This window comes from Schistocerca piceifrons, chromosome 9 (assembly GCF_021461385.2).
Source record: "Schistocerca piceifrons isolate TAMUIC-IGC-003096 chromosome 9, iqSchPice1.1, whole genome shotgun sequence".
Lineage (NCBI taxonomy): Eukaryota > Metazoa > Arthropoda > Insecta > Orthoptera > Acrididae > Schistocerca > Schistocerca piceifrons.
Window position 1 is genome coordinate 26508859 of NC_060146.1, and position 72089 is coordinate 26580947.

Below are 72089 nucleotides of genomic sequence, written 5' to 3' on the forward strand. Positions count from 1 at the left end.
AAAGAGAAACTGGTAACACATGCTCATTATAGACGCAAAAGACACCAGAGAGATAAAGATATCACATTGTGCCCCACTGCACAATGCACTTCGATCATTTGATCTCATAATCACCACAGTGGCCTCAAAGGAGTAATGTGCTGTAATTGTAAAACAGTGTATCATTTTAAGTGTGCAAATGGTTATCCTGAACAAAACAGAAACTGGTCCTGCTCAAATTGCTGGAAAACCAAATACACGAAGAGGTAAATGATAATTACTGCAAAGAGGAAGTTCACAATTTCTTATTAGAAGCAGTACATGTTTGAAACTACAAAACTAATGTCTTGAGCAAAAATATGATAATGTGAACCTCTAGTGTGTGGTGATGTGGTATTAGATAATTGGATTCATGAAAACATAAAGGTACATGTAAACATTGTCAAAAATGTCAGAAATCTTTGAGAAGTGACACTGTGTACTTGGCGTGTGGAAACAGATTTCACTTTCAATGTGGAAAACTAGAGCCCTCATTGAAAGGAGAGGAGAAAATCAGGAAGAAATGGAACTGTGATGGCTGTAGATTCAAAACTAATATTCTTATAATAAGAAGCAGAGAAATGCCTGGGCATTGTGATGCTGCAGTGAATGAAACTTACACATTCAGATTGAAGCCAAATGCATGAAACACAAAAATTTCTTTGTCTGGAAATAATGACAAAATTACAGCTGTAAATGGAATTGATGCATTTTTATTACCTGATAAGAACAGGAAAAAATTCTTGCACTGTCTCCCAAAACTTGATGTGTGATGCCTGCTGTTAAATATTGAAGTAAACACACAAGTGCTCCAAATTCTACAGAAAAAAAGGAAAATGAGAAGAGAGGCTCAAGAAACATTGAGGCAAAATCACTACTCCTGATAATATACTCTGATAGCTTTGGAAGACGAACAGTTACAAAAATTAAGCCCTTGTCAGTGCCAGAAAACACTCAAACTGAAGGCCCTCTGAAACCCAGTGCGAGATTTTACTAAATCCTCTCTGGTGCAGAAAACTGCAGGACTCTATTAACAAATTACTTTGCAGTTCTCACGGGTGGCTCCAATGATGTGTATCATGCAGCAGCATCATATTAACATATACAAACACTATATTTAATATAACTGTCATGTGTAAATAGTGACATAACTTATACTAATATGCGTTTTGAATCAATATGCTAAAAATTTAAGAAAGTCACACTTATTTATATTAGGGATTGTATTGCTCGTAATATTGCCCATCCTTCAATATTTGTAACTTTGCCACTGCAATCTCTATAGGGAAGCTTACCACATTGTTCCAGATGGAAAATTTTGCTGTCAGATTGTATACGACGGAGCTTTTGGATAAGTGCTACAAGGATTGTGGCACCTACATTTATTCGAACAGCCAAGCAGCACTGAAATCTCTGTCGGCTCCTGCATTGAGATCAAAGATCATTGCAGAATGCTGTGAAGCCCTTGTGAGACACGGGGAAGGTAACTGAGTAAACCAGCTGTGGGGCACTGGTCACTCACGAACTAGTGGCATGGGACAAACTGATAGGCTAGCCAGGACAGGCTTGACAATTTATTGGACCAAAACCTTTCCTGAACTTCCATATTGGGATGGTAAAACCAATAAGTAATACAACATGTTGCTTTTGTCAGCCAGTTTCTGTTGAAGATATATGGAATTTGTTGTGGGACATTGTGGAATATTTCCACTTTAACCATTACAGTGTCATGAAGTTCTGATAGGTAGCAGCATTAGACGTAGTGTTCAAAATGGTGTTTGTAACGGAAGTGTGTTTCAAACAGAGAGTTGTCACTGAGTTTCTATTGATGGTAAACAAGAGCATCACAGCTATTCGCAGGCCCTTGCAGAATGTATACAGAGACCTGGCATTGAAGCAGTAAACAAAAGCACGGTGAGCTATTGGGAGAGGCATCTGTTGTCATTGCAACAAATTCACTCAAACTTGTACGATCTCTACACGGCAATCGGCCAAATGTAGCTGTGACTCCTGCAATGTAAGAATGTGCAGACACTCTCACCTGATGTGATTGACAGATCACAATCAAAAACCTTACTGCACAACTGGACATTTTTGTTGGCAGTGCCAGACACACTCATCCACCAGTTGGGGTATTCAAAGGCGTATGACCACCGGGTTCCTTGCAGCCTGACAGAAGATCGTAAAGGGCGATGAAGCACCATCTGTGTGGAACAGCTTCCACCTCAGGAGGCTGATAGTGATAATTTTTTGTCAAAGATCATCACAAGCGATGAAACATAGGTTCAACACTTCAAACTGGAAACAAAATGGCAGTCCACCGAGTCCTGCCATATGATCTCTTCTCCGAAGAAAAAGTCGAGGTCGCACCCCAGCTGGTAAACGTGTGGCAATAGTCTCCTGGGACTCTGATGGGGTCATTCTGTATTATATCCTCTATCACTGTGCAATAATCAGCTCTCAAGAGTATTGTGTCATCCTAAGAAAGGGGTATGAGTCATGCTTGGGTAGCTCAGTTGGTAGAGCACTTGCCCGCGAAAGGAAAAGGTCCCGAGTTTGAGTCTCGATCCGGCACACAGTTTTAATCCGCCAGGAAGTTGCATATCAGCACACACTCCGCTGTAGAGTGCAAATTGCATTCTAGAATTTCAGCATGTTCACCACCACAAAAATGCAAAATCACTTCTCGTTCTACATGACAATGCAACACCTCACACAAGTCTGTGCACCCACCCTCACAAAACTTCCTCATTCATCCTATGCCCCAGATCTCACAACTTCTGACTTCCACCCGTTTCGTCCAACGAAGGATGCACTCTGCGTGAAGCAGTACACAGATGATGGGGAGGATATTGATACAGTAAGACATTGGCTGCGACATCAACTAGTAGAGTGGTACCACACAGGCACACAGGCCATCCCAGTAAGGTGGCGTATGTCAGACACACTGAACGGAGATTATGTCGAAGAATAGTGTTTTGTAGCAAAAAGACTGGGGAATAATATGGTGTGTTGCAATCCTAATTAAATCAATCTGCTTTCAGAAAAAAAGGCTGTATTATTTATTGGATGGTGGTCATACACAGCCAGATCAAGAGGCAGCACGTAGAATACTGGATTATGATCCAAAAAGAAAAACATTGCAAACTAATGATGCCAAGTCCATCTTTCGAGAGAAACTCTGTAATCCTGAACGTGAGTAGTGGGCAGATTAAACTTGGGATAGGACTTTTGACTGGCCGTAGGAAATTTAAGAAACATCTACACACATTGAGTACAGATGAAGAAGCCCCTAAATGTAGACTATGTGGTGAGGAGGATTAAACTGCACCCATCTAAACCTTCCATCCAAAGTACTATAGTGCAAAAGATAAATAAAAATTGTATCTGATAAGGAACTACTAAAGGGTTTCTTACTACCCTTTAAGAGTAGTGGTTAGTGTTACTAGAATTACAGGTAGTGAAACCACAAAATAAACTCAGTTTTGGTGCAGGAAATGGTGGGTTAAGAACACTGTTGTTTCTGTGTCCATGTGCTAGTCAAATCAAGAGCTTGCCACAAGAGACATGATCAGAGCCTAGGAAGGTTTACCATACTTAATGTGGCAAATAATACATCAGCCTGCTCTAGTAAGCCCAACCACATGTCTCAACACTCAAAACCAGATGTGGGCAACATGTACAGCTCGCCAAGTGTGAAATATATTGGTCTCGGTCAAAACAAATAGCATCAAAATACAGTATAAATAATATCCTAAAAATAAACAAGCAAACGAGGCCCAGTGTAACATTGTACCTCCGTTCAGCATAAAGGATGTATCACTAAAATGAGTGGAGTATGACTGACATTCGACTGCAGTTTTTCGATTTGGTTGTGGTAACAATCATGTGTAACTTAGCCCGATGTCTATATTAGGTTGAAAGATGATAATTTGGTTGAGAGTTGGTGAAGCCAATGGATGTTAATGCCAAATAAAGGTTGTGGTGAAAGACTGATCTGTAGTGTAGCTTAATGTTTACATTTGTGCCATATCTTTTATTTTCACATTTGCAATTTCAGCAGCATAACAGTTGTACCATAACATTTTAGTTGGTTGCGCAAATTTTGTTACATACAGATGTGCAAAACTATAAAACATACAGGCTACTTAATGCCTCTTACTGCAATTCACAATGGTTATGAAAGAAAGCTGACCACCTGTGCTACACTTTCAGACTTAAGTAATGCATTTTATTCTGTATCATATGAGTTTATAGCAAAAAAAAAGCTAGAATTAAACATAAGTGTGGCCACTTCCAGTGCTATTATTTTCACAGTGCAAGAGAACTTCCTCAACTGTCACAAGTCTAGACAGTGTTGGTGCTGACAAACTCTTTTATTTTATTTTATTTTATTTTATTTCTGAGTAGAGTGCTGTAATGGGACATCGTTCTCTAGCATTACTTTTCCTCAACAATAGTTAATGATACCAGTAACATTTTTCAAATTTTGGACAGGTCAATATTATCTCAGTTTCTTTTCTGAAAACTTTCATGCAATTTTATATACAGTATGCTATATTTCAAGCTAAATTTTATGAAAAGGAATTACTTTATAAAATATTTTAGTTTTGATGTTATAATCAATAAGTACTAGTTCTGAATGTATAGTTAAAATGTTTTTAGAAATATTTGAAATTGTGAATTATTGGCACACTTAAAATTTCTGTTATTAATTATGCAATCCTGTACCATTTACCATATCATTTCTGGATTCATTTATAAAATAATAATAAAAATTAATAGAAATTCATTTGTTAAGAAAAATATGTGAGAGTCTTAAGCATGCCACTGATATGATTGGATGTATTTTTTGTGAATAATGTAAAATTTGGCTTTGTTAATGTGAAAAATCAAAATACTGTATGATATACTAAAATGTGAGAAAATATATTTGTGTAAAAGAAAAAGCTGTAACAATTTTCAGATTTATTTAGTTCAAACCAACCATGAGGGCCTGATGTGACATTTTTCAACTACAAGAATCTGACCCTTAGTCAAGAAGAACTGGAGTCAACTCAACATGACGACCTAAGTAAACTGGAAAGTTTATTGTAATCTTCGCTCCTCTCAAATCTTCATAAAAGACACTGTGTAATGTGGACTATAGATGGAAGTAGTTAGGAGGGGATAGATTACAGTCCTCTGTTCCTTACAGTTCTCTGTTCCTTACATTTCCTGTTTGCAGGGGCTCTTTGCTCAGTGACTAAATTGCGGAACATATGATACTTGCCCAGCCAAGTTCTCTTTAAACATAGAAATGGCTGCACTAGTTTGCGAATGAGTTTGTCCACAGCTACCATAGTAAGATTTGTGGCTTCAGTGTTGACATTAGCCATCATTGCTTAGAACACTGCACCTTTGTCAAATAATGCAGCTTGTCAGAATGAGGTTTTCACTCTGCAGTGGAGTGTGCACTGATATGAAACTTCCTGGCAGATTAAAACTGTGTTCCGGACCGAGACTCGAACTCGGGACCTTCGCCTTTCACGGGCAAGTGCTCTACCAACTGAGCTACCCAAGCACGACTCACGCCCCGTCCTCATAGCTTTACTTCTGCCTCAGGAGTGCTAGCTGAGTTGGAAGAGCACTTGCCCACAAAAGGCAAAGGTCCCGAGTTCGAGTCTCGGTCCGGCACACAGTTTTAATCTGCCAGGAAGTTTCAATGCAGCTTGTGTTTCTGACTGCTGGCAGCAGATTATGGCTGAACATATTTATACAAGTTGCTCATCACCATAAAATCTATGAAAGATCAAATATACCTGTGCACACAGACCCGCAAAAAATGAATGGAAACTAATTAAATAGCCACATATGAACTATAACGCTGGAAGTAAGTAAACACACCTTGCATGATGGACAATCGTAGGACATCCATGACATGTTGTGTCTGTAGTGGCCACAGTATATGGGAGACGATTCAAAAGGGATATCACATCCCACTCACCTTCAATGAATGTAATGCTTTCTTTCTTAATATTCAGCAATGTGCCAAGATACCATTGCTCCCTCTCTTAATCATAAGGCTCTCTCAAAGAGCAAGTTCCTTATTTGATGGAGCAGGACCTGAATGTACCTTCAACTCTATGATTCACTTTTGCATAGGAATAACAGTGTTTAGCAGTTTTATGGAGTGCCTCCAAAGAAAGGTATTAGTGGTACAATGTTAATGTTGTCTCAAGGTGGCAACACGGTGCTTGATTGTTTATGTTTACCTCCACTTCTCAGATGTTTTTGTTTTGTTGCTTATCCTCTGCACATGTTAGTGGCATTTGCTACTGAGTATAAGCTATTACATACTGTACTTAAATAAACTATATCCAAATAGACTTATTATCGAACTTCATTTGCTGTGCCTGATTACAAGTTACGGGCCCAGGAGCATAAGTCTGTTTTTCAATGTAGTGACAGAGTTTTTGGTCATATCATGAGCAATAACAACTTTGATGTTACCAGCATAGTGTAGGCATGCCACAATGGAACAGCTTACACATCAGTGTTGGAAGTTGTCTGGATGGGAGAATTGGGCCATGGGGATATTCCAAATGGAAGTGATAGAGAAAAAGTCTTTAGGTATTGTCATTGGCATGCCTTTTAAGTCTTTGATGGAGAAACAAGAAGAGGAAAAAAGATGGCTGGAAAAGGACACAAAATTAAAGGAACTTATCGAGACACAGATGGATGTAGCACCACTGACTCAACTACTTTTGTGTACATCAGCTGTTGTATCAAATAAACTGGAGACTGTGTATGGAAAAAGAGTAGATGGTGAGCATTCACCTCCTTCAGCAAAAGTTCTTCTTGCCCCAATTTGGTGATCACTCAGTGGTTATAGTTATGCCAAAAATGAGGAACCAACACTAAATTGAAGCAAGTGGGTGAATCATTTTCAGAGAAAATGATAATATCTGACGTGTTGAGGTCATTGACAGACAGATATAAACATTTCTGTTCAGCATGGGAGTCTGTCCCCTTTGAGAAGTAAACAGTTAATGAGTTAACTTCAAGACTGCTCATTGCACAAGAGACAAACAATAAGTCTGATCAGCCAGAGGTAGCTTTTGCAAATGTAAGCAGACACCAGAAAATTATCTGTTATGCTTGTGGTAAGGAGGGCTAGTTTGCAAACAACTGTAAAAATAAAGCAAAGAGAAAAACCAGAAGCTGCAGGTAATGTAAGAAAAGAGGAAATTTGAAGTCAGATTGCAGGTTGTTGAAGTCCAAGGAAGGCAAAAAGGCTCAGGATGTAAATGCTTTTATGCATATGAGTCAAGGAGCTGACCTGGAAGATTATTGGTTCATGAATACAGGTGCTAGTAAACAAATTATTTAAGAAACTGGACAGCATGTGAAACTCAATGAAAGTTACTGTGGGTGACGGTAAACTTCTTGATGTCACTGGATATGGTACTATGGAATTGTATACATGGAATGGGGTTAAATTTATTAAAACAGTACCTAGTGGAGTGGTTTTCGTGCCTGAACTGAAATTCAATCTGTTCTTACTAGGAACTATGTTTAGTGTGAAACAAGGAACAATGTGAATTCTTGAACAGTAAAGGTGAAGTTTGTGCATTACCCAAACATATCAATAGAATGCATCATATGTTTCTTTACATCAATGGAACGCAATCAGAACTGTCAATAATTACTTTAATGTGTGCAGATAAAATGCACTCTGTGGTTGAAAGCACTTACACTCTTGGCTTTTCACCAATCAATACTGATAGTAGTCTGGTAAATTTGTCTAAATGTGTTGAAAACTTGAGTTTTTGCCATAAAACATTGTGTCATCAGAAAAGTATGCATATGAGAGTGTTATTGTTGCATATAGGAGTGGACTTCTCTGACAACTTTGTCACTTGTGAAGAATGTTTTGGAAGTAAACAGCATTGCTTGCATTCCCTATCAGTTCATCAAGAGCTAATGCCCTGCATGAATTGGTAAATGCAGAGATCTGCAGACCTATGGAGACGCATTCACTAGGAGGAGTGTGATATTTTTTTGCTTTTGAAGGATGACTACTCAGGTCATTGCAAAATGGATCGTGTTAAAGGTTTGATCAGGAATTTTACTGCGAAAGCTGAGAGAGAACTGGTCTAAAAATTAAAGTTCTAAGAAGTGATAATAGATTAAAGTTTCTGAATATGGATTTAGACAAAATTTTGATTTTAATTGGCACAACCTATCAAAGAAGCACCACAGCAAAATAGAAGAGCTGAAAGGGAAATACACACCTTAGGTGAAACTGCTTGTTCAGTGATTTCAAGAATGCCCAGACATTTCTGGACTGACAGATTAAAGCTGTATGCCGGACCGAGACTCGAAGTTGGGACCTTTGCGTTTCGAGAACAAGTGCTCTACCATCTGAGCTACCCAAGCATGACTCATGTCCTATCCTCACAGCTTTACTTCCGCCAGTACCTGTGAGGGCAGGATGTGAGTCGTGCTTGGGTAGCTCAGATGGTGCTGGCACGGTAGCCCAGCGTGTTCGGTCAGAGGGCTGCGCGCTCTCTGTAATAAAAACAATGAGGCAAGGAATCAATGATCAACTTGAACAGATGTCTTGTGACGTCCGCCCAGAACAAACGCAATGAACTATATCGAACAAAATGAATTTAAAAGAAAAAGATGGTAGAGAACTTGCCCACAAAGGCGAAGGTCCCAGTTCGAGTCTCGGTCTGGCACACAGTTTTAATCTACCAGGAAGTTTCATATCAGCACACACTCCGCTGCAGAGTAAAAATCTCATTCTGGATTTCTGGAATGAACTAATTAATGCAGCAGCTTACATACTAAACTCAACTGCTCCAAGCCCTGTCAGAGGTAAATCTCTCTTTAAAGCCTTTTATGGCAGAGAATTACCCTTAGAAGATTTGAGGTTTGCATGCCTGTCCTTGTACGCAAAGAAATGACATTGAAACTTGACCCCAAAAACAAGATAGATTTATTTATGGGTTATGATAACGATTTTCCAGAAAGAAATTTGCGGTGCACAGATTTGTAGTTTTCTTGCCATCAGCAATATCTGAAAGGGAGAAAGAAACTGATGTTCTTGTAATAGAATCACATACTACTTGTTGTGATGAAGAGAACAAGATAAAAGTTTCAGAATCAGAGGGGCAAAATGGAGAAACAAGGATTGAAGTTGTGGAAGAAAAGTCAGGTTAAAGAAAAACAAGAAATCAGTGAAGAAAGAGCCCTTTTCTTTCTGTATACATAGGAAAATGTAGATGATGAGGATGAGAGGACATACAGTCTGAGACCCAGTAGAAATAATCAATGCCCGAATTACATAGAGGATTTTGAGTTGGAACTGTTGACAGCAGTGAAGGATGACCCTAGGACCTACACTGAAGCAATGTGTTGTAGTGATGCTGAAAATTTGGAAGGTGCCATAGTAACACAACTATACACCATGGAATAAAATGATACATAGGATTATGAATGTAAACCAAATGATTGTAAAGTTATTGACACACAGTGGGTTTTTAGGTGGAAATGAGAAAAGAAAAGTAATGATTTTACTTGCAAAGCTCATATTGTAGCTTAAAGTTTCCAACAAAGATTTACTTATTCAGAAATATACAGTTGAGTAGCAAAATTAACTCGAGTGAGGTTTCTTCTGGTCTTTTGTAACGAGAATGACTATCCCATCTATCAGCTGGATATTCGTATTGCTTTTTCTCTATGGAGAGAGAGCTGGTGACTTATGTTAAATAACTTACTGGATGTTGCAATAAAATGAACGGTAAAGTTTGTACAGTTAAAAAGGCTTTATGTGGTTTAAAGGACTCCCCAAAAATTTTGAGTGTTAAATTCCACACATAATAACTGGCTTTTGATTTGTAAGAAGTGATTTAGAGTACTGCTTTATATGTGTTGTTGTTGTGGTCTTCAGTCCTGAGACTGGTTTGATGCAGCTCTCCATGCTTCTTCATCTCCCAGTACCTACTGCAACCTACATCCTTCTCAATCTGCTTAGTGTATTCATCTCTTGGTCTCCTCCTACAATTTTTACCCTCCACGCTGCCCTCCAATACTAAATTGGTGATCCCTTGATGTCTCAGAACATGTCCTACCAACCGATCCCTTCTTCTGGTCAAGTTGTGCTACAAACTTCTCTTCTCCCCAATCCTATTCAATACTTCCTCATTAGTTATGTGATCTACCCATCTAATCTTCAGAATTCTTCTGTAGCACCACATTTCAAAAGCTTCTATTCTCTTCTTGTCCAAACTATTTACCGTCCATGTTTCACTTCCATACATGGCTACACTCCATACAAATAATTTCAGAAATGACTTCCCGACACTTAAATCTATACTCGATGTTAACAAATTTCTCTTCTTCAGAAACGCTTTCCTTGCCATTGCCAGTCTACATTTTATATCCTCTCTACTTCGACCATCATCAGATACTTTGCTCCCACTGCTTTATATATAAATACAGAAAATAGCAATAAAACATACTTGTTTGCATTAATGATCTGATGGTAGCTTTAACTCCTCATAGTGGAATTGATGATTTAAAGCTGTTTTTAAGTGATAACTTCAAAATAAAGGATTTAGGTCTGAATAGATACTATTTGGAAATATTGTTCAAAATTTAATGAAGGGTACTATTACTAGGTAGTTAGGTGATTAGTGTTTAATGTCCCGTCGACAATGAGGTCATTAGCAACGGAGCGCAAGCTCGGGTTAGGGAAGGATCGGGAAGGAAATCGGCTGTGCCCTTTCAAAGGAACCATCCTGGCATTTGCCTGAAACGATTTAGGGAAATCACGGGAAACCTAAATCAGGATGGTTGGAGACAGGCTTGAACCGTCGTCCTCCTGAATGCAAGTCCAGTGTGCTAACCACTGCGCCACCTCGCTCGGTAGGTACTATTACTAATTGCAAACATACCTATCTTGAAAAATTATTGAAAGTTTTTGATATGTTTGAATGTAACTCTGTTTCAACTCCCATGTAGGAAAATTCTGTTGCAGTGTGTTAAAAAGAGAAAAATCTGAGAATGAAGACACTGAGAAAAAATGTAAAAAATTAATAGGGTCACTGATGTATGTAACATTAGGTTCCAGACCAGCTTCCCATAGCTATTGTTGTGTTGTAAAAAATTCAATAAACCTTTAATATGTAAGGGGATATTTCAGATTTTCCAGGAGAATCTTCATGAGTATTAGTGACACTTCCATTTTTTATGCATGTAACTGGTCAGGATAAACTTTCTTTTTCCTGATTATCCTGCTGTCACAGTAAAAGATAAGCTTCTGTAATGCTTAATTAAATTTAGTGATAATTGTGGTCCTATTGTGGGGCGGCGGATAAGTTTGAACATTTACTGTTGTATCCTTGTTTGAATGTTGTAACATTTCCTGGCCGATGCACCAATTGTGGGGCGGCGGATGAGTTTGTAGAAAAATAATTAAATGAATTATGTTTGCTGTATAAACGCTTGCATGTAGAATCAGTTTCTGGCTTTTAGAATGTTGTTAATGCTGTCTTTCGCCGTTCTCAACACTGGCTCTCGATTTACTTCTTGGCACCCAGAAAGTGATTTAATAAAACACGGAGCCAGTAACTAGAGATCCTAGTGCCCACTTCAATTGAGATACCCTTATAGCTGCAGCTCATAGCTCTGAGGAATTAGGAGATTGTCCGGGATTTCTAATCAAAAACGGTTTTCCAAAATAGTTGAGTATATTCTGAAATTCACTGATAAAAAACACAAGTATCCCTACAACCTAACTAACAGAGCAGTTCAGAGTCTAATGCGCTGATGCAACTATAAATGTCCGAATTAACTGTTAAAAAGAATGCTTGCCATAATTTGATGAAAATATTTCATCAAACGCCACGCTAAATATTTGGTAGAATGTCTGTCCCGCGACGGCACGTGAAAATACGATAATACGCACACTGAAGCTAGATAATGAAGATCATTCCAGAATTAACACTTCACATGAAATGTTTTCATGGTTCCGCGTATCTCTAGTAACTTAATACGGCACCCGAGGCTGTTTGTAGCAGATACACTGATGCGACGCGACTACTGACACAGATGGCGTGTCATTCAGCGTCTGGAGAGAACTGGGGCCTTTCTTCCTCACGTAGCGTCCTTATATATAAAGCCGCAGTGCGGACGGCGAAGGGAACGCCTGATCTTTTCGGCTCTCTCGACTAGCCGCTGGGCTAGTAACGCACCACTTCAAGTTACATAATAATTTATAGCTTCTTTTGCTTATGGCCGATGAAGCTTTTAAATTAAACGTGCATTCAGCACGCAGGTAAGTATTGATAATAAAATTTTGACGTGGCTAAGTTAAATATTTTGGGCGAGAGAATTAATTAGATTACACTGCACGCAGTAGATGAGCTCTGAACTGGCCCTTTTGAGATCCGCTATCGCTATAATTTTATAGGTATTCAAAAGAAACTTTACACATCTTCATAATCATAGCGGACCTTCAACCTATTTAAATCTAAACATCCTAGCCTTATTTACTAGCCTACTTAATCTATCTTGCTTCCTTCAGTTTTGAGACGAAAACCACAAAATCATGAATTTCCACTAAAATCTTAATATGTGAAATCCAAAGTACTGTTTTTATTAAATCATTATGAAAGATGAATCTAAATATAAATTTTGAAGTCTCTAGCTCTTTTCTGTTGCGCCAATGATTTTTTTAGAAAAACGTCCAAATTTTGAAAATGGCTGAAGTTATCGAACTGATATTTAACACACATTAATTTAGTATTATTCCTGACATGCTAGAAAAGTTTTAGGTCATTTGCTTGATTTTTAAGGTATTGCGCAACATTTATGACGTCAGAGCTAGTTACAGCAGACCGGCTGGCACACAATGGAAAATGACGTGAATTTACAACAGCGTGAGTAGGCTGCTTCCCTACACTATTTCTCTGAGAAGTAACATTTGGTAAGTTTGGAGCAGTATCTTTCATTTCATTTTGTAAAGTCTTCCGTGTTTTAATTACTCACTACCTCTTAAGAAACATAGTTACATGTTATCACTTCTTTTATTGGATCTCCCAAAACCTAGTTGTTATTTTGTACTATGAAATTTCATTTTCCACTGCTACACTGCATAAAACTGCTGCAACAATTAACTGTTCTCGCAGTTCGTAGCCTGCTGGTGAACAGGCTGGAGCCTATGCTTCCAGAACCTGCAGCCAAGGACTCTGTGGAAGTCAGGTATGGTTTGTCCTATCGATTAGTTTATTCAGGTTACTCTTGATGCATTTACATGTTTGCCTCAGTTGTCAGTGCTAATTATGTCATGTGGCCATGAAATTTTAATTCATTGTGAGGTAACTTGCTGAAATACTGAAGTTAGCAATAAGAAAAGCTTTGTTACTGTAAGTCCATTGTTTTGGCTGAAGTGGGTGCTATGTATACTCAGGTAAGAAAACCTGTTTCTACTAATGGATACAATTTTTGAGCTTGTTTACTGACCAACCACATGTGAAATTGAGCTCCTATCCATGGAGTATACTGCCTGAATACTTTCTTTCCAAAACAAATCCCCCCCTGCAGGTTCAAGGGTTAGAATAGGCCCAAGGCATTCCTGCCTGTCATAGGAGGCGACTAAAAGGAGTCTCACACATTTCGGCCTTTATGTGATGGTCCCCGTCAGGTTTAACCTCCATCTTACTAAATTTTCCCAAAGAGTGAGCCAATTGGGGAAGGTCGCCTTACAAGGTGCATTGTGTCCATCGTGCATCGAGACCTTTGGCCCACTAACACGTCATTGCATTGCAGTTCCGCTCATTCTCAATCTCTTGGGTGAGAACACCTTCCTGTTTGTGTTTCCCAACATGCACTATGCAGTGTCACTTTCTGTGACAATGATGACCATGGACTTCTTACCACCTCATATCCAGCACGGTAGCCGGTCCGTTGTGGTGGGGGCGCCATGTACCCTCTTGGTTGTAGCCCACTGAAAACACAGGGATCACTCTGCACATGCCTGCACCATTAACTCCTCACGTATGCCACAGAGTAGATGCCCACCTTCCTGCGGCATCACGACTCCTGGCAATGGCCATCCTACCAGGTGGCTGTTGCTGAAGCTGGGTGATGCCTGTGGGGAGGGCCCCTGGTCGGAGTGGGTGGCATCAGGGCGGATGACACACCGTGAAGCAAAGTATGTCATCTCTTGATGGTGGTCCGCCACCAGCTGTCTCTAAGTGGGCAAAGTCTAACTTCAATGCTAAGAAATATGATCCAAAATTGTTCCCCTCCCTGGCCACACCATGGGAGGAACACCAGACTAAGGGTTGCAATGAAGCTTATTCGCCCTTGTACCCTGTATGCATGAGAGTTGATGGGGAATCTCATGTTCATGAAGCATCAGTTTTTTTGTGGAGTATTTGGAGGACAAGTATGTGGAGGTGTAGGGCTTGTCCAAAATGCAATCAGAGTCAGTCTTGAGAAAAACAGTCACGTGCATTACTCACTTGTGACAAGTTGGGGGATGTTTCTGTTGGCATTACACCCCATTAGAGCTTAAATATGGTCCAGGGTAATATATTCCACAGGTACTTTCTTTTGCAGTCTGACTGCGAGCTGCGCACCAATTTAGAGCGACAAGGTGTTTATTTCATCCAGCGCATTCATTGGAGTCTGAGGGATAATCAGGGTGCCACCAGTGCCTTCATCTTGGTCTTCAAGGGTGACACATTGCCCGAGAAGGTCAAGGAGATGGTCTACCGCAGTGACATCAAGCCATATATCCCTTCCTCAATGTGGTGCCTTCAGTGCTGGAAGTTCAGCCATATGTCTTTCCACTGTACTGACAGCATCGCATGTCGAGATTGCAGATGTCCATCACATCCCAACACTATGTGCCCCATCTCCCATCTGTGGCAACTGCGGAGAGCATTATTCACCTTGCTCACCAGACTACAGGATTTTACAGAAAGAGAGGAAAATCATGGAATATAGAACCCTGGACCAACTGGCCTACACTGGTGCTAAGAGGATATTTGAGCGCCTACTTCCTGTGGCTATGACCTCTTACACCGCCACTTCGAGAACAGTTGTCGCCCCATCAGTTCCTCACATTCCTGTCACCTCTCAGACCCAGGAGACTACACCTGCCCCCTTGATGGTTGGGTACACTTACCTCCGTGTTGCTCCCGCACCACCTACTTTGGGAGCAGCACCCCCCCCCCCCCCCCCCCCCTGCGGCTGTCAGAATAAGGAAGACACAGGAATAACTGTCTGCAATGTATATCTTCCTCCAGATGGTGCAGTACCCTTTAATGTATTAGCTGCACTGATTGATCAACTCTAAACGTTTCCTACTTTTGGGAGTTTTTAACACCCATAACCCCTTGTGGAGTGACACCGTGCTTACTGACTGAGGCATATATGTCAAAACTTTACTGTCTCAGTTCGACCTCTGCCTCTTAAATACTGGGGCCACCACACATTTCAGTGTGGCTTGTGCTAGTTACTCGGCCATTGATTTATCAATATACAGCCCAGTACTTCTCCCATCTATCCACTGGAGAGCACATGACAACCTGTGTGGTAGTGACCACTTCCCCCATCTTCCTGTCATTGATCCGTGTCAGGTCCATGGAAGACTGCCCAGATGGGCTTTAAACAAGGCGGACTGGGAAACTTTCACCTCAGCTGTCACTGCTGAATCTTCTGCACTCAGTAACATCAATGTGATGGTTGAGCGGCTGACTACAACAATCGTTTCTGTGGAAGAAAACACATTCCCTTGCTCTTTAGGGTACCCCTGGCAAAAAGGCAGTCCCTCGGTGCTCGCTGGAAGTCGCTGAAGCAATTAAGGAGTGTCAGCAAGCTCTACAGTGGCACCCTTCCCTGGAGCACTTCATAGCAATTAAACAGCTCCATGCCTAGGTTTGCCAGCTGATCAAACCATGGAAGTAGGAGTGTTGAGAGAGATAAATGTCGACCATTGGGTGCCATACGTCGTCTTACCAAGTCTAGGCAAAGTTTTTGGGTACCAGACCCCAACAGGCGTTCCTGGTGTTAACATAAATGGTGTGTTATCTACTGACGCAAACACGATTGCCGAGCACTTTGCTCGAGCCTCTGCATTGGAGAATTGCCCCTCAACCTTTTGCACTCTCAAACGGTGGCTGGAAGGGAAAATCCTCTCGTTCACTACACACCACAGTGAATCTTGTAACGCCCCATTTACAGAGTGGGATCTCCTCAGTGCCCTTGCACTTTGCCCCGACACAGCTCCTGGGCCAGGATCCACAGTCAGATGATTAGACATCTCATCTGACTACAAGCAAAATCTCCTCGTCATCTTGAACCGGATCTGGTGCAATGGCATGTTTCCATCACAATGGCAGAAGAGCACCACCATTCTGGAGCTCAAACCTGATAAAAACCTGTTTTATGTGGGTAGCTATTGGCCCATCAGCCTCACCAATGTTCTTTGCAGGCTGCTGGAACGTATGGTGTGTCGGCAGTTGGGTTGGGTCCTGGAGTCATGTGGCCTACTGGCTCCATGTCAGGGCAGCTTCCGCCAGGGTTGCTCTACCACTGATAATCCTGTGTAGCTCGAGTCTTTGAGACACCAACACCTGGTTGCTGTCTTTTTTTATTCATGAAAAGCGTCCGACATGACGTGGCGACATCATATCCTTACCACATTATGTGAGTGGGGTCTCAAAGGCCTGCTCCTGATTATTATCCAAAATTTTCTGCCGCTTCACACTTACCATGTCCAACTAGGTGCCTCCCATAGTTCACCCCATATCCAGGAGAATGGGGTCCTGCAGGGCTCTGTATTGAGTGTGTGTATTTTTAGTGGCCGTTAATGGTCTAGCAGCAGCAGCAGCAGCTGTAGGGCTGTCCGTCTCACCTTCTCTGTATGCAGATGAGTTCTGCATTTTGTACTGCTCCACCAGTACTGGTGTTGCTGAGCAACACCTACAGCGAGCCGTCCACAAGTTGCAGTCATGGGTTCTCGCCCACGGTTTCCAGTTGTGTGTTATGCACTTCTGTCAGCATCATACCATTCATCCAGAACCAGAACTTCCGTTAATGATGATCCGCTCCCTGTAGCTGTAGTAGAGGTATATAGATTCTTAGGATTGGTTTTCGATGCCCGATTGACTTGGCTTCCTCACCGTCAGCTTAAGCAGAAGTGCTGCTACCCATTAGTAAAGAGGGACTATTCTCATGTACGCTCAACTGGCATTGTTGTTTTCAAAAGGAATTTTGGCCTTGACTGAACACATTATTAATGGTATCTATATAACACACATTGTTACATTAAGAGCACTGTTATCAAATATTGGTTTGAGTATTTTGATAAAAATGCAGCAAACCTTCAATGCTAGCTTCTCTTGTCAAAGAAACAGAATTTAGTTTTGAGCTGCTGATAATTTACTTCATTCAGTGGTATGGAAAAGTGAAGATTGTTACAATGAACATTACGGAATTATCTTTGTGATAAGTCCGTATTGGTGCACAGTGAGGAAAATTGTAACTTCATGTAGTACCAGACAGATTTGCTTCATGGTTCCCATTTTCATAATATTACGATCAGTTTGCTGTTGGCTATTCCAGTGGATAACATTGTCTTTCAGAAGAGGATTTTTAAAGGGTGCATTTGCCAGGGAAGTAAGTGTACTGAAAACTTTTATAAAATTAGCTGTATCAAGCTACTTACTCATTGTGTCATATGCTCTGTTAATGTGGGTATTCATTTGTTGTTCGAGTGTTATGCTCCTTTTTAATATTTCTTAATTTGTTAATTTTCAAAACTGAGCATACAATTTGGCGTCTAGATCTATTCTAAATCCAGGTGGTCCGAAGTTCAGTGTGCCCATGTTTAAATGAGTTGAAAATGGTTTTTATTCACTTTTTGTTGGCATTCGATGATGTGCCAGGAAGCAGCTAGAATAGCATCTGGGAGGTGTAGGTCCGTTCTCTCACACCCTCAGTTTGTAACTGGCAGTGGGAAGCCTGTGGCATTGTCTGGCTTGGTCCATGGCTGAGGTCACACAGTTTGCACGGTGTCACTTCTGCTACAAGTGCTGGTCAGGTAAAACTGAATGAAGCACCCGGACACAACAAGCACCCAGACACAAACACCTTAACACCTTCAGAGAGTATGTGGCATTACTGAGCTCTTTATTTGTGCTGTTGCTGGCATGGCTTTGCTGTTTTGGTACTACATACTAATTGGATTTTCTGATGTCTTTGTTGCATGGAAAGTTTGCAAAGAGAACAGTGATTTTCATAGTTAGGGTGAAGAGCTTCAAAATGCACAAAGCCAAAGAAAAGGTGATATAAATTTTTTCCACATAATGCCAAAAGGGGTGAAATTATATTGGCACTGCAGACTGAGTATGTAAAAGAGAATGGTGTTTCACTTCAGATGATACTGAGAAGATTTGAAGAAGTATTGACAATGGAATCCCGCAGTCAAAAAGCGGTTTGTCTCTGAGGAAACATACTAATGAAGAACTGTGACTTGGACAATTTCCAGAAAAACATTGTTCATCGTACAGTGTTCATGTAATGGATAATTTTATAGCTATGGCATGTATTCTGAGGCAACAGGTGGCACATGTTTCTCACTATGTGATTACTTTCACGGGTGGGGTACCAATCAAGTGAAAGAATTAAAAAATCTTTGGGATTCAGGTACAGACAATGCAAGGCTATAAAAACTGGTTTCGATGAAGAGACTGACATTGTAGCAGCTAAGACAAGTTTTCTGAGCAAATGATGTAGCATCAAGAAAGAAAATCTTTGCTTTATTATTTCTCAATAAGACTTTGCTCAATGGAAATAGTGCCAGAAAACTCATTAGACAAGATTCAGAAGGCAATGACAGGATAAAATCACTGACTAGCAAAGTAAACTTAAGTGGGACCATCTGAATACGGCTTTATCGAGAGAGCAAGGCCAAGATTTACAGCCTGCAATTCCAGTGATTATCATGAAGAAATGAACAGTGGTGTATTTGAACACAGGTTTTTATTCATTAAAAGGTTTAGAAGAGAGATGCAATTATTGGTAACACCAATAACCATTTGAGAAAGAAGGAGAAAATTCCTAAATCCAGTGTAAAGAAGAAAGAAATTATTCTATAATGGCTACAAGAGAAACATATTTTAATTTAGTGGAGTTCCATGAAAGAGGAGATGTTTACACAGGTGCCAGAAGGATCTCTACAATCAATTTGAACTTGATAGCCTCACAGCAGAAATGGATCATGTGGCTGTAAGGCTGCCCATTATCACTGCCGATATAGCTGGTTAAAAAAAAATTATGAGCTCAAGGGACAAGAAAGGCTCCATCCAGAAACTGCACATTCTTAATGAAAAATACGCACATTTTACTTGAGGAAGCAATTGATGTCGCAGGAGGAAGACTGGTTTACGTGCATATGCAACACTGAAAATCCGCAAGAAAATGTTTTGAAAGAAGGCATCATACAATTTGGGGGAAGAAAAAAGAAAAAAAAGTCCTCAGACAGTGAGCCTTCAGAACAGGGCAATTAAAAAGCAATGACTTTCACTGAATGCTGTGCCTGTGTTGCTGGTACGTTTGTCAAATATCCTGGTATTGCACTGACATTAACACTGATGTGACAAGCTGAAGAATGCTAAACATTCACATAATCAAAGCTGAAATAAGTTAATAAATTAACAGACGAGCAGCGATAAAATGTGTTTGACTGTAAATGTCTTCTAAAACACTCGACATACTGCAAGGAGAGCTGCTGTTTCATTAGAACATTTTTTCGACAAGCGGTTTCGCATTGCCCATTTGTGATTACAAAATCTCTATTGTAATGTGCTCTCCACTAATGATTTTTTTTGACACGTATTTTTACAGCATACTTCCATATATTTTTCAACCTTAGCTGCACTGTCCCAGATGATTGCCCCAGGTCAGTGTAGAGTGGATGTGCACAATGCACATCAACATTGCTGTTTCCAGGTCATGAAACTCCTGCTTTAGTGAGAAAACAGTAAGGAATACATATAGTTCCTGATCTCATTCTCACCTTAAATATGGGGTCACTTTTGTGATACTTAAAAGCAGCTACAAGGGGCATTTGAAAAGACCGTGCAAAGTCCGAAAGATGGCACCACTGGTGCGTATCAAGATCATGTTTCGTTAGCAGCATCTTTGTAAAGAACACACACTAAGTTTCAGCCGTATTGGTCTATTTCTTTGAGTTTGGCATTCGTGTGAATCAAGGAAGTAAAATGATTGTCAAAAAAATTGGACAAAAAAGAATTTTGTGTGGTGATTAAACATTACAGTGACTCTGCACCTTCAACTAGAACAGTTTATAAGTAGTTTCAAAATTTTCGGAGTGGCCATATGGGCATAAGTGATGCTGAACATTCTGGACACCCTGTGGAGGTTACAACTCCAGAAATCATTGATAAGATCCAGGATACAGTGATGAATGGCAAGCATTATGGTGTGTGAGATCGCTAGTGCTGTGGGCATTTTGAATGAATGGATACATAACATTTGTACATCAGAAAGCTATCCGCAAGATGGGTTCCGCAATTGCTCATGCTTGACCAAAAACGGAATCTTATGAAGTGTTGCAAGGATGGTTTGCAGATGTTCACGAAGAATCCACAGGACTAAGCATCACTTCATCACTGTGGATAAAACATGGATACATTACTATACTACATTCTAAACAATGTGTTACCAAGGGAGAATCTGCGCAGAAAAAAAAAGGGGGGGGGGGGGGCGAAGACTATTCCTTTGGTCGGAAAGGTTATGGCAAATGTCTTTTGGGATTCACAAGGGATAATCCTCATCGACTATCTGAAAAAGGGTAAAACTATTACAGGCGCATATTATTCATCGTTACTGGACCATTTGAAAACTGGGCTGCAAGAAAAATGCCGGCGATTGGACCGCAAAAAAGTCCTTTTCCATCACGACAATGCACCAGGACACACTTCAGCGGTTGTGGTCGCAAAATTCATGAAAATAGGATTCCAACTCGTTTCACATCCCCCTTATTCTCTAGACTTGGCTCCCTCTGACTACTATTTGTTCCCCAATTTGAAGCAACGGCTGGCGGGACAAAGTATTTATTCAAACATGGTGGTGATTGCAGCAGTTAATAGCTATATTGCAGACTTGAAAAATTCCTATTATCTGGAAGGGATCAAAAATTAGAACAGTGTTGGATGAAGTGTATAAGTCTAAAAGGAGACTACATCAAAAAATAAAAAAGGTTTACCCCCAAATATGTAAGTAGTTTTTATTTTTGCACAGACTTTTCACATGCCCCTCGTATGAGCACACTCAAACAGCACAACAAAGACTATTAGAGTCTTGTTTGGATGCAAACCTAGTCTTGTATAAAACTGATTAAGATTTCTGGTATTCCTCCTTTACCATGCATCTACATTATAGAAACACCTATTTAAAATAAAAGTAGAAGGTATGCACAGTACACTAAAAAAATAAAGTATATTCATGATCACTTTACCAGGCAAAAAGGAAGCTTACATATGACCCAAATCAACACACCTCTGTGGTGCCTAAACAGCATTTTCCACATAGGAGTTGGTTATAGGTCTGGAAAACATAAAAGCAAATAATACCAAGCCCTCTGGCAAATCTTCAGTCATGTTTACAGCATCGCTGCTTTCACTCTATTGGAAGATAGGTAAATTCATGAAGTGTTGTGTGAGTACTTAACATTCAAATGTCCTATGCATAAGCTGCTTTTGTAGAAAATGGGACCCAGAGGAAAAAAATTAGCAATATTTGTAAGTACAAACCAGCCCTTTGCTGATCTGTTTTGAATTGCAGGATTAAGGTAAGCTGCTTACTCCAAGCAAACAGCCTATTTTTGTGGCTGTTTGGTCTCTTAATCATTGTGTTTATATCAGCAAGCTGTAGTTTATGAGTCATGGATTGTCTTTCCTATTTATTATATAAATTCAAGGAGAGGAGATAAAGAAAAGGGAAGGGAATATTGATATCTGGTGCATCAGGACTATGTGGCATCAGTGGCAATGAATGAAACTGTGTGCCAGAACAGGATTCGAACCTGGCAACTACTGTGCCACCAGGACACTGTTTATCGCAACTGTGTCAACTATCTGACCAGGCCTCTCAGCTGACCTACATTCCCACCTGGTGCCACCTACCCGCAGTTCCTATGCACGACTTCCACGCACACTACTTTCCAAATCCTAAAGGAGGTTGGACACAATTGTGCATCCACACTGAATGTGGTGGATCCATTACCCATAGAAGCGAGTCAGTTACATGAATGTGTAGTGTCTGTTCTTTTGAACAAGTGTGCCCTTTACCAAAGTTAGAGGGATGCTCTCTCTCCAGTCTTAATTTAGTTTCATTCCTATCGTACCATTTGCTAATACGACAATCATTTCTCTTGGGATAGAACTCCAGCCACACAAAGGGATACATTTAATGCTATATGCTTCGGCATAATTAAATTCTATGGTCTGAACAGTTGACAGCCTTAACAGGGAATAATCACACCCATGTAATGTTTTGCTTGTGTCAGATTTTGAGGGGTCCTTTGTACAGATTTTTTTTAAATTGAAAGCCAGAATTGCTTGTGTGGACAAAATACTTGCTGCTATTGGATAAAAGGGATTGTTAGATGATGGTTAGCTTGAGTGAATGGTTTTGGATGTTATTGCTGCCACAAAACAAGGGTATAGCGAAAAGATGGTTCACTGCAGTAGTTTTATGCTCCACATGCTTGTAACTCTGTTCAAGTATTGGGTACTTAAGGCCAAGAACTAATTACACAGCTGCATGCTGAGGAATCATTACAGCCATCTTATCAGCATAATGAAAAGTACAGGAACTGTCTGCACACAGTGTGAAGTTGTATTTGTCTGTACTGTGAAATTGCAGCAATGGAATATAACCATGGTTCAACCCTGTATCTAATTTGTTTTTATAACTATCTATATCATCTGTCCAGTTATTCAGATCTGATGGCATGTGATACAATGGTATCAAGTGCTATTACATTTTCATTTCATTATCTTCCTGTAAATCATTTAGAATGATGTAGGAATTGTCACAACAAAGTTATCATGCAAGTACTACAAACATAATAATGTAATCACACACACACACACACACACACACACACACACACACACACACACACACACACAAACACAAACATACTCATCTATGTCATAGAACGTTTTGCTTAAAAGGTAATTTTTAAGCTCAGTCTTAAATTTTACTTTACCTATTATTTCCTTTACGTACACTGGCAGAGCATTGTAAAGTTTTATTCCAAAATAACTTACATGCTTTTGGGTTTGTGTTGCTCTTACCCTTTCTACATACAAATTCTTATGACTTCTAGTATTATAACTGTGGCAGTCATGTGTACATAGATTTTTCCATATGTGCTCTTGTATGATTAACCTCCAAACAGTAGTGGAAGTTCCAAGGGATTGGGTGAAGATCGTTGAAGCTCACAATGTAAACCTAAGCCATTTGATGTATCAAGACATGATACAAAATTAGGGGTCATTTCTGAAGAAATATTTGAGGAAATGTACTTTCCTAACAAGGGCCATCAGAGAAGCAATGATTGGAAAAAACCCACACCTTATAATGGCTCTTGATTTTATTAGTGGAGAGAGTTTCACATCGACTTCAGGAGCAGGAGTGTGAAGAATATCAATCACAAGCATCAGCTTACAGAGGTAAAATGTTATTATTATTATTATTATTATTATTATTATTTCTATTTTTCTCAGACCTTAGGTCTGGTTAAAAATGGAAAGTGACGTGGACCTTCATCAAGCGTGACTTCCTTTTAACTGTACAGTATATGTTACATTGTATTTAGGAACTTTCGGGTTATTGAACAGGTATCAATAATTACGGATTTCTGTAGTTGTATATATACGTTTGGATGTAGCTGTATTGCGTTGATGTACTGGTGGATATTGTGTGGTATGACTCCTGTAGTTGATAGTGTAATCGGTATAATGTCAACTTTATCCTGATGCCACATGTCCTTGACTTCCTCAGCCAGTTGGATGTAGTTTTCAATTTTTTCTCCTGTTTTCTTCTGTATATTTGTTGTATTGGGCATGGATATTTCAATTAGTTGTGTTAATTTCTTCTTTTTATTGGTGAGTATGATGTCAGGTTTGTTATGTGGTGTTGTTTTATCTGTTATAATGGTTCTGTTCCAGTATAATTTGTATTCATCATTCTCCAGTACATTTTGTGGTGCATACTTGTATGTGGGAACGTGTTGTTTTATTAGTTTATGTTGTATGGCAAGTTGTTGATGTATTATTTTTGCTACATTGTCATGTCTTCTGGGGTATTCTGTATTTGCTAGTATTGTACATCCACTTGTGATGTGATCTAGTGTTTATTGTTTGATCCTGTATTGCAATCATGAATCCTTCCGTCTCACTGTATATATTGCCTTTTCTTAGCCATGTGGTGGATGCATCTTGATTGATATGTGGCTGTGTTCGATGATATGGGTGCTTGCCATGTAGTGTTTTCTTTTTCCAATTTACTTTCTTTGTATCTGTTGATGTTATGTGATCTAAAGGGTTGTAGAAGTGGTTATGAAATTGCAGTGGTGTAGCCGATGTATTTATACGAGTGATTGCTTTGTGTATTTTGCTAGTTTCTGCTCGTTCTAGAAAGAATTCTCTTAAATTGTCTACCTGTCCATAATGCAGGTTTTTTATGTCGATGAATCCCCTTCCTCCTTCCTTTCGGCTTAATGTGAATCTTTCTGTTGCTGAATGTATGTGATGTATTCTATATTTGTGGCGTTGTTAATAATAATAATAATAATAATAATAATAATAATAATAATAATAACAACAAACCCCGTGGAGGCCCGGGAAAAAGAATAGGCCTCCGGTATGTTCTGCCAATCGTAAAAGGCGACGAAAAGAACTAACCACTAATAGGGCTAACCCCCTTTTAGTGTGATTAGTTGGTTCAGGACAGAACTAAAGAAGCCTCGGACAAGTGCCGTCATGGTCGGGGAAGACGCTTGAGCCCTATGCCCACCCACAATGGTAACGACACTGCTAGCCAACTGGAAAATGATTTAAATCCAAATAGAGGTGTTTTGCAGGATATGCTTCCTGCAACCACCCTAGAAGGTAAACAAAGTCAGAGGATGAGATGGTCAGATGAAGTTAACCGACACCTCATGTTCTGTTATTACCAAGCAACAAACCTAGGAACCAACACAACTGGATACAGATCACAAGGATACACAACATTTATTACCAGATACCCAGAATTAAAATTTTTAACAGAACAACGACTAACTGATCAGATCCGTGTAATAATAAAAAATAATAGGATACCCCAGTCAGAATTAGAAAACATCAAACAACAAACAACAAGTACAACAAATACTGGAACAAAATAATGTGCAGTCAGAAGAAGAAAATACAGTAACGGACTAAAACATCCCAGAGCAAACAAACAAAGAACAACACGCATCAATTAAACAATCAGAGGAAAACAAAATCTTAAGACAGCCACCAGAACAAACACAAATAGAACACAAAGTGACACAGATATTAGATATAGAAGAAAAATTTCAGCTGACATATATAGAATACAAAGACACAAATACAGACATTAGACCATTCTTGCATAGGTCACCAAATAACCCACAAGTCGAAACAATAACAACTATCAACACAATCATACACAAAAAATAAATGAAAATACAACTATGGAAGAGTTACAACTACTGGTTTATGTAGGAGCACTCACTACACTAAATATACACACTAGGCAGAGATCAGAACCAACCAACAAACAGAAGAAACCCACAAAACCAGCATGGCAACACAGGCTACAGATCAGAATAGAAAAACTGAGAAAAAGACATCCGACAGCTAACACAATTTATAAGAAATGAAATATCAGACAAAAAACGAAAAAGGTTAGGTAAAATCTCACAACAAGAAGCAATAGAGCAATTAGATGAAAAGAAGCAGAAATTACAAGCATTGGCCAAACGACTTAGAAGATACAAAAAAGGTGAAAATAGAAGGAAACAAAACCAAACATTCACCACAAACCAGAAGAAATTTTACCAGACAATAGATAACACACACATTAAAATAGACAATCCACCAAACATAACAGACATCGAACACTTTTGGAGCAACATATGGTCGAACCCAGTACAACATAATAGACATGCACGGTGGATACAAGCAAAAACAGACACATACAAGATGATACCACAAATGCCTGAAGTGATAATCTTGAAACATGAAGTCACCCGAGCAATTAATTCTACGCACAATTGGAAAACCCCTGGAAATGATAAAATAGCAAATTTCTGGCTAAAGAAGTTCACTTCAACACATTCACATCTAACTAAATTACTTAACAATTACATTGCATATGCATACACAGTCCCTGATACACTTACACAAGGAATAACTTATCTGAAATCTAAAGATCAAGCAGACACAGCAAACCCAGCAAAATATCGCCCCATAACATGCCTACCAACAATATACAAAATATTAACTTCAGTCATTACACAGAAATTAATGACACATACAACACAGAACAAAATTATAAATGAAGAACAAAAAGGCTGCTGCAAAGGAGCACGAGGATGTAAAGAGCAACTGACAATAGATACAGAGGTGACATATCAAGCTAAAACTGAACAAAGGTTGCTGCACTACGCATACATTGATTACCAAAAAGCTTTTGATAGTGTACCCCACTCATGGTTACTACAAATACTGGAAATATACAAAGTAGATCCTAAATTGATACAGTTCCTAAACATAGTAATGAAAAATTGGAAAACCACACTTAATATCCAAACAAATTCAAGTAATATCACATCACAGCCAATACAGATTAAGCGTGGAATATACCAAGGAGACTCATTAAGTCCTTTCTGGTTCTGCCTTGCTCTGAACCCACTATCCAACATGCTAAGTAATACAAATTATGGATACAATATTACTGGAACATACCCACACAAAATCACACATTTGCTATACATGGATGACGTAAAACTACTGGCAGTAACCAATCAACAACTCAACCAATTACTAAAGATAACAGAAGTATTCAGCAATGATATAAATATGGCTTTTGGAACAGACAAATGTAAGAAAGATAGCATAGTCAAGGAAAAAAAAAACCACTAAACAAGAAAATTGCATGTTGGATGACCACAGTGACTCCATAGAAGCGATGGAAAAAACAGATATCTATAAATATCTAGGATACAGACAAAAAATAGGAATAGATAATACAAATATTAAAGAAGAACTAAAAGAAAAATATAGACAGACTAAAAAAATACTGTAAACAGAATTGACAGCAAGACACAAGACAAAAGCTATAAATACTTCTGCTATACCAATATTGATCTACTCATTTGGAGTAGTGAAATGGAGTTACACAGACCTAGATGCACTCTATACACTTACACAATCACAACGCCACAAATATAGAATACATCACATACATTCAGCAACAGAAAGATTCACGTTAAGCAGAAAGGAAGGAGGAAGGGATTCATCGACATAAAAAACCTATATTATGGACAGGTAGACAATTTAAGAAAATTCTTTATAGAACGAGCAGAAACTAGCAAAAATACACAAAGCAATCACTCATATAAATACATTGGCTACGCCACTGCAATTTCATAACCACTTCTACAACCATTTAGATCACATAACATCAACAGATACAAAGAAAGTAAATTGGAAAAAGAAAACACTACACGGCAAGCACCCATATCATTCTAACACAGCCACACATCGATCAAGACGCATCCAACACATGGCTAAGAAAAGGCAATATATACAGTGAGATGGAAGGATTCATGATTGCGATACAGGATCAAACAATAAACACCAGATATTACAGCAAGCATATTATTAAAGATCCCAATACTACAACAGATAAATGCAGACTTTGCAAACAACAAATAGAAACAGTAGATCATATCACAAGTGGATGTACAATACTAGCAAATACAGAATACCCCAGAAGACACGACAATGTAGCAAAAAATAACAACAACAACTTGCCATACAACATAAACTAATAAAACAACACGTTCCCACATACAAGTATGCACCACAAAATGTACTGGAGAATGATGAATACAAATTATACTGGAACAGAACCATTATAACGGATAAAACAACACCACATAATAAACCTGACATCATACTCACCAATAAAAAGAAGAAATCAACACAACTAATCGAAATATCCATACCCAATACAACACATATACAGAAGAAAACAGGAGAAAAAGTTGAAAAATACATCCTACTGGCTGAGGAAGTCAAGGACATGTGGCATCAGGATAAAGTTGACATACCGATTATACTATCAGCTACAGGAGTCTTACCACACAATATCCACCAGTACATCAATGCAATACAGCTACATCAATGCGATTTAACATATGCCGTACAGTTAAAAGGAAGTCACACTTTATGATGAAGGTCCGCATCACTTTCCATTTTTAACCAGACCTAAGGTCTGAGAAAGGAAAGAAGATGATGATAATGTCTTTAAAAGCCCACTGTCAACATCAAAAGAAAAGCACCAGTACCTCCAGGTTTTAAAGGAGCCCTGCACACAGAATGGTTGATTTAATTGTGTGAATCCTCTGCCGAATACTACTGTGAATTACGTAAGGGTAATGCAGATGTAGATATTAAGCAACAGATGGGTCAGTCTGCAACTAAATTGTATAGAGTATGCACTTTAAATTTTATCATGTTTCAGGTTAGTTATGTAGCATCAAACTTTTTAAACTTTTTTCTTAAGTTATCTTCAGAGGTTTGGAATTTGAACAAAACCAATAATCATTATTAACACAAATGAGGCAATAGATGGGAGATATTAGAAATCAGTAATTTATTCTGTGTTCAAATAGTAGTTTTTCTAGACTACAACTGATGAGCACATACTAGTTTCATACAAAAATGCTTAAGTACAATAAAACATGCATTAAATAAAGCTCCAATTGTCATAATGACTGCTGCCTCATGAAACACAGCATGATGGATGGCTAGTACAATGTCTGTAAAGTACTGATGCTTCTGCAGTATGTGAGGATACACAGGAAGCCAAAATAAATGAACTGCAAAATACATGAGGCTAAAATGAAACATTCACATAGTTAATGAAAAGAACAGTATTACATAGAAAAATTCAAGAAATTGGCACTGTTACCAAAGTGATCACAATGCTTCCCTAAGGATGGTTTTACTCGAGACATCCTGTAGTAACAGCCTTCCTCATCTGGTGTCACATTCGCTTCCAAATTCAATTCAGTTCAATTCATTAGCATCCTTTTAGTACATCATCAAAATGATATAGGACTTGTCAATAAACATTACAATTTAAAATACATTTACATGAAAATTTATAGTTGAATTTACTTGTCACTTAGACATTACAATTTTAATAGAACTATAAGAACGTTACATATGTCACAGCACATAGAATTTGCCCAGTACATATCCTCAAAATTCAAATGGCATATTACACACACTCATATTACTGCTGTTTTTTCCACTGAAGCTACACATCAGTATACTGAAATTAAAACATTTTTATAACCATAGATGAAAACTGCAATATGTTTTATACCTTGCAGAAATTACACATTATGTTAATTGCTCCAGTCATATGTTGTCACTCAGGTTGACCATTATATAGAAAATGAAAGATAAGGTATAGTTATTAGTAGTTATTGATTTGCTGATAGCTGAGCTAACAACTGTAATGTTCCAAGTAAAACAGTGGCATCTGTAGCACAGAGAATGCGGCTGGATCTCTACATCATGAGGGACTTTTGCCATCCTTCCTAATGAGCACATGAAAGGGAAGTACTGACAAAGTATGTTAATCCTGAATAAATGTATGGTAAGAATTATCTAATCTTGATTTTTGTGGATGATAAATAGTAACGTTTTTGTCATTCATGTAATGGTACTTGACACACCATGATTACACAATTCAGAATTACACAATTACGTGACTATCAATAAAGTAAGAGATTAGCTTAATATATGCATTAAAAATACTCATGTTTCTATCACTTTACAAAGGCCAGAGTCAGTTGACAAAAGTTTTCTGGTGACCAGAAGAAGGCTGCTGCAACTGTGGCTGAAACAGTTTTTGTCCACCAGCAGTAGTTTTATACATTATGATGCGGTACAATACCCAGAAAACTTTTATGTCTGTTACATGGAGTTAGACAAATATATACGAAGATAAAGCATGGTGGTTTATTTTAAGTAACACCTGACAATGAATGCATAGGTTTATTTATCATACATTAAAGTAAATTTAAGGTATAAGAAAGAATTTAAGTATTTGTGCTGTTAAATATGGACACTAATTTTTAGCTTCAAGATACTCTTAAAAAACTGTATGAAATGCTTACTTTGGAAAACAGCCATGTATCACTTTTATATAGGGTGACACAGAAAAACAACAGGAACATTTCCACAAACCAATGAAACTATAAGTGATGCAGGAAAAAAACTGCATTCATAGTAATTGAAACCTTAAATTTGCCGTTTACGAAACATTGATAGTATTTATCATTTTTTAAAAATTGCGTCCTTTAGATGGAGTCATCCTGTATGAATACATTTGTGAAATCTACAGTAGAGATTCCTGAATTCTCTGTTTTAACTCCGTCAAGTCATGTAGACTTTGCTTGAGGTAGCATTTACTTGTTGATTTGTTGGCTGGGAGCAACTCAAAGTGTTACAGGTCAGTCTGTCAGTACATCTAGTTTTTCCATTCACAAAGTACATAAGATGGTAAAAAAATTGAAATTCATAATAACCAGACCGACAAAAAATATTCTATTTCTCTGCATATCGAATATGCAAAATTAATTTCTATGTTCCACTGAAAGTAACCATTAGATTCAGTGATTCTCTTTGGCTCCAGTATACTATCGCTTGTTTGGCTATGGTCTCTACATTTTTTCATCAGATGTACTTTAACTCTTTTCGAGAACTTATTTAGGAGTCTTCCATCTCAAGTACATATCGACAACCACAACCCGGAATACTTTTAGAGCTTAGATCAAAGTCTCCAACCTTGTTCAAATTACGTTTGGCTTGCAAGTATTTGTTTAGATGTGAAATTTTATTGAAGCAACAGTTCACATTTTTCATATTTTGAGAAAGTTTCATTTTTAAGTCATCTGTAGAAACTGTAATTACAAGAAGTGAAGCATCATTTTCATAAATGACAACTTTCCACATACAACAGATTCTTATGTTATATTGTCGATTGTGCTAATATACACATGCAGCATGTTTTGAAGATAGAATTGGCAGGGCTGGCGCAAGGCCAGTGCGAAACGTGTGGCCACACAGGGGCAGCACTTTCTGAGGGGGCGGCAAATCTGCCCTCCCCCCCCCCCCCCCCCCCTGCTCCTTTTAAGGATAAACTCAACATTCATGCCCAAGAGGGGATTCGAAACCAAACTTCTGAGCGAGTGGCTTCGGGAACTGGGACATGGTGCCTCAACTACCTGCCGGCCGCCCCTGGAACAGAGAGGGGGAAGCAGTCTGGCATACACGCCAGTATTATGAGTGGAGCGCTGCCAGCCTGTTACGTGCCGTGCGTTTACTCACAACTAATTTTGCAGAAGACAAAATCTAATTTGGAAATTCGAATGCAATGTTCGATACTGCAGATACATGTTAAGCCTGAAGCAATTTTGCTAAGCCCTTCAATGGCAGTTTGTTTTATTCTTCCCGCATTATGGAAAAAAATGGTTGGACATTACTACAGTCAAACATGTCCAACAATTACAATAGCTAGAAGTATTCTGAATGGGTAAATATGATGTGAATAATTACAAGGGATAAAGACATTGCTAATAAGCCTGGCATAAGTTGGGTTTCGATGTATTTTTGAAAATTTTTGCTACTCGTTTCTGAGTGATAGTCTGATGTTTTGGTTTTTGAGCCATGAAGCACCTGTCTCCGCCTGCATGAACAACAAACGCTGACCGGCACTTTTGTTTGACAATACTACTCGCACACCATCACTCTGCCAACATTTCATTACTATATAATGTGTGTGAATCCATGTTTCATCTTAGTAAACTACTGGTCGCTTTGATTCTGATGAAAACCGGAGAAAGTATGGTCTTTTAGCAACAATGCCCTCTCGTTCACAAAAAACAAAATGTTAATTTTGACACCTAAAACCAAAATCTATAGACAGAACATTGCTCTAAGAGTTTCCTTGCCAACTTTGAAGCTCATTTCCGTTTGACAAAAGTTGTGCAGTTTTCGCAAAGTTCGTATTTCTTTCTATTGTTCGTAATGGCACAGAAATTGCTGCCTGATAATACATTTATCCATGTCATCGGTCGCATACTTGTTGCTTCTTGGGTGCTAGTTTAACCGTAGCCTCACTGTACCTCGTCACGAGATCTAGTTCCTGGCACTGCCGCATCACCACTTCGCCTTTCCAGGCAATAGGTATTACTGTGTTCTCTACAACAAAAACTACAGAGTTCGTTTCGGTAGTTGGCCGAGGGAGTCAATATAGGTCAGAAGCTCTTTCATTGCGTTTCGTAAGAACAGAAGAATTGGTGCGTCTGCATTTCTTGCAATTTGGGATGTAATAGGTAAGCTCTTTTCATATAACGTACAATTACTACTGCAAATGCACGTTACTCATAAGTTAAAATTTTCTCCTTCAAGACTGCAGAATAGGCAAATTTATTTTTCTTATGATCTGTTACTTCAAAAATTGCCAAGTCGGCAAATAAGCACGTGTCATCCCAATAGCTAGAATGAAAAAGTGAAGAAAAGTGAAGTGATACGGCAATGACTAATTTGTTGCTCCTTATTCCATAATCAGACACGAAAGAAGTGACACGTGGAAATTATTACAGACGTCGAGTGTCAGTTCTTTGAAATGAACAACTGCAGTGCATTGAGTTAATATATGTCGACTGGCATTAGTACCCATCGATGCCCGGGTGATGGCTGAGCTAACAACTGTAATGTTGCAAGTAAAACAGTGGCGTCTGTAGCTGTACAAAGGATTCTGTATCGACTCCGTCCACACTGAAGCACAGAGAATGTGGCTGGATCTCTGCATCATGAGGGACTTTTGCCATCCTTCCTAATGAGCACGTGAAAGTGAAGTACTGACGAAGTATGTTAATCCTGAATACATGTATGGTAATAATTATCTGACCTTGATTTTTGTGGACGAAGACGAGCCTAAACTGGAAGACACAACTGACTCAGATCCCGGAAGAAGGCCAGAAATTATTACCGACTGCATTCGAACGCCTTTGGTCATTTGAGGTCCTCCCAAGCACATTAAGGAAGCTGAAGAATGTCCTAAAAACACGGACAACCGGCATTTCAGCCCTGTTGCACTACAGCTATTCTTTGAAGAATTTAGAAGAAGCAGACAGACATTGGTTGGTGCACTCAAAGAGCAAGGTTGCTGTAATCTGCTTTTGTTGCAAACTTTTTTCATCATCTACAGTAAAAACTGCAAAGAACGGTATAAGTGACTGACAGCACCTTGCTTCGTATCTCTAAAGTCACAGGATGTCTACAGAGCATTTGAATTCACATAAAAAGTGGATCGTGTTTTCCGAGGGACTGAAAAAGTCACGAACTGTCGACGCCCATCAAAGGCTTCTGAATACTGATAGCAAACATTGGTAAAATGTTCTTGAGCGCTTAATGGCAATAATTCATTTCCTGGGTTGGCAATGTATACCTTTGAGAGGAAGTACAGATACGCTCTTTTAGCCTGACTACGGAAACTTCTTGAAACTCGTTGAATTATTGGGAAAGTTCGACACTGATGATGGAACACCTGCACAGAACAAAACAGGATGAGAACAAGGGTCATCATTATCTTGGAAAGGAAACACAGAATGAACTAATTTGTCTTATTGGATCATCTATAACCAACAAAATTCTATTAATGACTAAATCTGCAAAGTATTACAGTATAATTCTGGACTGCACATCAGATCTTTCAAAAGTTGAACAGATGACAGTTGTGGTACGTTTCGTCCAGGAGACAAGACTTAACGGGGTATACGATGTCCGAATTCGGGAGGAAATCCTGGGATTTCTTCCAGTGCCCGATTCTTCAAGCTCCACTTTCACGCAGGCCGTACTCAAGTTCTTGGAAGACAAAAAAAAAAATCCTGTTGTGTAATATGAGAGGGGAAGGGTACAACAATGGAGCAAACATGAAAGGAAAGAAGTCTGGTCCCCAGAAAAGAATTTCAGATATGAACAAGAGAGCATTTTATGTACCATATAGCAGTCACTCATTGAATCTTGTTGTAAACGATGCCGCTATGTCTTCTAAATATGCTGTTTCCATGTTTTCGACAAGCTTCTATGACTTCTCGTCCTCCATAAGAAGTTGAGATGTCTTGAAGTATCTCCCTAACCTGTCGCTGAAGCCACTGAGCGATAGAAGGTGGGGAAGTCACATCGATGCACTTGCTCCCCTGATGTTTCAAACTGGAGGCGATTATGATGCGCTGGTTGAGATATCAGAAGAATTCGATGGCATGACCACTCACGAAGCAACATCACTTGCGAATAAATAAAAAAAGCACACGGTATATTGATAATTTTTACCTATGGACTGTCTGACAGCAACTGAATAAAACAATTTTAGTGCCATATGCGCATCATCAGTGTCCTGGAAAATGTACATATGTTAGCTATTTAATTTACATTTTTGTCACAGTGCCTATAGGTTATAAACAGTTCTGGTGGTTGGTAGAAACCAAAACATTGCATTGTAACAAGCGTTCAGTTCATAGTGCTGAAAATAGAGGGAAACATTCCACATGGGAAAAATATATCTAAAAACGAAGATGATGAGACTTACCGAACAAAAGTGCTGGCAGGTTGATAGACACACAAACAAACACAAACAAACATACCCACAAAATTCAAGCTTTCGCAACCAACGGTTGCTTCATCAGAAAGAGGGAAGGAGAGGGAAAGACGAAAGGATGTGGGTTTTAAGGGAGGGGGTAAGGAGTCATTCCAATCCCGGGAGCGGAAAGACTTACCTTAGGGGGAAAAAAGGACAGGTATACACTCGCACGCCCACACACGTGCCCACATATACACATACATACATACACTAATTAATATATATATATAATATGAGACCCAGAAGGATCACGCAAAGCTTTCTGACGTCGTTTCTTCCATACTTCTTTCATTCGTTCTCCATGTTTTCTTTTTCTTTCTTCTGTCCATTTTGTTCCTGGTCTCTTTAGTGCTTCCTTCTCCAACAATACAATCCACTTTTCCACCTTATTCCTAAAAGTTTTTCTATCTTTGACATCTTTAAGTTCAATATTTGCTTTTTGTAAATCTAATTTTACTTGGCTAATCCATGGTGTTGTTGATTTGACTTTTTCTATGTAAGCGAGAATTCTGTTGGTGAGTCGTGTGGGGGGGGGAAGTCTAGTGACATGTCCATAAAATTTTAATCTTCGCCTTCTTATGTCTGCAGCCAGGTTTGATATAGTTTCTGTGGTTCTTCTTGATTGTATCCGGTATCCTTCTTCTGTTAATTTTGGACCTAAAATCTTTCTCATAATTTTGCGTTCTTCTTTTAGTATTTTTTCTAAATCACATTTTGTGTGGAGTGTGAGCGTTTCACTAGCATATAGTGCTGCTGGCTTAATTACTGCGCAGTAGTGTCTGATTTTTGTGTTCGAGGAGATGCATTTTTTTATTGTATATTTCATGTGTCATACCATATGCTCTTCATTTTCTGTTGTCTGATCTTCTGTGCAACTTTCTCTCCTCCGGTTGGCTCCAAAATTTCACCTAGGTATTTAAAATGTTTTACTCTATTTATTTTTCCATATTTTGTGTTCAAACTGTGTATATGGAATTTCGTACAGAAAAATTCTGTTTTTTGAAACGAAATTTGTAAACCTACTTTATCCGCGCATTCCTTAAGGATCTCTATTTGTTTGGTGGCGATTTCTTCATCATCTGCAAGTATGGCCAAGTCGTTCGCAAATGCTAAACAAGATATCTCCACGTTGTCTTTGGTTCTACCAAGATGGATTGGTTTCCAGTATGATTGATTTTTTAATTCTTTTTCCCATTCCTTAATGACTTTATCCAGGACTATATTAAACAGAAGTGGAGATAGCCCGTCACCTTGACGTACTCCAGTTTTTATGAGAAAAGGTTCAGAGATTTCTCCCCTGAATTTAACTTTAGATACAGTGTCTGTCAGTGATTCTTTGATAAGCCTTAGTGTTTTGGAGTCAAGTCCAAGTTCCTCTAAAATGTTAAACAAAGAGATTTTTATATATATACATAAAAATCGCAAATTGGCATTCATAAGAAGAACACCACCAAAAATGCAACAGGAGCGTAATATGTAAGAAATTGTCCACCAACCTGTAAGTGCAGTTCAAAACATTACTACTTAATAGGAAATACTAACCACCAGAAAAAGGCGAAATGCGTATGCCACTAAAATTGTGTTTTATTCAGTTGCTGTCAGACGGTCCATAAGTAAAAATTATCAATATACTGTAATATTACACACAACTGAGGAAGACAGGACTACAAAAGTTGAAGATGTTAAAAAAAAATAAAAAATGAAAGCATATTTTGAGACCAGCAGAAGAGAGGAAAAGTTTGTCTGTCTTGATGGATTCCAAAGAATATGCTACAGAATTAGAGCTAAAAGATCTAATATTACCACACGAGTCAAGCGACATTGATGCACTGGAGTTGAGGGAAGAACTAAAAGTGCTTTCAAGATTGCTCAAACCTGTAATAGGTCCAAAAGAGACTGAAGTTTATAGGAAGCCATAATTTTTGCCCCAATGTTAACATTGCTCTGAGAATTCTAAAACTCCCAGCAACAGTTGCGATTGGAGGTTTGAGAAATTGAAATTGATAAAGACATACCTTCGATCAACGACGAGCCAAACTCGTTTGAATGATCTTGCAACAATATCGATTGAGCATGAGCTTGTGGCGGACTTAAATTACACAGATTGTGTGAAAGAGTTTGCTCAAGCAAAAGCCAGGAGAGTTTGATTTATCTAGTACTTTTTCTAAATTTTTATATTATGACCAGTGCCTTGGTTATTTACTGTGTCTTTGCTTATTTTGTTCAACTTTAAATAATTATTGTAAATATTATTGTTCAAACCAAATTATTGTTAAATTGTAAATATATTTTGTTTTCCGTTGAATACATTATCTGTTCACAACCATTCAAAAATGTTTATGTTAACTGTAAGTTCATGCCGCGAGGGATTAGCCGAGATGTCTAAGGCGCTGCAGTCATGGACTGTGCGGCTGGTCCTGGCGGAGGTTCGAGTCCTCCCTCGCGCATGGGTGTGTGTATTTGTCCTTAGGATAATTTAGGTTAAGGAGCGTGTAAACTTAGGGACTGATGACCTTACCAGTTAAGTTCCATAAGATTTCACACACATTTGAATATTTTTGTAAATTTAGAAGGCTTATTAAAATTAGCTAGATTTCTTCAATCAGGTTTGACTCCATTTTTGAGCTGCTGCCCAGTGATTGTTTAGTACAAATCTGTAGAGAATGTCACAAATCAGTTGCAATTTTTGTTTTTATTTTCCAGATCTACATAGATTTCGGGCACATTGTGGCTATTCTCAATGCTTGGAGTTATGTTTACATCTATATGGTCATGCTGAACGTAACAGTTTAGATGTAAGCACAAATTAAAAGCTTTGAGACTGGCCACTCAGTGGCCGAAACCTAGGTAAATCTAATTCCAAAAACATTTTGTAAAAAAAAGGGGGGGAGGCGCAATTTAGCAGCTCACACGGGGCGGCACTTGGGCTTGCACCGGCCCTGAGAATCGGTGTATATTTTATATCATCCATTATTAATTTCCTGATGTTAATTTGATGTACTGATTCATTCCATGACTTGAAGATTTGCTCCTCCATTTGGACCTGTAGAACTAAATGTGTAAGACAAAGAATAAAAGAAATTCAACAATATTATATAAAGAATAGATCACTATCCTTGTCAAACCAAGTTCCAGGCACCAGGCAGGCATGGTAACAAAAGACTGTTACATGTAAGCTTTAGGTCAAAGTGTCCATCAGGAAAAAGAAATATGCATACCTTCACAGAAGCAAATGTGTGCACATGATTGCTAACCCTGGCCAGAGTGGCTGGAGGTAGGGGTCATGGGTGTGAGTTTCTTTTCTGTAGACAAAAGCTTATGGGTCAGGCTTTTCATCATGCCTACCTGGATCTCAGTGTGTCATCTGGCCTTCCCATAATATTGTTTACATTCAGACCTGGACTTCCCACTGTTTAAATAAATTCAAAATTTGTAAGGTTTTTGTAATAGCACTGTTCACTTATTTCTATGCACATTAGCTGGCCACCATGAAGCAGGTGTGACTCAGTGCATTCTCACAATGCAACTTCCAAACATCGGCAATGGCTGGCTTCACACGATGGACCCTGGCTTTCAGTCTCTTGAGCAACTCGCAATAAAAAGCACATTTGACAGTTTGGCTTTGTGGCACAGACTCCAGGCAAACCACACCCCTGATGTCAAAAAACACTATCAGCATGGCTTCCACCTTTGATTTGCTCATGCAAGCCTTTTTTGTACATTGAGATGCTGTGGTGTGCCATTCGGTATAGTTATTAGTATTTATTGATTTGCTGGTAGTTGAGCTAAACAACTGTAATGTTACAAGCAAAACAGTGGCATCTGCAGCTGTACATAGGATTCTGGATGGACTCTGTCCACACTGAAGCGCAAAGAATGTGGTTGGACTGCGTCACGAGGTATTCTTCCCGTCCTTCCTAGTGAGCACCTGAAAGTGAAGTATTGACAAAGTATTGATATTGAATACACATGTTAAGAATTAAATCTATCCGACCTTGATTTTTGTGGATGATAAGTAGTAGCATTTCTGTCATTTGTATAATGGTACTTGACACCATGGCTACAGGTAGTTCAAAATTATGCAAAGGCATGATTATTTTAAATACCCACTGAAAAACAGTGAATGCATAGGTGAATTGCCCATACATGAAAGTAAATTTAAGCTATATGAAAAAAATCAAGTATTTGTACTGTTAAATATGTGCACAATAATTTTTTAGCTTCAAGGTACTCTTAAAGACTGTATTAAATGCTTAGTTTTGAAAACAGCCACATTCTGCATCACCTCATTTGTCTTTTTCACCAATTTCTGTGCCTGTTGGTCTGAGTTGGTCCGAGAAAGATGCATGTAATTGAGTCTCAGCATTCTGTTATGTAAAATTTCTAAAATGCAGAAGTCACAAATTTTCACACTACTACCAAGCTACGTCCTAATTTGCTTCTCCCAATGCGATTAGAACTTGCATTCTAAAATGGACACAATCTGAGGTGACATTCACGAAGAGAGAACAGCCACTGCAGCCACGTCAGCCTTGTTGTACATCATTGGGGAGAAAAGGTAAATTACTTTCTCACACCAAAATTACAAGATTAAAATTTATGTAATGTTTTAGAATGCATCTACGCCTGCACGTTTTTCTGGGTAGGAGAGAGTTAGCATGTTTGTAATAATTTAAAATTATTGCATAATGTTGTAAATTTTTTATTATACTAATTGCTGTCTTTTCTGCATTTCATGAATGGGATACTATGTTAGAGCAACGAGGAAGGACATCATGCGGTGTGCCAAAGATTAAACATCGTCAATTGGAGAATCAATTCCGGAAGGAGCGAGAGCAACATTGAAAAGGTAAGACAATTCATGATCTGTTGCATTTCATGACTGTGCTTCGTAGCACCTCTGCCACTGGTGATTGTAGTATCTTTCCTGGTCCAATTCTGAAATTGGAGCATTCTCTTAAAATATGTCAACACTTGGAAAGAAAATTTCTTTTGTGGACACAAATGTGTGCATATAATTGAGTTACACCAAAGGTGTATTTTGATACGTGTTAGTGACGCACCACTGAACAGGTTTTGTAGTGTTACTCTTACTATTACAAAACAAAATATTTTATTTTTGAAGGAGTTCATTTATTTTGTCATTTTACAAAAGTATCAGAAAATGACAACACACAATAAGGACATTGTTGTTAGTCTATTGCCGGATAGCCAGGGACAAGATATCGTTGGAATGGATGTGGCAACAAATGAAATCTTAACTGAAATTGTCGGTCACAGTGACAACGACCAATTAAATTTTTCATTGAAGATGAACACAGGTAATAGTATCATCATCATACAAAATGATGAAATGACAGTCGATGAGACAGGGTCACAATTTTCCCCAGGGAGTATTTTTTTGCCTTGTGAGAATGTAACACGCAACAGATGGACATCTCACACCTTTCTTTGCCTGCCACACTTGCGCCTAATGCAAAAGTGATTAAACATGGTGCATTGTGCCCACCAGAATCCCCATTCATTATGCAAATGTTACAACAGTTATTTAAACAAAGCTTCAATGATTTTAAAAATGAGTTTAAGAAAGATCAAAAACACAGTACTGATGAAAAATTTATTGATATTTCAAAAACAACAGCTAGAGACGCAAAAGGAGTTATTTGAACAGCAAAAGCAAATTCTTGATGCTTTCAAAATAGACATAACACCACAGTTCAATAACTTGGCAAAGGATTTGCATGCTGACCTTTCAAACGAATTATTGGATAAACTTAAGTATACGGAAAGACCCTAAAACACAATGGCCCAGTGATTTTTCACAAGATACAAGATCGACAGAAAGTGCAAAATGGCTAAGCAGGGATGGCTAGAGGACAAATTTAAGGATGTAGAAGCTTATCTCACTAGGGGTAATATAGATACTGCCTACAGGAAAATTAAAGAGACCTTTGGAGAAAAGAGAACCACTTGTATGAATATCAAGAGCTCAGATGGAAACCCAGTTCTAAGCAAAGAAGGGAAGGCAGAAAGGTGGAAAAGTATATAGAAGGTCTATACAAGGGTGATGTACTTGTGGACAATATTATGGGAATGGAAGAGGATGTAGATGAAGAGGAAATGAGAGATGCAATACTGCGTGAAGTGTTTGACAGAGCACTGAGAGACCCGAGTCGAAACAATGCCCTCGGAGTAGACAATATTCCATTAGAATTACTGACGGCCTTGGGAGAGCCAGTCATGACAAAACTCTACCATCTGGTGAGCAAGATGTACGAGACAGGCAAAGTACCCTCAGACTTCAAGAAGAATTTAATGATTCCAATCCCAAAGAAAGCAGGTGTTGACAGATGTGAAAATTACCGAACTATCAGTTTAAAGAGTCACAGCTGCAAAATACTGACACGAATTCTTTACAGACGAATGGAAAAACTAGAAGAAGCCGACCTCAGGGAAGATCAGTTTGGATTCTGTAGAAATATTGGAACACGTGAGGCAATACTGACCTTACGACTTATCATATATTAAGGAAAGGCAAACCTACGTTTCTAGCATTTGTAGACTTAGAGAAAGCTTTTGACAATGTTGACTGGAATATGCTCTTTCAAATTCTAAAGGTGGCAGGGGTAAAATACAGGGAGTGAAAGGCTATTTACAATTTGTACGGAAACCGGATGGCAGTCATAAGTGTCGAGGGACATGAAAGGGAAGCAGTGGTAGGGAAGGGAGAGAGAGGGCTGTAGCCTCTCCCCGATGTTATTCAATCTGTATATTGAGCAAGCAATGAAGGGAACAAAAGAAAAATTCGGAGTAGGTATTAAAATCCATGGAGAAGAAATAAAAACTTTGAGGCTCGCCGATGACATTGTAATTCTGTCAGAGACAGCAAAGGACTTGGACGAGCAGTTGAACGGAATGGACAGTGTCTTGAAAGGAGGATATAATGAACATCAACAAAAGCAAAACGAGGATAATGGAATGTAGTCTAATTAAGTCGGGTGATGCTGAGGGAATTAGACTAGGAAATGAGACACTTCAAATAGTAAAGGAGTTTTGCTATTTAGGGAGTAAAATAACTGATGATGGTCGAAGTAGAGAGGATATAAAATGTAGACTGGCAAGGAAAGTGTTTCTGAAGAAGAGAAATTTGTTAACATCGAGTATAGATTTGAGTGTCAGGAAGTCATTTCTGAAAGTATTTGTATGGTGTGTAGCCATGTATGGAAGTGAAACATGGACGATATATAGTTTGGACAAGAAGAGAATAGAAGCTTTCGAAATGTGGTGCTGCAGAAGAATGCTGAAGATTAGATGGGTAGATCACATAACTAATGAGGAGGTATTGAATAGGATTGGGGAGAAGAGAATTTTGTAGTACAACTTGACCAGAAGAAGGGATCGGTTGGTAGGACATGTTCCGAGGCATCAAGGGATCACCAATTTAGTATTGGAGGGCAGCGTGGAGGGTAAAAATCGTAGCGGGAGACGAAGAGATGAATACACTAAGCAGATTCAGAAGGATGTAGGTTGCAGTAGGTACTGGGAGATGAAGCTTGCACAGGATAGAGTAGCATGGAGAGCTGCATCAAACGAGTCTCAGTACTGAAGACCACAACAACAACAACAAAATAATTTAAGCCAAAAAGTGTCATCAGTAAGCAAAACACAAGAACAGTTTGCAGAAAAGGTGAAGAAAGTATCCAAGTCAGACAAAAATGCAGTAAGAGCAGTCACAATTGTGCCAGAATATGAACACTTGCAGGTACTGTTGACTGGTTGCAAGCAGTCTACGAAAGTCCTGTCATTGCAAATAAGTAGTGTAAGTAAATATTAATTTCGTAAGAAAGGAGCCAGAAACAAGGGTTATGCAGGTGAAATCAAGGAAGCAATGATGGTGCAGAAGGCAGAACAAAGAACTGAAATAGGTCAGACAATGAAAGTTGTGGAGGAATTGTCATGGACTAATATCGTTAGTAACGTCGAGAAGAAAAGGGATCATTCAGCCCCAAGCTATCAGGTGTCAGCAGACAGGAGAGAGAGTTCTAATATCTATCCGTACTTTAACCCTAACCTCTTAGGTGAAATAGATCACAATTATAACATGCTTCAGCCACTACCTACTTCTGTCCCTGTTATACAAAGGTAAATGGAATACGATCCAAAACATCAAAACAATGTTATGCCAGAATGGGCAGTGCTGCATGCCTTTCTACTTTGCTTACAGATTAAGGCTTATTACGACACAGACAGTTTCCGATTTTTTTCTTCCAAAGGTAAGCAAACAAACCCAGTCTTTTTCATAACAGCCTTCTGGAACCTTTTCCTGAGGAACTGGACTGAAGTACAGAAGTTAAGTTTTCTGGTAGGCTATACAGAGGGTGATTTCCTGCTGTTGGCAACTGACATGGCAGAAAAATGTCACACCTATGAACAGTATGAAAGGGCATTCTTAGACAAGTTCTGGTCTATCGCACTAAAAGAGAGATTGAGGCACGAAGCATTTAACCTGGTGCCATTCAGCTGTAAGCAGAGAGGGTTCAGAAGATACTTCAAGAAGTATCTTACTAAAATCCATTACTGGACACACCCATCATCACATGTAGATGTCCTAAAAATCTTGAAAAGTGAACCATCAGCTATCACATGTGAGAAATTAATCTCCACTCCGGAGGATAATGTAGAGAATTTTCTCTCAATTCTAGATTCTATTAATCTTTAGAAAGAGAGACCTGTGCGACCACAATGTGATAGCAGGCAGGCAGACCCCACGTGAACAAATGCACAGCATGGCAGGAATGGCAATAACAACCAACACGGTTGGTAGCCATATTCTCCTCAACAATACCAACAGGAACCAATTTGATAACAGGAATAGGCAAAAAGTCATGGATGGATATAAAAATAATCAAGGACAGAATTTCAATCTGACAGGATTTAATGGCCAGAGGTTATTATCAGCAAATCCACAATGCACCACTGACTGGGGACAATGACCTGAACTGCCACTGGCAAGGGCAGAACAACTGGACAATAAAATAACCTGCCACTGCTTGGCTATAATCATGACAAACAATTACATTTTGAATAGCAGCCAAGGGCAACAAAATTTTGAACTGTGAGCTGAGCAAGATAGCTGGTGAAAGACGTATAATATGCACATTTTTGAGGTTACTCTTAACGAGGTTCACAGCACTCAGGGTAATTCTGAAAACTAGCTGGTCTCATTAGGCTCTTACAATGATGCATAATAGATGTGGGGGCATGGAACTAGTTAAAAGCTGCTTTCTTAGGTATGAAAACTGTGACAATATCAAAGATGATCTGTATGAGGAATATATTACCAACTCTGTAGATGAATATGAAGCCAGTACAGGCAGAAATCAGTGCACAAATACTTGGATTAAGGGTACTCATAGTACTGAACACTGGAACTATCACAAATATAGTTTCACAGGGTATGTTTCACGAATTACAAAAACGAGAACCCATACTGATGCTTCCTGTCCAAACCTGTAAAATCCAAACAGCTGTAGGAGCGAAGTTTAAAGGCATAAAACTGCAGGCATGAATTCCTATTCAAAGTGATGAATTTTTCCTTTTGGTTGAAAAACTAATAATAAACTGCCTTATCTGCATGACTACCTTGGTAGCCATATCCCCCTCAAGCACAGACTGACACTGGTAAGGGGAAGTGCCGTTTCACTGTGAACAACCAACAATATTCAGTAGATCTAGTCAAGTAAAACACCAGAGGAAGCAAACCAAAACACACTGTTGACATTCGAATGCAACTGCTCTATCTTATCATCATGTTTGTAAATACAAGAAATTGAGTAATATCAGGAAAAGGAAGTAGGCCCCGACATAGGGTGCACAAAGGCGAGTCTGTGTGTCTTACAGGAGAAGAAACAGAACTACTGCAGGTGCTTTTAATGCATTTTGCTCATGTTTTTGAACAACATCCTGGCATAATCAGAATACACATACAAATTAGAGGTGTACCCACATGAAACCTTCTGCTTTTCAACCTACCCCATTCCATAGGCGAAGAAGGTGAATGTAAGGAGATCAATAGAATGCTAGATTGGGAAACAATACAACTATCCTTACCTACATACTGTAGCTCCATTTTCACTGTTAACAAGTAAGTGTGCACCTCTTGCCCGACACACGATGATTAAATAAAATTATTGTGACTGTCAGGAAGCAACCTGACGACCTGGAAGAACAACTAAAATTCGATAACATTAAGTGCCTCACCATAATAGTTCTCAGAGCCTCATACTAGCAAACTTCACTAGATGAAAATATCTGTAAGTGCACTGCTTTTGTATGTGGGGGCAGAAACTATGATTTTTGTGTTCTCCCTTTTGGTTTAACGGTCAGTGCAGGCATTTGTTTCTGCTTTAGATTGAGTTTTAGGACCTGAATTGTTAAGTCTAATCACTGTGTGTGTATTGATTTTCTGATTGCGACCCCCATGTAGTCAGAACAGTTAAGGCTCTTGGCTCAAGTCTTGTACAGGTTTCAGAATACAGAGTTGGAGCCAACCTGATTAAGTCACATTTCAGTAAGGAAATGATTAAATTCATTGGTCACATATCACCTCAAGGTATACTTCTAGATGCTAACAAGCTTGATACTATTAGACACTGCACTACACTACACCTCAAAATAAAGAACCGTTTAAGGGATACCTTTGATTACTATCTTTATTCAGGAAATTTATATCACAGTAGCTTTTAAATAGTGATGGTCTGTTGCATCTTTTATAGAAGAACCACCCCTGGTTTTGGACCAAGCAATGCCAACATGTTACAACATACATCATCCTGACATGACCCAGGATTTTTGCCTGTGAACAGACGTGTTCTCAAAAGGGCTGGGAGCTTGTTGTTTATTGCAAATCACTGATATGAATGGGGAGCTTCCACCCAAAGTAATTAGTTTTGCTTGTAGGACACGTATCAGTAGCTAGACTACCACATGTGACCTTGGTAATATGGGCTCTCAAAAAGTTCAAATGTTACTTGTGAGGAAAGCCAACCATCAGTCTTTGCGCTTCCTTCTCTCTTGTAAACTCTTACACAGAAGGACTGCTAGGTGGTGTTTGTATTTAAAGGAATTCGATTTTGAAATTGTGTATATCAGACTTAATGAAAACAATTTCTGATGAGTTATTGAGATTTCTACTTGGTCTACAAGAATTATTGGCATTTGTGGAGAACAATTCAGGAATCAGCATTCTGTTGATGAAAGATACAACATTCATACTACATTAGATTGTGCAAAAGCATGGAGCAGCTACAGCAGAATGATCTCAGATGGCAAAAGGTAAGGCTAAAACTACTGTAGAACGACATGTTGAAAATTTTTTTAATGATTTACCAAGGTGTATTGTTTCACTGACACCACCCACAGCAGAGCCAGTAGTGTGTGTTAACGACTTTATACTTTACACTCACAATGTTTGGGGGCACTACAGGAGAGGTGACAAACATATCTGTTCAGGGTGGCAATTTCAGGAGCCTAGGAGGTGCCAAATTCATATTCTTGAAGAAAAACAGACTTGTCTCCAAAGCGCATAGCAGCCAACACATGTTGTCTATTGATTATGCGCATGATTTTGTAACGCATTCCTGTTGGTTTTTTAACATTATGGAACACATTATAAGTTCATTTTTGAATGCGTGCAAGATGTTGTTGTTGTTGTTGTAGTCTTCAGTCCTGAGACTGGTTTGATGCAGCTCTCCATGCTACTCTATCCTGTGCAAGCTTCTTCATCTCCCTGTACCTACTGCAACCTACATCATTCTGAATCTGCTTAGTGTATTCATCTCTTGGTCTCCCTCTACGATTTTTACCCTCCACGCTGCCCTCCAATGCTAAATTTGTGATCCCTTGATGCCTCAGAACATGTCCTACCAACCGATCCCTTCTTCTAGTCAAGTTGTGCCACAAACTTCTCTTCTCCCCAATCCTATTCAACACCTCCTCATTAGTTATGTGATCTACCCCATCCAATCTTCAGCATTCTTCTGTAGCACCACATTTCAAAAGCTTCTATTCTCTTCTTGTCCAAACTATATATCGTCCATGTTTCACTTCCATACATGGCTACACACCATACGAATACTTTCAGAAATGGCTTCCTGACATTTAAATCTATACTCGATGTTAAAAAATTTTATCATCTTCAGAAATGCTTTCCTTGCCTTTGCCAGTCTACATTTTATATCCTCTCTACTTCGACCATCATCAGTTATTTTGCTCCCCAAATAGCAAAACTCCTTTACTACTTTAAGTCTCATTTCCTAATCTAATTCCCTCAGCATCACCCGATCTAATTCGACTACATTCCATTATCCTTGTTTTGCTTTTGTTGATGTTCATCTTATATACTCCTTTCAAGACACTGTCCATTCCGTTCAACTGCTCTTCCAAGTCCTTTGCAGCCTCTGACAGAATTACAATGTCATTGGCAAACCTCAAAGTTTTTATTTCTTCTCCATGGATTTTAATACCTACTCCGGATTTTTCTTTTGTTTCCTTTACTGCTTGCTCAATATACAGATTGAATAGCATCGGGGAGAGGCTGCAACCCTGTCTCACTCCCTTCCCAACTGCTGCTTCCCTTTCATGTCCCTCGACTCTTCTAACTGTCATCTGGTTTCTGTACAAATTGTAAATAGCCTTTTGCTCCCTGCCACCTTCAGAATTTGAAAGAGTATTCCAGTCAACATTGTCAAAAGCTTTCTCTAAGTCTACAAATGCTAGAAACATACGTTTGCCTTTCCTTAATCTACCTTCTAAGATAAGCTGTAGGGTCAGTATTGCCTCACGTGTTCCAATATTTCTACAGAATCCAAACTGATCTTCCCCGAGGTCAGCTTCTATCAGTTTTTCCATTCATCTGTAAAGAATTCGCATTAGTATTTTGCAGCTGTGACTTATTAAACTGATAGTTCGGTAATTTTCACATCTGTCAACATCTGCTTTCTTTGGGATTGGAAATATTATATTCTTGAGGTCTGAGGGAATTTCACCTGTCTCATACATCTTGCTCACCAGATGGTAGAGTTTTGTCAGTACTGGCTCTCCCAAGGCCGTCAGTAGTTCTAATGGAATATTGTCTACTCCCAGGGCATTGTTTCGACTTGGGTCTTTCAGTGCTCTGTCAAACTCTTCACACGGTATCATATCTCCTATTTCGTCTTCATCTACATCCTCTTCCATTTCCATAACACTGTCCTCAAGTACATCACCCTTGTATAGACCCTCTATATACTCCTTCCACCTTTCTGCTTTCCCTTCTTTGCTTAGAACTGGGTTTCCATCTAAGCTCTTGATATTTATGCAAGTGGTTCTCTTTTCTCCGAAGGTCTCTTATTTTCCTGTAGGCAGCATTTATCTTACCTCTAGTGAGATATGCCTCTACATCCTTATATTTGTGCACTAGCCATTCCTGTTTAGCCATTTTGTACTTCCTGTCGATCTCATTTTTTGAGATATTTGTATTCCTTTTTGCCTACTTCATTTACTACATTATTATACTTTCTCCTTTCATCAATTAAATTCAATATATCTTCTGTTACCCAAAGATTTCTACTAGCTCTCATCTTTTCACCTACTCGATCCTCTGCTGCCTTCACAACTTCTTCCCTCAATGCTACCCGTTCTTCTTCTACTGTATTTCTTTCCCCCATTCCTGTCAATCGTTCCCTAATGATCTCCCTGGAACACACTACAATCCCCGGTTCTGTCACTTTATCCAGGTCCCATCTCCTTAACTTCCCACCTTCTTGCAGTTTTTATCTACAGTTCATAACTAATAGATTGTGGTCAGAGTCCCCATCTCCCCCTGGAAATGTTTTACAATTTAAAACCTGGTTCGTAAATCTCCATCTTACCATTATATAATTATCCGAAACCTTCCAGTACCTCCAGGCCTTTCCTATGTATACAAACTTCTTTCACGATTCTTGAACCAAGTGTTAGCTATGATTAAGTTATGCTCTGTGCAAAATTCTACCAGGTGGCTTCCTCTTTCATTCCTTACTCCCATTCCATAATCACCTACTATGTTTCCTTCTCTTCTTTTTCCTTCTATCTAGTTCCAGTCACCCATGACTATCAAATTTTTGCCTCCCTTCACTATCTGAATAATTTCTTTTATCTCATCATACATTTCACCAATATCTTCGTCATCTGTGAAGCTAGTTGGCATATGAACTTGTGTTACTGTGGTAGGCGTGGGCTTCGTGTATTTTGGCCACAATAATGCATTCACTATGCTGTTTGTAGTAGCTTACCCGAACTCCTATTTTTTAATTCATTATTAAACCTATTCCTGCATTACCCCTATTTTATTTTGTATTTATAACACTGTATTCACCTGACCAGAAGTCAGGTTCCTCCTGCCACCAAACTTCACTAATTCCCACTTATCCATTTCCCTTTTTAAATTTTCTAACCTACCTGCCCGATTAAGGAATCGGGCATTCTGCGCTCCAATCTGTAGTACGCAGTTTTCTTCCTCCTGATAACTTATGGCATCACATGTCATATGAATCACAAAAGTATGCTAAAGTTGTTAAAGTTTTCGACAGGACTAAATGAAGTGTTGTGGTTAAGGTTTCCTGTGAGTTGTGCAACATGAGAAAACAGTCACAATCTTTTCAAACCTGGCAAAATGTTTTCTAAACACATCTTAGAAAGTACATTCTGGTTTGTGTGGGCGAATGGAGACAATCAATTTGTGTAAATCATTTTCTCACGTTTATTGACGATTTTTTGAGATTCAAGTTTATTTCTTGAAGAAAAAAATCTGAGGTAGCACAGACATTTAAAAACTTCAAAGCCATGGTGGGAAAGCAGACAGGCAGAAATATCAGGAATTGCAGCCCGACAATGGAAAGGAGTATGTCAACGATGAACTAAACAGATTTTTGCTTCTGAGGTTATCACGCTCCATCTTATTGTATGTTACAGTTCACAGCAAAATGGCGTTGCCACGCGAGCTAATAGAACATTGGTTGAAAAGGCTTCTACTATGATGCTCAGTGCTAACCTATCAATGGAGTATTGGGCTGAAGCTGTGCCTACATCTGCGTACCCATCAAATCGTTCACTGTTCATCACACTTTGAGGTAAGATGCCATATGAAATTTGGCTTAGGAGAAAACCTTGTTTATCACATTTGAGAATTTTTGGCTGCAGTGCAATGGTTCACATTTCAAAACCCCATTGCAAGAAGTGTGATAAGAAGTCACAAAAGTTGACATTTTTAAGCAACTGCCATGCAAACAAAGGCCATCAATTCATCAATAGAGAGACTGGCCAGATAATTGTCAGCAGGGATGTAGGATTTAAACAGGAAGCAGTTCTTCAGGACTTCAATACTTCGCAAACTGAAGTAGTAAAATCAGAAAACAATGATAATGAACCCTGTTAAGGAATTGACAGTCATTAAATAGAAACTGAAGCTCAATATTAGGGTGATGAGAATCAAAACATATCTCTAGGTCAAACAGACCAAAAGCCAAGACATGGTCAAAGCATGTTACTTACTATTTGAAATAAAGACTTCCAAGTGAAGACACTCATGTCAAAGAAGCTTGGAAGTGCTAAAAAATGAAGAATTAAAAAAAAATCAATGAAGAAAGAATTCTCATCTCTAGTGTGTAGTAACACATTTGAAGAAATAGAGCTACCCAGGGGACACAAACTACTCAAGACTAAGTTGGTATTAAAAATTAAGCCTGGAACTAGCAGAACACCAGAAACATTTAATGCGCACCTAGTGGTAAAAGGATGGGCTCAAGTTCAAGGTGTTTATTATCAGGAAACCTTTGCAGTAGTGGTCAAGCATGCATCCATTAGATATCTCTTGTCTATGGCAGCTCGAGAGGACCTGGAGATTGACCATGTTAACATCATTACTGCTTATCTATATTGAGACTTAAATGAAGAAATTGAAGTCATTCCACCAGAAAATTTTGTAACTCCTGGGAAAGTACGGAGGCTGATGAAAGCTGTTTGTGGGCAAACAGGCTGGTAGGAATTGGAATCAAAGAATTGATGCATTAAGAAAGCAAACTGAACAGATCAAATACTGATCTATGTATCTGTTCTCACAGAGATGCTGCCAAACTAGTAATCAGCTTTTTATGTTGATGATATCATTCTCAAATGACATAAGTATCTTAGATCACTTCAGAACTTTGTTTGGACTTTGAAGCAGTCAAATCAGATGATATCAAGGTACCATATCAAGAAGCAATAATAAGTCTTCTGTATCAGTCCCAAATGTCCAGACCTGATCTGTGTTTCGCTCTAAATCTCCTTAGCAGATATAATCATTGCTTTAAGAGATTCATTGGTCTTCAGTAAAATGATTATTTAGATATTTAAAGGGAACCATGGACTACAAGCTAGAATTTTCTAGATGTGGTAACAGAAGTAACAGCCTTCAGTGATGCACATTAGGAAATAAAATCAGTAGCAGACAAACTAACTGGTTCATGCATAAAATTGCAGAACACTAATTTCATTGCCTAGTAGAAAACAAAACTACTGCACTTTCTACTTGCGAAACTGAATATATCGCCTTGGCATCAACTGCTCAAGATTTACTGTGGTTAAGACAACTTGGGTTTGACATAGATCCAAGCAGTTTCAAATTCATTTACAGTATGTTGTGATGATAAAGAAGACAATCAGTGAACAAAGAATTTAGTAGCAAACTCTAGACCAAAGCGCATGTGCATTTTATATATATAAAATGTGCGCGCACATTAGAAGAATGCATGTTGAGTCAGTTGTTATTATAGTTATTAACGTTGAACATCTGCCTTCTGAAGATATGTTAGCCCATGTGTTCACAAAACCACTCAGCAATACCAAATATGAAACGTGTAGGACACTGTGCCCTTGTGAAATAAGTGAATGAGTGACTATATTTAGGCTTCATACTATGTGTCGATGTCAATTTATGGGGACATGTTAACATACTAGTACGTAAATTGATGTCGACAGTTCTTCATTTACTCTGTTCTAATTGTTCGGTGATTGTGTGTTATCGGGTGTGCAGTCGTTATGCACGAACTGATTAATTAATAAAGCTTTGTTTCAGAAAGCTCTCACGCGTGTATTAAAATACACAACAGAAAGGCCTATTAGTTTTATGTAGTAGACAGTGACAAAATAGACGTAATCAACTGGAGAAGCTACACTGGTCTTGTGTACTAAAAGTATTAGCAGTTTTTTTTTCAATGTCAGATGACATTTCGATTTTTCACATAGCAAACGTTTGAAGTACCTAATAGATTCTTACGCAGAAAGGAAAGCACGCCACGTTAAACTGTAGCGAGAGAGAGAGATTTTTGTCTTATCTTTACTGGTTTTGTTTCCTATTTAATTTTAGGTCACAGCAAACACTTATTAGCAGACAGGCAATGAAGAGTGCAGATTTCCTGAGTAGTTCTTATTCTCTCGATCACAAATAATCCTATCCAGCATTATGATCGTTTTTTTTTTTTTTTAAAAAAAAAAACGGAGGGGGGGGGGGGCTAGGATGTCAAACCAGTCGATTGGGAGAAGGTGAGTCATCACAGGATATTTTAATTGCCACAGTCCTGAATATAGGTTTGATAGTTTCTATTACAGAATACACTCGCGTGGATCCCACAGAGCGAAATACAGTGATGTGCGATAAAAGAATTTTGTGTGAAGAGGCGTGGCACTGCACTTGGGTACACTATCAAGTTTTTGCCCCGGTTCGGAAATTTATTAAATTCGGGAGTGCATCCAGCGAAAGATGCAGAGTCACGTCTTGGAGAAAAAAAAAGGGGGGGGGGGGGCCGCAACAGTTAGGTGTTTTGGGTACCAATGCTTCAGGGTCGCAACGAAAATAAATTGTATGTACAGTATAAAATGTATGTGTGAGATGGTGTGAAGGGATGTATGAAAATGATACAATGCGTCAGATGTATGATAAGTTTGAATTTAGGTATTGTGTTACGAAATTCAAAGGGGTCAGACGACGCATTATAAGTCCATGTAACAGGCGAGAGGCAGGCAAGAGTTATTGCAGTACATTCGCACACGAACACAAGCTGCCTCAACGTTGTTTTACACTTATTCATTGGCAGGATTCTCGTAGAGACGTATTCATGCACAAAGAGTGATATGTAACAAACAAAAGTTTAAGTCATCGACATTGAAGTAAATTTCAGTCTATGTCAACATTACTCTACTCTCAGAATGCATCAGTAGACAGTAAACACAAAGTAGGTGGATAACATGAGTAGATAGTCGTGAAATGATGCACTCGGCAGTTCTCTCATAATGGATTGCTATCAGCAACATTTCCTGTGTATTAGTAGACGCAATCCTAGTGAACTTGTCAGAGGCGTAGTTATATAGGATTATCGCGACGTCACGTTATCGTGTTTTCCTTCCTCCAGATCTGTAACGGTGGATACGCGGGTCAGGTGCGGTGTAGGATTACATAACGTATCCATTTCATGTGATAATGTTGCATGCAAATACATTGTCAATAACACTGGAAAATGAGATTGTATAATAAAAATGATGGTGTAAGAAACTGTCATGTTACGTGAAATAAAAGCACAAGAAACGTTCTTAATAATGAGTGCCTACAATGTATAATTACTGTACAGTATTTCTATAAATTTTTGCATATTTGTGTAAAATGTACATGCAATATGAAATTATTTACGGAGTAAGAAATACGCAAACCCGGCGCGTCATATTTTAAAATGTAAATACTTTCATTATCGTACAACGATGAAATGTAAAGGCTATGTAAAGATGAATATGTTTTTCGGGGACTGCATATGTGAACTAATAAGGTTTGAAACCAGAAACTTCCCGTGAAAAACGATAAGACATTATACTACAGAGAGGGTATGTAAACGAATAAAGACAGTGGAGATTTACCTTAAACCCCTTCGGAAGAGTCTTCAGGATGCTGAATAGCGTGAGCCTGGTTCAACCACTGAAACATGTGGATTACGACTAGAGATGGGTCGAACTCATTCATTCCCGTGAACTACTTCATTCATTTCACTCTTTGCCGTGAAGCGTTCAAATGAAGTAGTTCATTCGTGAAGTACGGAAGCCTAGCGAAGTTGCCCAGTTCGCCGCTCAGCTCGCTTCGCCTCGCTCGTACAATAAAGCTTCGTAATACTTCATTTTACCAGCAGATGGCCGAACTATGCTGTAACGTGCACGCAACATTTTGCGTCTTACAGCGTCTGACGTGAGTTAACTTAAATGGAGCATAATCGAAGGGGACAAAGGAAAGATAAACAGAGAAGCATGTCACATATAAAGAAGCTATTACGTTTAATCTTGCTCGACATTTTCTCATGTAGCGCCAAAAAAAGTCTTCATCTGCCAAGTGAAACCTTATTTGTTTAATTCATGGACTGAAAACTAGGGCTACCAACGAAATGCAGTCCAATTTTATGTTCCTTTTAAAATTTAATCCAAAATGGAATGGGTATGTTTACCACTGTCACAAAGTCTATAAACCTACGTTACGTAATTATTCAGAAGTTTTCCTGTATATTTTATTTTTGTTGAGAATAATAACGCTCTAAATTCAAAACGTAAACTGTCACCTGTAGTCATTGGTACGATTTCAGGTAAAATCCCTCATTATTTTATTCGGCAAGCAGTTTTTGTTTCTGTTCACGCTTATACAATGGCTAGCAACTCACGATCGCCTAAAAGTAGTGAAATTTGGGGTTTCTTCGCCGGTTTAGGTGATGGGAAAGCAAAGTGCAACTGTTGCTCTAAGTGTATTTCACCGCGCGATTCGTCGACAGGCAGTAGAGGGAGGACTGAAGTGAAGGGAGAATGAGTGACGTAGCGCCGATGTTGTGGGAGAGGGAGAGGGGAAGAGAGTGAGTGAACTAGACAAAAGTGTGGAGTGTGCTATCTGTGAAGAGTTTGAAGTGCCAGTTCATTGAAATTGAGTGGTTAGTTCACACTTCACTGGAGTGAAGCGTTCATTTGAACGACTCATTCACGAGCTCCCCATCACTAATTACGACAGGAACAGATGCCTGAGCCGTAAACGATGAACGACCGCGCCACATCATCCATGGCCCCACTATGCGCAAGCGTCAGTACACCACGTTGCAGCAATGGGATGAACACTTTTATAACTACGTAAACAAGTGAAGTTGTAGCACGCATATATACAGCTCAACTTGACTACCGCGTTAACAAACTCGAGTGCGCTCGCGTCACGTGAGGTGACCGCGCTGCACATCGCCGCAATTGCAGTGGTTAAATTCCAATAATGGAACTGAAGACTCTGAATTCAAATGCGCCTGTTGACGCAACCCTTAAAAATTTGTAAATAGTAGTAGTAGTAGTAGTAGTAGTAATAATTTATAAAGCGTACACTAAACAAAATGTAATGGCACATTCCGGAAATAGACAAGGTAAACTTGGCCACAACTAAAGGTCTCAGTAGCCTGACAGGCCAAGAGTTTACACTAAAAAAAAAAAAAATGGAAATGCACCACCACTGTATACTGATATGGATCTCATAAGTATACGGTGCAGAGGGATCGGCTGTGTAGTTTCTTTAAATTATTCGTACGGCAAAGATGTCGGGATGTATGATTATAGGCCTATCCACGCCGACAGAAAATTGAAGTACAAAAATAGCAATTAGTTTATGTACCTCATTTGATTTCACGGATATCGGTGTGTGTCGGTCATCTGAATTGGTGTGAGGAAGAGGCCTGTAATTGAGCATCAGTATGTTGGTAAGTAATACGCGGAAGTCGCAAGTTCTCACTCTACTACCGAATTACGTCCTAATTTCTGTATCCCGAAGCGACGAGAACTTGCAATTTTAAATGGGCACATTCGGAAGCCAAGTTATTTACGGAGAGAGTATAGCCGCCGCAGCCAGGGCGGAATTGTATATCATTGTGAAGAAAAGGTAAATTACAAACCCGTACACCAAAACTGCGAGATTAACATTTATCTAATGTTTTAGAACGCCACTTTGACTATCGCGTTTTTTAGCAGACAATTTTCGGTGCAGCTTGTCGATATTTCCTGCAAATATGTGTCTCAATATTGGTGTGCGATTTGCAGGGGGGGATGGGGGGGATTCCCCCCCCCCCCTCTCCCCTCTGCATCAGACCATCCCCTCCTCTGGTTTTAGTTTATGCATCCCTACCTGGGATGTTTATTTCCCACGCACTGGAGTAAAACTTTACATATAATTTAAATTTGTGGAGCCGAACACTGAAAGTTTTTAATAAGTCTTACTATTAATATGTTTCAGTTTTCTGTCATCAGAATAAGTACAACTTTTCACAAATGTGCCTCTACTTTTTGAATTCCCCTCATATATCTGTACCTGTATGTAGATGATTTTGTAAATAAGCTTTACTTACAATGTACTTTTCTGATAGTGGGTCATTCCATGTCAAGTCACCCAGGCCTTGACACCAACCATGTCAGATTTTGCTGAAACTTGGTACAATTACTTCTTTTATCATCCTGAAAGCACTTGTAAAATTTTTTTGCTCTATCTCTTATAGTTTTTTTTAAATAAATTTTTAAAGTTTTTAGATTTGGCTTTGTTTCAGCAGTCGGAAATTGTAACTTAAACGTGTCCTCACAACTAAAAAAATTAGTATATTAAAGAATACTCAAGATATCAGTATGAAATTTTGGGATAAGTTTGTGTATTATATCTAAATGTTAAAAAAAATTACCATAAAGATATATTAAATTCTTCCAAATGAAAAAAATTTAGAGGGGTTTTTTTTTTTTTTTTTTTTTTTTTAGCTAACGGATGTTTAGTTTTACAAAAACTGCAATATCTAGAGTCTCAGACCTGATAGAAAGCTCAAATTTGTTTTAAAATACTCTTAATTGTATAGGCTATTAGATAAAAGAAAAATTATGTTGGCTTTTTAACCTGTTTAATAGTTATCTAATTTTTAAAATAATATTAATTATATTTTAAAAATAAAAAATGCCAAGTGACTTAGACACCGAAAATAAGTTTTTGTCTTCTTGGAGTAACAATGTACACTTGGATTTTGTATTGTTACTCCTGTGTTTTGAAATAAAAAATTATTACAGTGTTAAATAGTGCTTGGATAGTATTTTATTAAGTTTATTCGAACTCTCAGTAAGTACTGTTGCTTAGTTTACAGAGATTCTTTTCCAATATCCTATAAAAGTAACCAGAACAGTAATCAGACCAAAAGTGAAATCAGTATGTCAGATATTCAAACCTGTAGTGTAGGGTTATTTAAAAAAGTCTGACTGTTTACAAACAACCTACACACCTTCAAAAAAGTTACAACCGGTATCAGAATTGAGTGAGGAAGAAAAAGATTTGATCCACTTATGATCTGGAATTAATCTGTGTGAATTTAAGAATATATGTTCACACTACAGCTACTACTTTTTAAATGTTTTTGAAAAGTATCAAACAACATGTGTAGACCCACTAAAAAAACACAAAAAGCCCATCAAAAAATCGTTGAGAAGTGTAGGCTTGGATCTTTCTAAACAATTACTGACAAAAAATATTAGCATAAAACCTGGACAAAAGCTTTGCTCAACATGCCGTAACTTTTGTGAGGAAAAATTAAGAGTTGAAGTCAATGAAAGTGAAACAGATGATGAAGTCATGGTTGAATTAGAATCATTGGAATCCAGAAATGAATCCCTCGTACAAACAAACATTGCTCTTGATTATTTAGGTTTAACACCGATAAAGCTTCATGGCTTGTCAGAACAAAGTAAAGGGTCTTATTTTAAAAGGAAGATTAGCAGTATTGAAAAGACTGCAAAAAATGTGGTTTCAAAAGCATTAAAATATGATGATGCACCAAGTTCTGATGATGGCGAAGAAGATAAAAGTGTGGTTGAGAAAGCAAAGGATTTTGATGTAATGATTTCTCTTATGAAAGAGAAGATTTCATCTGTTGGGAGGTCTAGAAAAATCCAGATTCTGACCTTGGCTCCAGATTCTTGGACTCGAAATAAAGTGATGAAAGAATTTAATGTAAGTGAGTACATGGTGCGACAAGCTAGAAAGCTAAAATCTGAAAAGGGTATTTTGGAAACTCCTGGTCCAAAAAAAGGTAAAACTCTTTCTGAAAATACAGTAAGACTTGTAACAGATTTTTATGAAAAGGATGAATGTTCCAGAGTGCTACCTGGAACAAAAGACAAAGTAAGCGTTCAAAAAAATGTGTACATGCAAAAAAGACTCATTTTGTGTAACTTGAGAGAACTCTATTATTCTTTCAAATGGGAGAATCCCGAGGTAGAAGTAGGATTTTCAAAATTTTGTTTCTTGAGACCTAAATGGTGTATCCTTGCTGGTGCTGCAGGCACACACACTGTATGTGTATGCAGTATCCACCAGAATGTTAAACTATTACTGGATGCTGTGAAAATTGAAGAATCTTATAAAGACCTAATTAAGATGCTTGTGTGCAACACAGAAAACCAAAACTGCGTGCTACATCATTGCAACAGCTGTCCTGCAAATACTGCACTAACAGAGTGCTTAACTGAAAAACTAAGTGAAGATTATGATTTAGAAGAAGAAATTGTAATCAGTCAGTGGGTTAACACAGACAGGGCAGAAATGATGAAACAGTCTATCAGTGTTGAAGACTACATTTCTTTATTGGTTAGGTCATTGGAAAAGCTCACCCCACACTCGTTTATAGCAAAATCCCAATCAGCAGCCTTTAAAAGATTGAAAGAAGACCCACCACCCAAAACAGAAATTATTGTGATGGATTTCAGTGAAAATTATTCCTTTGTTATATACAAAATGAGATCCAAAATTACCACTGGAATAGAGGTGATTGTACTCTACACCCAGTTGGAGTTTTTCTAAGAAATGAGGAAAACAATGTTTTTGTTTCCAACCACTGTTTTATTAGTGATGACCAAGAACATGACACTGGTTTTGTTAACTTTGTACAAAAAGAAATTACAAAGTGGCTGTCATTACATCATACTGACATTGACTCAGTTCACTACTTTACAGATGGTTGTGCTGGGCAGTACAAAAATACACTCCTGGAAATGGAAAAAAGAACACATTGACACCGGTGTGTCAGACCCACCATACTTGCTCCGGACACTGCGAGGGGGCTGTACAAGCAATGATCACACGCACGGCACAGCGGACACACCAGGAACCGTGGTGTTGGCCGTCGAATGGCGCTAGCTGCGCAGCATTTGTGCACCGCCGCCGTCAGTGTCAGCCAGTTTGCCGTGGCATACGGAGCTCCATCGCAGTCTTTAACACTGGTAGCATGCCGCGACAGCGTGGACGTGAACCGTATGTGCAGTTGACGGACTTTGAGCGAGGGCGTATAGTGGGCATGCGGGAGGCCGGGTGGACGTACTGCCGAATTGCTCAACACATGGGGCGTGAGGTCTCCACAGTTCATCGATGTTGTCGCCAGTGGTCGGCGGAAGGTGCACATGCCCGTCGACCTGGGACCGGACCGCAGCGACGCACGGATGCACTCCAAGACCGTAGGATCCTACGCAGTGCCGTAGGGGACCGCACCGCCACTTCCCAGCAAATTAGGGACACTGTTGCTCCTGGGGTATCGGCGAGGACCATTCGCAACCGTGTCCATGAAGCTGGGCTACAGTCCCGCACACCGTTAGGCTGTCTTCCGCTCACGCCCCAACATCGTGCAGCCCGCCTCCAGTGGTGTCGCGACAGGCGTGAATGGAGGGACGAATGGAGATGTGTCGTCTTCAGCGATGTCCCCCTGCGGGTTCGGGGGTAAGAATAGGCCCGCGGTATTCCTGCCTGTCGTAAGAGGCGACTAAAAGGAGTCTCAAACGTTTCGGCCTTCTGTGGTGGTCCCCTCTTGGGTTTGATCTCCTTTTTTCTTCCAAATTTCCGTCGTCAGTGCGTGCCATTTGGGGAAGGACACGTTACGTGGCGTTTTTGTATTGGTCCATCATGCTCCACCATCTTGCATGTTACCTATTGTCGTGTGGGGGGGGACTACGCCCAACATCTTCTGGGTTGTCTCCTTCTCGCCTTGTGCGCACTCTTCTTCTTCGCGCCTACGACAACTGTGGACCCTTTAAACACCTAAAATCCAGCACGGTAGCCAGTCCGTTGTGGTGGGGTCGTCATGTACCCTCTTGGTGGTAGCCCCCTGACCATGCAGGGATCGCACTACAGATGCCAGAGCTGTTTCCTCCCCATGCATGCCAAGGAGTATGTGCCCATCTTGTCTGGGGCACGGGGACTCCGGGCAACGGGATATCGGCCAGGTACCCGTTGCTTTGGCTGGGTGGCGCCCTTGGGGAGAGCCCTCGTTCGGAGTAGGTGGCATCTGGGCGTATGTGGCGCAATGAAGCGCAATAAATCACACCAAGCTGGTGGTCGCACGGCCACCAGCGTCTCTAAGCGAGGTAGAGTCGACTTCGATGCTGCGCAATATGACCCTCAGACGTTCCCCTCGTTGGCTGCGCCATGGGAGGGACGCCGGTCTAGTGCCAAGCGGGAGCCTTATGTACCGCAATACCTTGTCTGCAGCAGGACTGATGGTGACTCCTTTCTTCCGACGAAGCCTATGTTTTTTGTGGAACACCTGGAGGATAAGTTTGGGGAAGTGGCAGGGTTGTCAAAAATGAGGAATGGGTCCATCCTCCTCAAGACGTCCTCCCCAGCCCAGTCACGAGCGTTGCTCTTGTGTGATAAGCTGGGTGACGTCCCTGTTACCATCACTCCCCACAGTAGCTTAAATATGGTCCAGGGGATTATTTACCATCGTGACCTCTTGTTACAATCCGATGACGAACTGAGAGCCGACTTGGAACGGCGTGGTGTGCATTTTGTCCGTCGTGTCCATCGAGGACCCAAGACAAACAGGGTGGCCACCGGTGCCTTTATCTTGGCCTTCGAGGGTGATGTCTTGCCCGAGAAGGTCAAGGTAATGGTTTACCGTTGTGACGTGAAGCCATACGTCCCTTCCCCGATGCGGTGCTTCCAGTGCTGGCAGTTTGGGCATATGTCCTCCCGTTGCCCATCCAGCACTACATGTCGAGATTGCGGACGCCCCTCTCATCCCGATTCTCCATGTGCGCCCCCGCCTGTATGTGTCAACTGTGGGGAGCACCACTCTCCATGCTCGCCGGATTGCCCCGTTCTTCATAAGGAGCGGAAGATAATGGAATTTAAGACCCTGGACCGGCTTACTTATCGAGAGGCTAAACAGAAATATGAAAGGTTGTATCCTGCTTCCTTTCGAACATCTTATGCTGCAGCCACGTTATCGTCGCCCGCGCGAGCGACGGTTGTCGCTTCATCTGTGCCGCCTTCAGTGGGCCCTCGGGGCCATGTATCTCTGTCTGCCCCCCTCGTGCCTGGGGGCAAGCCTTCCTCTATTGCCCCCTTAGCAGTTTGGGGCAAACCCTCTTCTGTCGCTCCCCCCAAGCTTACTTCGGGAGTGACATCTGCTCCACAACTGGGAGGCTCGGTTCCACCCCCTCCTTCTCCGGCGGCGTTGCCTCCGCCGGTTCCTCTCTCGCGGAAGGGGTCCCTCGGGGCTCTCCCTTCCTCCGTTTCTTCTCCTTCCCAGCCAGATGTCAGCCAGTGGCTGAAGGTTCCGCCACCTGCTGATCGTAGGGCTTCTGCGTCGTCGTCAGCCTCCGACGCTCCTTCAGAGAAGCTCTCCCAGCCCTCTCACCCTAAGGGCAGATGCGAGAAGAAGGAACGGAATGTGTCCAAGAAGAAGGACGTTCCGGCGGTTTCAGCACCGCCTGCTGTACATAGTCCTGGCTCCGGGGATGAGGTGGAGATCCTCGCCTCTGCCGCGGATCTCGCCCTCACGGAACCCTTGGGGGCCTCTCCTATGGACTCAGCTGACTCTCCCCCAGTGGCGGCAGTTGGCTCTGAAGCGCTGTCTGCCTCTTAGTCGCATTCACGCCCTCCCAGTCCCTTCCTGCTTCCATTCTCCAATGGAACTGCGGCGGTTATTTCCGCCACCTGCCTGCGCTCCGGATGCTTCTGAGTGATTCCCCTGTTCTCTGCATTGCTCTGCAGGAAACTTGGTTTCCTGCACTACGGACCCCCGCCCTTCGCGGTTATCAGGGATACTATAAGAACCGTGTTGCCTGTCGTCGAGCGTCAGGTGGGGTTTGCCTCTTTGTTCACCACTCTGTCTGTAGTTCGCCAGTACCCATTCAGACGCCTTTAGAGGCAGTTGCTGCCAGGGTTGAGCTCTCGCCGGCTATTACTGTTTGCTCTGTTTACATTCCTCCGGATGGGGAGCTCCCCCGACATGTCTTGGCTGCACTGCTGGCTCAACTCCCGCCACCTTTGCTGCTTCTGGGCGATTTCAATGCCCACAACCCTCTATGGGGTGGGACTGTCTCCGATGATCGCGGTCGGGCCGTGGAGCATGTGTTGGCTCAACTCGACCTTAGCCTCTTGAACACCGGTGCTCCCACGCATTTCAGTGTGGCCCATGGCTCGTTCTCGGCCATAGATCTCTCTATTTGCAGCCCTGGACTTGTCCCATCCCTCCACTGGAGAGTGCATCCTGACCTGTGTGGTAGTGACCATTTTCCCATCTATTTGTCACTACCCCAGAGTCGTTCTTCTGGGCGCCTGCCCCGCTGGGCTCTCCACAGGGCAGACTGGCCGGCTTTTACTTCTGCTGCTGCCATTGAGTCTCCCCCACAGGGTGACATTGACGAGGTGGTCCGTGTTTTAACCACATCCATCATTTCAGCGGCTGAGGCTGCCATCCCCCGATCTTCTGGCCTCCCTCGGAGGAAGGCTGTACCCTGGTGGTCGCCGGAGATTGCTGAGGCTATTCGCGACCGTCGGTGGGCTCTCCAGCGGCATAGGTGGCACCCGTCTCTGGAGACCCTCATCGCCTTTAAGAGGCTCCGTGCCTTCGCCCGTCGTCTTATTGCACGGCGTAAGCAGGAGTGCTGGGAGAGGTACATCTCCTCCCTGGGCTCCCGTGTCTCGTCCTCGCACGTGTGGTCCCGGATCCGGCGGATTTATGGCTCCCAGACCCCTATGGGTGTCCCTGGGCTCTCCTTGGACGGCGCTGTCTGCACGGACGCTGCTGCCATTGCTGAACGGCTAGCCGCGCACTTTGCTGAGAGCTCAGCGACTGCATCCTATCCCCCCGCTTTTCGCTCTCTAAAGGAACGAGCCGAGCGGACGCCGTTCTCATTCCACACGCGTCATTCTGAAACATACAATGCTCCTTTTAGCGAGAGGGAATTCCTCGCTGCCCTCGCCGATTGCCCTGATACAGCACCAGGCCCAGACTGCATCCACGCGCAGATGCTGAAGCATCTCTCCAGGGACTGCCAGAGACACATTCTCGCGATATTTAATCGCATTTGGAGCGAAGGCGTGTTCCCGTCGCAATGGCGAGAGGGTCTTATTGTCCCCATCTTCAAGCCCGGTGCGGACCCACTGGCGGTGGACAGCTATCGTCCCATTACCCTCACCAACGTTTTGTGCAAATTGCTCGAACGTATGGTGGGGCGGCGTTTGTGTTGGGTCCTTGAGTCGCGCGGTCTCCTCGCTCCATCCCAGGGTGGCTTCCGTCGGGGCCGGTCTGCAGTGGACAATTTGGTGCGGCTGGAATCTGCTGTCCGTATGGCCTTTGCCTGACGTCAGCATCTTGTTGCTGTATTTTTCGATCTGCGGAAGGCGTATGACACCACATGGAGGCATCACATCCTCGCCACGTTGCATGGGTGGGGTCTTCGTGGTCGGCTCCCGACTTTTCTTCAAAGTTTTTTATTGCGCCGCTCTTTCCGGGTGCAAGTCGGTGCCACCTCTAGTTCCTCTTATATACAGGAAAATGGGGTCCCGCAGGGCTCGGTGTTGAGCGTCTCCTTATTTTTAGTGGCCATTAATGGTTTGGCTGCAGCAGTGGGGTCGTCGGTGTCTCCTTCTTTGTATGCCGACGACTTCTGCATCTCATTTAGCTCCACGACTACGGGAGTCGCCGAACGCAGGCTGCAGGTAGCCGTTCGGAAGGCAGCATCATGGGCTCTGACTCGCGGTTTTCAGTTCTCTGCAGCCAAGACTCGAGTTATGCACTTCTGCAGGCGTCGGACGGTCCACCCTCATCCTGAACTTTACCTCGACGGCCACCTGCTTGAAGTGGTGGACACTTGCCGCTTCTTGGGACTCGTGTTTGATGCCCGGCTCACATGGGTTCCTCATATTACTCAGCTGAAGCAAAAATGCTGGCGGCACCTCAACGCCCTCCGCTGCCTTAGCCACACGTCTTGGGGTGCAGATCGCTGCACGCTGCTGCGATTGTACAGAGCCCTTGTGCAGTCTCGGCTTGATTATGGGAGCCTGGCCTATGGGTCTGCATCACCCTCAGTGTTGAAGTTGTTAGACCCCATACACCACTGTGGGGTCCGGCTTGCAACTGGCGCTTTTCGTACGAGCCCCGTGGATAGTCTACTGGTGGAGGCCGGGGTTCCCCCGCTGCGGATTCGCCGCCATCGACTGCTCGCCGACTATGCTGTCCACATGCATTGCTCGCCAGGCCATCCCAATCGTCGCCTGCTTTTCCCTGCCATGGTCCTCCATCTGCCCGAACGGCGACCTAGGTCTGGGCTTTCCGTTGCTGTCCGCGTTCAGTCCCTGCTGTCGGAATTGGGTTCATTCCCTCTTCCGCCTCCCTTACGGGTCCGTGCACCTACGCCTCCCTGGTGTTTGTCCCGCCGGCCGTCCGTCCATCTGGACTTGGCACAGGGATCCAAGGACTCGGTTCCGCCTGTGGCCCTCCGTCGCCGTTTTCTTGCTCTCCTCGCCTCATTTTCGGACTGTGAGACTGTCTACACTGATGGTTCCCTGGTTGATGGTCGCACTGCCTACTCTTTTGCTCATGGTGCCCATGTTGAGCAGCGCTCCTTGCCGGCTGGCAGCAGTATTTTTACTGCAGAGCTGGTGGCCATATTGCGCGCTCTTGAGCATATGCGTTTCTGCTCAGGTAGGTCCGTCGTCATCTGCAGTGACTCCCTGAGCAGCCTTCAGGCCATCGACCGCTGCTATCCCTCCTCTCCTCTGGTGTCCTCCATTCAGGAGTCTGTTTCCGCCATTGCCCATTCTGGTCGTTCGGTGGTCCTGGTTTGGACGCCCGGTCATGTTGGCATCCCAGGGAACGAACGTGTAGACAGGCTGGCCAAAGGGGCGATCGACGCCCCGGCTTTGGAGATCGGCCTTACGGCTCGCGACCAGCAGCTGGTGTTGCGCCGTAAGCTGATTGGGATGTGGGCTGCTGAGTGGCGTGGCATGACAGCCCCGAATAAACTGCGGGCTGTCAAGGAGATGACCGATGTGTGGCGTTCCTCCCTGCGGGCTTCTCGCAGGGACTCGGTAGTCCTGTGTCGGCTGCGCATCGGCCATACATACCTGACGCACGGCCATCTGTTGCGTCAGGAGGATCCCCCCTTGTGTCGGTGTGGGTCCCGGCTGACGGTCGGCCACATTTTGCTGGAGTGTCCTCGACTGAGCACACTCCGGCAATCTTTTAATCTCCCGGGCACTTTGGCTTTGGTTTTATCCGACGATGCCTCCATGGCTGATGACGTTTTAAATTTTATTCGTGGTAGTCCGTTTTATGGTTCGATTTAGGGTGGTCCTGCACCTTCCCCTTTCTGTGTCTTTTGTCCTTGTGTCTGTTGTTGTTCTGGTGTGCCATCAGATGGTTGACTCTTTCCCTTTTTTGTTCTCATGGTCAGTCAACCAGTCTCCGGCCATCCTCCTTTCTTCTGTTTCTTTCTGTCTGGTGTTCCTCTGTCCTGTTCTTGTCTGCAGTGTTTCTTGCTGCATTTGTGTTCTTTTAGCGCCTGGGGGGACGTCTCCTCCCCCTTAGGTTTTTACCCGCTCCGTAGATTTACGGCTCGCCTGATTTTGGAATGGGGGACTGATGACCTTCGCTGTTTAGTCCCCCTTAAACATCCCAACAACCACCACCACCATCTTCAGCGATGAGAGTCGCTTCTGCCTTGGTGCCAATGATGGTCGTATGCGTGTTTGGCGCCGTGCAGGTGAGCGCCACAATCAGGACTGCATACGACCGAGGCACACAGGGCCAACACCCGGCATCATGGTGTGGGAAGCGATCTCCTACACTGGCCGTACACCACTGGTGATCGTCGAGGGGACACTGAATAGTGCACGGTACATCCAAACCGTCATCGAACCCATCTTTCTACCATTCCTAGACCGGCAAGGGAACTTGCTGTTCCAACAGGACAAAGCACGTCCGCATGTATCCCGTGCCACCCAACGTGCTCTAGAAGGTGTAAGTCAACTACCCTGGCCAGCAAGATCTCCGGATCTGTCCCCCATTGAGCATGTTTGGGACTGGATGAAGCGTCGTCTCACGCGGTCTGCACGTCCAGCACGAACGCTGGTCCAACTGAGGCGCCAGGTGGAAATGGCATGGCAAGACGTTCCACAGGACTACATCCAGCATCTCTACGATCGTCTCCATGGGAGAATAGCAGCCTGCATTGCTGCGAAAGGTGGATATACACTGTACTAGTGCCGACATTGTGCATGCTCTGTTTCCTGTGTCTATGTGCCTGTGGTTGTGTCAGTGTGATCATGTGATGTATCTGACCCCAGGAATGTGTCAATAAAGTTTCCCCTTCCTGGGACAATGAATTCACGGTGTTCTTATTTCAATTTCCAGGAGTGTAGAAACAGTTTTAAAAATTTGACTGAACGCTTGAGAGACTTTAATTTGAAGGCCCAACACTCTTTTTTTGCAACAAGTCATGGGAAGTCAATTTGTGATGGCCTAGGAGGAACTATTAAAAGAATTTTAAGGGAAGCCAGTCTACAGCTTTCAGACAAAGAACAAATAATGACAGCAATCGATGTGTATAAGTTTTGTGAAAAAAATATTGAAAACATTCGTTTTCACTTTATTGACAAAAAAGAAGCTGATTTGCTATGGTTAAAACTAGAAAAACGTTTTTCAGCAACCCGAACCATTCCTGGAACTAGAAGTTTTCATAACTTCAAACCACTTCCAACAAACAACCTTGAAATTAGAAGGACTACAGATAGTGTAAAACCCTCCTTAGTCTTTTCTTTCCATTCTTCTTCTGATTGGGTTCGTGTTGAACCATCCATAAATTGCTATGTGGCTGCAAATTATGATGGTAACTGGTACTTTGGACTGGTAAAAACAATATTGAATGATGAAGAAGATGCAGAAATTCTATTTCTACATCCTTCAGGACCCGCTGCATCATTTTATTGGCCTGAAAGAGAAGATTCCTGCATAGTGCCTTTGGAGCACATAGTCTGTGTAGTAGACGCACCTCAATCAAGCGGCACTGGGAGAATGTATTAACTTCAAAAAAGACTGTATCAAAAGAACTGAAAGCTCTTGGATGAAGTGGAAAAACAGTTTGAATCAGCATTAATGTTTATTAAAAAGACAAAATTACTCAAAAAATTCAATGTTTCAAGCAATCAGTTGGGTTATACATAAGTGTTGTAAGTAAACTATTTTTGTACATAATTCTAATGTAATCTACTATAATTAATAAACATGTTAAAAAGCCATCATTACTTTTGTTTTATCAAGTAGCCTATATGTTTAAGAGTAAATTAAAACAAATTTGAGCATTCTATGAGGTCTGAGACTCAAGATATTGCAATTCTTATAAAACAAAACATCCGTTAAAAAAAAAAAAAGAAAAAATACATATATATATTTTTTTTCATAGAAAATATTAATATATTTTAATAGCATCATTTTTATCTTCAAATATGTATAATAAATAAACTTGCTGCAAAAATTCATGATGTTATCTAAAAGAGTTTTTAAGATAAGCAAATTTAAAGTTTTGAATACAAATTAAACTGACCATTTCCGAAGGTTCAGAAAACGCAAAACATAAAAACTTTAAAAATTTATAAAAAAAAAAACTGTAAGAGATACAGCAAAAAAAAAATTGCAGGTGTTGTGAGGATGGTATTAGAACCATTTGAGCCAAATTTCATGAAAATCTAAGGAGGTGGGTGTAAAATTTTTTATTGGGTGATTTGATATGGAATGACCCTAGTGCATACGCGTCAATAGTGAGTTTCGGCATTAACATCTATTTATAAATAGCTGTTTAACCATGTGTAACACCAAGGTCCAAGCTAGTAACATATATAATTCTACTAACCCCCTAAGACATCCCCCCCACTGGTAAAAGCACAAATCGCACCCTGCTCATTATAGATAGTCAAGAAATATACCTCAAACTTCCTTCTGTTGAACTAGAGCCTTAGTTACAAATACGAAACAGTCAGCTGTTGCTGTTCTGGTAGATACACCGTTCCGAAAACCATGCTGTGCATCTTTCTAATATCGTTCTCCTATAAAATTACTTGTTGACTTCAGTTATACTTTCTCTTCTTTTTAGATAAAACGGGCTTAATAGTTACTGGTCTGTAATTTTGTGTATCTCCCTGACTGCCACCGTCGTATTCAGAGTTCACTTAATACTGTTCTCTAATTATGTTGTGAAGATTATAAGAAAAGTTATAAGCTTTGCTAGCCACTGCAGACAGCATTTGAATAGTTGCATAGACGTAGTGTTCAGTTCATCAATATTTATTTTTTAAACTGTGTTTTATTTTTACTAAGTCAGATTCACTAGTTGGGTCATTCCACGTCAAATCAACCAATTGTACTTCATGATTTGCACCATGACCCATCAGATTTGGATGATTTTTTTTCCAAGTAATATACAACTAACACTAGATTAAATTTCAAAATTTTCTGATGTTTGGTTTTTGAGTTTCAAGGGTTTAAAAATAAAAAAACCCTGTTTTTGATCAATTGATGACTGTTTCAAAATGCTGTAGCTAAAAAACTATACAACCTAGAGAGCTCAAACTTGCACCATTGTTTTCCTCTGAAAATTCCCTTCAATTTGATATGTAATGTGACCATGCTACCAAAATCTGAAAATTTTAAACTAATTCCAAAAAAACATTTTTTGAAATTTCCAAAATCCGTACCCTCGGATTTTTTTTATAAATATTATGTGTGTTGTCCAGTCTAGCTGACTACATGCACGCAAAATTTAAAGATGGGATCTCAATGGGTTCTTGTATAAAATATTTTACTACTGCAATACACACTAGTGAGGTGGAAAGCAGACTATTTCTAGTCTATGAATACTAAGGTAGGCCTATGTAATTCTAACAAACTTAAATTATTATGTTAGCCTTTTTATGCAACATTACCCTCTTATTGTTTATTAATTTATTAAACGATATAGTGTTGTTTTAATTTAATGTTCATGATTCTTTTAACTATGCATCAGAAGGAAGTGAACACATTTTAATTGGTATATCCTCCACCGTGGACTTCATTGTGGTTTGCAGAGAGTACCTGTAGATGTAGGTGTAATGTACTGTTAAAATATGCAATTATACTGTGATAATGGCTTTAAATATTCATTTCTCTGGTGTGCAAGATATACAGGACAAACTTCAAAAAGACTACAACAATTTCAATTCTAAAGAATTCAGATGCTGAAAAGTGTTAATATTACTGAACTAAGAGTTTAATAAGTAATTGTTGCAAAATATTGATGTGGGTTATCTACAGAAGAATAGAAATACTGATGGAAGCCGACCTTCAGCAAGATCAGTGTGGGTTTTGGAGAAGCGTATGAACCATGTGAGACCATACCAACTCTACAAATTGTCTAAAAAGACAGGTTAGAGAAAGGCAAACATACATTTATAGCATTTGTGAAGTTTGAGAAAGCTTTTGACAATGTTGACTTGAATACACTGTTCGGTATTTTGAATGTAACAGAGATAACATACAGAAAGTGAAAAGTTATTTATAACTTCTACAGAAACCTGACTGTATCTATGAGTCATAGGACATGAAAGAGCAGCAGTGGTTTGAGAGGGGGGTGAGACAGCATTGTATCCTATCCTGTATGTTGTTCAGTTTGTACATTGAGCAAGGGGTATAGAGAAGCAAGAAGAAATTTGGAGATGGAATTGCAGTGTTGAACTTTCCATGCAGATCTTATGAACTATGAGGGTTGATCCTGAAGTAACGCTCCCAAAGATCTCCAGCTGCCGTATGTGGCTGTATTGGCTCAGGAGCCGTCAGCAAAGGATGTGCCCACCATTGATTCCTGCAAGTGCGATATTCGTTCATAATTCACTTTTGCACATGTATGGGACTCCATACATGGATATTCATTGTCAGTTGATGCAAGTGTATGGTGACAAGTGTGTGTCCATTCAATTTGTTTGAAAATAGTGCACGGAGTTTAGTGCCAGTCAGAAGGAGATCCCCAATTAAGAACAAAGTGAAAGAGCTTCAGCTTTGGAGGCAGATATCGAGATGGTCCAACGCAAAATGCTTCAAAGCAGGAGGTTCACCATCCGTGAACATTTTGCTGGGATTCCTGGCAGTTCTTATGGTACAGTTGAAAGAGCTTTGATGGAAAAATTGGGGTATCACAATTGTTGCCCTCGATGGGTACTGTGTATTCTGACAGTAGAACTCAACTTTGCTGTGCTGGCCAGTTTCTTCAACAGTGTCAAGAAGATGAGGACAGATTGTTGGACTCTATAGTCATGGAATACGAAATGTGGGTGCTTATTTCACTCCCGAAGGGAAAGAAAAACCAAACAGTTGCATCACTCAGGATCAACAGTCGCAAAGAAATTTAAACAAACTCCTTCTGCTGGCAAATTCATCACGACTGTGTTTTGGGATTGTAAGGGGATACTGGTGATTGATTTCAAGGAACCTGGGACAACAATCACTCATAAACACTAGGGAAACTCAGGCAAGCTATCCAGAACCACCAGAGAGGACAACTGGCAGAGGGTGTAATGCTGCTTCACGATAATGCCCGACCTCATGTCTCCCACCAAACCCAGGAACTTTCCACAAACTTTGGTTGGACTTTCATGCCCCACCCATCTTACAGTGCAGACCATGTGCCTAGTGATTAACACTTATTCCCCAAGTTAAAGGAACATGTGGGTGGCTACCACTTCTGGAGTGACAATGAAGCGAAAGAAGAGGTGAAATGCATCAGCGGGTTGGTGGCGGAGTTCTACAGCATTGGGAATCAGAAACTGGAACACCTTGTACAAAAATGCATGGAAAAAGTGGCAATTATGTGGAAAAGTACAGCTAAAAAGTTTCTTCTTTCGAACGGTGTAAATTTCTATGAAAATAATCAATGTTGTCTGTTTGTAAAAATGAAGGGAACCTTACATCACGATCAACCTTCGTACTTCAAGGGAGTGAATTTAATTACATCGCCTCTCTGGCTATCTTGTATTAATGGACTACTTTCTTTGTTATTAAAGTCATCACACTGCTTAACTGATTTCTCCTTTAGCTATTGCTCATATAGATTTTATTTTACTATCTCAGGTGTTGATTTCAGTCAGTACACAGAGATTTTTGATCACTTTCTTGAGTACAGTACAGTGTTACTCACAATACAAAGTCGGTCCTACTTTATCATTTCGAACAGTTTCCTTTTCCTTCCTCATATTTGGATTCCCTTTGTAATCCAGGGCTTTTTTATGTCTTATATGAACCATACTCTGACATTTCGTTGGGAAAGCAGCTGCTAGAGCTTGATGGAAACCAATATATAAATACATTCAACTTGCTGGAATTTATGTCTTTCATATTATATACATCCTTTTAATCAATCTTTTGTGAGGCTGCATTAAAACAGTTTTAATCTGCCAGGAAGTTTCATATCAGCGCACACTCCACTGTAGAGTGAAAATCTCATTCTGGAAACATCCCCCAGGCTGTGGCTAAGCCATGTCTCCGCTATATCCTTTCTTTCAGGAGTGCTAGTTCTGCAAGTTTCGCAGGAGAGCTTCTGTAAAGTTTGGAAAGTAGGAGACGAGATACTGGCAGAAGTAA